The 71,537-nt window shown below is 46.6% G+C and overlaps 1 protein-coding gene across 3 annotated transcripts; it reads right to left on the bottom strand.

The window, feature by feature from the left end:
- Positions 1-13,779: 13,779 nt before the first annotated feature.
- On the bottom strand, positions 13,780-52,610 carry Hrh2 (histamine receptor H2). Of its 3 annotated transcripts, XR_259722.2 has the most exons (4): positions 52,459-52,610; positions 29,959-31,487; positions 22,733-22,871; positions 14,294-14,380 (listed from the first exon to the last, which is right to left on the bottom strand). XR_259722.2 is itself a non-coding variant. In XM_005376363.2 (3 exons), exons 2-3 carry the CDS (start codon positions 31,032-31,034, stop codon positions 14,197-14,199), a joined length of 1,260 nt encoding a protein of 419 aa, XP_005376420.1. In that variant the 5' UTR covers positions 31,035-31,487; positions 52,459-52,607; the 3' UTR covers positions 13,780-14,196. The 3 variants fall into 3 exon arrangements, 2 of the variants coding, with proteins under 2 accessions (XP_005376420.1, XP_013364920.1); XM_005376363.2 differs by lacking the exon at positions 22,733-22,871 and having other exon boundaries at positions 13,780-14,380; positions 52,459-52,607; XM_013509466.1 differs by lacking the exons at positions 22,733-22,871; positions 52,459-52,610 and adding an exon at positions 46,699-46,719 and having other exon boundaries at positions 13,780-14,380.
- Between the last annotated feature and the right edge of the window lie 18,927 nt (positions 52,611-71,537).

Below are 71,537 nucleotides of genomic sequence, written 5' to 3'. Positions count from 1 at the left end.
CTTAATCCCAGAATCACACACCCCAGATCCCGCCAGCTCTCAAAGTCTCCAGAGGGCATGAGGCTTTGGAAGACAAGCTGTAACATCCTCTAGGCACCTGACCCTGCAAAAGGTAGCTCAAGGGTCAGGACAGAATCTGCCAAAAATGGGGTCCTTTTTCCTGGTTCTGAGGGTGGTCTGGAAGACCTCCTTGCTCCGAACATTTCAGACAGGAATGAGGTACCCCCCAGAGATGGCCCAGAACAGAAGCAAGACAGGAGAGAGGCTCCTGTGTCCCCTCCCCCTACAGTGTTTACTGAGGCCCCTCTGCGCATGTACTTGCTAGGTTCTAACAACTGGGGATCTGAAGAATGCAGCTCCTGCTTCCCCAGTCAGTCAGGAAAGCATATATTAGAGAAAAGCCAGTCCTTTTACTCAAGCCAATTAACTCCATTAGAATTCACTGGACACTTACTATAGGGCAGGACCAGGGTACTAAATAGGGAGACTTCATTTTGCACAGGAATTATTAGAAAGTTCACAGCTTGGTGGCAGAACCAGCCTGAGCGGGAGCTAAACTGTCCTTGGAAGCCTGGGCTTGGCCACTTCCTGAGCTCATTGCTTTCTGCACGGAGGAGCTTATTTCTAAATCCACATACCTAGTTCCTTGGATTGGGAGATTCTCATTCACATGCCTGCGGCCCAGGGGCAAAGGAGGCTGTCAGTGCAGCTCTCTGCAGCCTGCTTCAGGCAGGAGGGATTCACAATAGAGGAAAGGATTAAAACGTAAGAGGATACACACCTGGTTGACAGCTAGCTGCCGTGGCAGTAAATACACAGAACAATAAGGTTACCAGGAATAAATCAAGCAGTTTTAACAAAGCAATGTGCAAAAATGAAACAGCTTTCTTCTAATAATGTGTTGCTATTATTTTCTGAGAGCACTGGTTTGTAGGAAAAAGGGTGGGCCTGATCATAATAAATTATTTCCAATCCATTTCATTTTTTTGGGGTGGTCACATTCTATTTAAATTTGGGACCATTTCTACAACCTCCAGAATAATCACCATGAAGTTTGCGTTCTCCAGCTCCGCCCTGACTTCCCTTCCCCATAGTAACTGGCTTGTCACCTTTCCCTTTAGCTTTTTCCCTCAGCAATGCAGAACACATATACACAAGACGCAAAATCCAAGGCAATCCATGTTTATATTTAAACATGTCCTACAGGCAGTAATATTATGCCAGCTGGTAAAGTATAATTGAATTCAATACTAAAAGTCACTTCAGGTGGGATCTGGAAAGATTTTCCAAATTATTGTGTCTGTATAGCAAGGACCTTCATCAAATATGAAACCACAGGATACATTTTCTGAACTACTCTATTTGGTAACATGTGAAGTAGTTATTTACTTTTAGAGCAAATGTTTGCTTTAATCCTTGCTTGATCCTTGTACTAATGGTCACTCCCATGTTACAGATGAGGAAATGGAAATACACACGAGAAAGTAACAGGTCCTCATGTTCCTGCTAGAAGGTGGATTGGAGTCAGAATTAGATTGGCCTCACATCTCAGGGTGTTGAGACGCAGGGAGGAGTTTTAGTCCTCAGCAAAGGCTCTGAGACCCAAAGTTTGCGCATCTGCTCTCTTCCTGTCTTTGATTAAAGGGGAATTTGGCTTTGTAAACAATGATACACTGGGCCTGACCACAGTTTCTGAATTTCTGAGCACTGAGGACAGGAATCTTAATTCCCACCCCGTGGCCCTAAGAGTGCTTCTGGTGTAATTAGGAGTTTCTTGTCCTTAAAGCAAGGTAATGCTACTTTATGTTGTATTTGTTTTCCATGCCTGATCCAGTTTGCTAGATTTAGATGACCAAAATCAAAATTAATATCTTTAAGATATAAGTTTTGACCTTGTAGATGTGGACATATGAAAGCCTTTGCTCCTGAGGGTGACCGGTAATACCAACTGTTGAAGAGATTGCTCAGATGACAAAACCAGAATCAATGAGACCTAGGCTTTAACCCCTCAGGGTTTCCTAGTGCCAGATCTTCACAGCCTCCGGCAAAGTTTCAATGAAACCAAACTGGGTAGATGGAAGTTGTCACCAAAGCAGTGAAATTTGCTGAACTGTGTAGAAAGGCAGATGTGTCTCTTGTTGCCCAGAGGTGCAACTATCTTCAACACTACAGTTATCTTCAAGACTTCAAGAGGTACAAACTAACTTCAAGACTCTCTGTAAGGACCTGAGGCACACGGGAGGGACCACAGGCAGATAGTATAGTATTCTGGTGACACAGTGATTGTGGACAGCCTACACTGTGCCCACTTTAGCCCACCAGATCCTAGGAAACCTGGGTGGGTGTGGCAGGTGAGTCAGGATTTCTATAAGCTAGAACTGATTTCACCTCAGAAACAGGGCAGGTCAGAACTACTCCCGCCAAAACCCAAGAATGCTCCCAGTTACACAACCACTTTCCCCATTCCATAAAAATGATTCTCAAAACCTGTCTTCCATTCTTATCTTGAGAGAGTCTCAATGTCAGAAGTGATGACTGGTCCGAGGATCTGACTCTGGAGGAGTCCTTGCTTAAGGTCCTCGGTTCCATCCATAGCACTGCAAAAAACAAAGAAACAAAGAAAAAAATCATATAAACCAAAATCCAAAAAGGGTTATGATCATAGATTATTCTACTTGAAAAACATTTTTATGCAATTACAAACTGAGCCAAACAATTGGCAAGTTCTACTTTATGGATGTCTAAAATATAATATTTTATAGAATTAACTAATTCATTAATTTTTGGTACTAGGGATTGAAACCAGGGCTTTATTCATGCTAGGCAAGTGCTCTACCTAGCCACACCTCCAGCCCTATATTTTGTAGATTTTTTAAAGAAGAATTAAAAAATATTTTAAATTCACAGTTTTCTGTTCAAACTCTGAAGGGTGTGATTTTTTTTTTAAGGACCCAAACATCTTTGCAGGCTGCTGAAAACTTGGTTAGAGTCCAGTGGGTAAAGCGGCTGTGCCAGCAGGGGGCACCCCTGTCTACTGGCTGTGCTTGGAACGCAGGGTTCTGCACAAATACAGTGCTCTAGAGATGAAACTCGTGACTCATGTAAACGTTTGGCAATATGTGACAGCTTAGTTTTACATGTTCAGAAGGAGACAAACAGGATGGTAAGGCTAGTTCAAAGAACTATCTGAGAGACATTTAGATGATCATTGGAAAAATACTTTGGAAGAAGTTTGCTACTTTAGACAAACTTGTCAGTGTCATACAGGACAATTCAGGATAACCTTCAGTGTTATCTTCCTACTGGGCAGAAGTCATTTGCATCTCTATAGGGCCCAAAGGAAAACACTTGCAACTTATTAATCAGCTACAAGTTAACATGTAACTTCGCAGAATTTGGGAGCTAATCAACAGTAAACAGTAAGTCAAAGGGACAGTCCCCTAGAGAAGCAGATAATTCTGGGTGGGCCTGTTAGCTATGACCCCATACGGCGCTTAGAGGACATGTCACCCTAGCCTTATTCTCAAGTTCTGGATAAATCTTAACAATGGGAAGAGGGAGAAAAGGGCTTTCATAAGACTTTTTTTTTTTTTTTTTTTTGCTGAGGCTAGTGCTGACCCTAAATACATGAGTGCTCCAAGCAGACAAGCAGGTTAGGACCCCTCACATCTGTGTCTTTCAAACTCCATATAACACTAATTAGCAGGATGGGAGAACTTAGTGACTGGGCAACTTAGTGACTTAGCAAGACCATCTCAAAGCAAAAAAAAAATTTAAATGGCTGAGGATACATCCAAAGGCCCTGGATTCAATCCCTGGTGCCACAAAAGACAAAAAACAAAAACACCAAAAACCAAATAACAACAACAAATAAAAAAAACTGTACAGTTGATCCTTTGTATCTGCAGATTCCCCACATGTGGATTCAACACACTGGGTCAAAAATATTTTCAAAACATATTTTTAAAAAATGTGCCTGTACTGAACATGTAGAAATTTTTCTTATCATTAGTCCCTAAAAAATATAGTATGGCAACTACTTATGTAGTATTTACATCGTTAGGTATTACAAACAATCTAAAGATGGCTTAAAGCAGGCAAATGATCTGTGTAGGTCCCATGCAAATGATACACCCTTTTATAACAGGGACAAGTACATCTGCAGATTTTGCATTGGTAGGCGGTGATGGTGTTTCTGGGACTGTTCCCCCAGCAGACCAAGGGATGACTCTACAGAAAACAATCACTTACTCCCTCACTCTCATACTCACAGTGCAGTCAGCATTCTAAAACCATGGGAAAATTATTTCCCACTTCTTGCTGATCATTATTCATTCCTTAAGGTTTCTCCTGGAGAGTGTTGAAATCAAATAATTGGAAAGTGTACAAAAGAGGTTTCATTTTAGGTAGTACCTTATCTTTATTGGTGAGCAGCATGCCAGCCTGAATTACTGTGTTTCTGCCTTTCACCAGACAAGGCAGAAAGGATTCCAGTCTTGCTTCAGAGTACTAAGTGTGAGTAGGCAAATGCCCAGATCACGCAGATAGAGACAGAAAGTAGATTAGTTCTAATAGTGCTTATCAGGGTCTAGGGAGTTACTGCTATATATATATATATGGCATTTTGGGGGGAGATGACAAAAATACTCTAGAATTAGTGATGACAGTTGCATAACTTTGTGAATATAGTAAATACATCAAATTGTACAGTCTCAAAGGGTTAACTATGTAAATTACAGAACAGTGAATAAACACTCTATAGAAGGGTCAGCACAATGAGAGATTTTTTGAAAAAACAATTCCATAAGTGGGCACTATCTACTTTGTTGCAAGTGTGAGGATCCATGCACAGTTTTCCAGCTGTGAGAGAAAAAGTGATTTTAGAAACACGAGTTGACATATTTATGGCTTATTTCCATGATGTTTCAGGCTTTCATACCACGCCTGGCTGATTTAAACTATAGCTCAGGTGGGCTTGGCCTGTCTTTAGTGACATACTTCAGTGGACATATTTTAGTGGCATATTTCCAGCTTACAGAACTCAGATGGTTCTTTTTCAATTATCATATGTAATAGTTTAACTGATTTCCAATCATCTGAAACACCTGCTTGCATCCATTCAGACTTTAGCACTTCATACTGCAAGAGATCCAAATCTTCACACTGGAAATTTCTGTCGTATTGCTTCTGGCCTTGTGAAGGAGACATTTTCTGAAGGATATAACCATGAGGAAAATTCACTTCAGATTGTCATAGTTGATATTATTCCCTGAGCACTTGCCATGCATCAGACAGATGTTTGTATTTTTCTTCATCACTTGATCCTTAGAACAGTCTACAAGGTAGATTTTATAAACCTTGTATAACCAAAATGACACCAGTGGCCTCATGATCCCTTCAGATTTGGATAAGGTTGGTTTGATCCCACCCATTCTTCAGGGCTTTTTACCCTGTGTGACTGGCCACATTGAGTTTTAGAAAGTCCACAGCCTTCCCAGAGATTTTGGCAACTTCCCTAAAGACTCTGATCCTCAGGCTCCCATACTTTTCTGTATCTCTGGGCACCTGCTTTTCCACTCCCTTCCCAGATTCCCCTCAAAAGCAACAGATACAAAACATATACGATAGCAACAGACTCTCCTGGGGATCATTTTGTGGGAGGAGAGGTGTTCACACCAGTGAATAGAACCATAAAATGAACAGTTAAAGTGTCATATGGGAAATATGTGTAGTTAACTTCACCCTCTCATCTTAGTGGTTTTTATCTCTTTCTTCTTTTCTCATCCCTCCTCCTCACCACCTGCCATTGCAGACTGTACCTCAGGAGCTTCAGATTCTTCTCCCGCCACTATGTAGATAAATACATTTTCTGATTCTTCCAGGTACTCCCCAGAACAAAAGGGATCCAGTTAGTGATAAAGGGAATTTCTTTTGAAAAGGCAATGTGGGTTACAAATAGCATTGTTAGAGTTCAGAAAATAATACCTAAAAATATGGTGCTTTGGTGTGCTGAGGATAAGACCTCAGAAACAGACATGAAAGGTGTCTCTGACCTTCTCTGGCCATGTGGCTTTTGCCCTTAAGCACAGAAAGGGACTTTCTCTGAAGCTCCATTATCTCCCTAATGATAGATCTTCCAAAAAGGAACTCAACGGTTGTGTTTCCTATCTCTGAGAATCTCATCAATCAGAGAAGATTAACTCTCAGGGGAGGAGGCATCACATCACAACAGACATCATAATAGTCTGGATCTATTTTTCTGATGGGCTTCTCTAGACAACTCCAGACAACCTTTATTCACCATACAATTCCTTCCTTCACCTTCCCATAATTGCAGCCACCTCCCACCTGGAAGCCCTGAGCTCCATTCATAGAGCTTAGGATGCTATATAATTTCAATCTTCTAACCCTTTCTGCAGCCTTTTATTTTGTGTGGGACTCCTGTGTACATTTTTGTTATTAATTTGTCTGGTGCTGGTTTATTTTATAGACTCAATGATTAAACCATAGAGAAATTTTCAGTCCCCTGCAGTGTAAAGGAAGACACCTCCAGTATCACAATTTCATGGGTAAGAAAACAGGACTCCAAGAGGTCTATATTGATTACCTAGATTGTCCTGTCTAGTTCAGCCAGTAGATTTGATTGGACACTGGTTTCTTGGAGAAGAGCACAGAACAGGCTCAGAATGAACTCTTTTCCTACACCTTTGTGAGACACTGAGTGCCCAGAACTGGCCCAACTTGGGACCCTCCTCCCGGACTGCACTCCAAGGGTGGCAAGGAATTCCCCCAGGTCTGGGGAAAGGATAGCCTGCAGGGTCTTGGCATTGGAAGGTCCAGAACTGTTGAAGCAAGCATGAACCATTCAGTGTAGGAGTCCATATCTTGTGGTTAGAATCAGTGACTACACGGTAGCAAGGAGAGATTACGTGGGCTCCCTGAGGCAGGGCTGTGATCGCCCAGCCATGGAGCCTGTTCCAGGTCCATGGATAAAGGCAGTCACAGAAATGTTTAAGCTAAAGACCACTTAAAATGACCTGCACTTTGGCAGTAATAATCCATAACACTCAAGCATGCTCCCAGTTGAATACTTCCAACAGCCTGTGAGATGCTGTGCTTATCTCTCTTTTATACACAAGGACCTAGAGTGCATGAGGTGGCTATCATACTGCAGGAGGAGAGAATGGGGTCAGGTAAGCTGGTTAGGAGGCCGAGAAAGCCCTGATGGTGAGGTTTGACCCAGGTATTGGTCATGGAAATTGGAAGAGAAGGCACATCAAAGACCTTTCCTGAGGTCCAAGAGCGTTTTCAGCTTTCTCTTGAACTCTGTAGAGAAACCCTGTGCACAGCAGAAGTAATTTATATTTTCTATGTGGCTTTTCTCCACTGTAGTTTCCTCACCACTCCGACTTGGGCAAAAGGGTTGAGGGAAGCAAGGAAAGCTGGCAATGCAGGGGTCATGGAGGGGCGGGGTATCCTCAGCAGAGTGAGACGCTTTCTGCGTGGGAGACCACACACTTGATCCTGACTTCCTCTTCCTAGGGGCTCCTCCAGGGTAACAGGGCAGTTCTATATCTCAGGCCAAGGACTGGCAGCCATCTGGTCAGCTGTGGCTTGTGAAAAACTTGGTTTTATTTGTACAGTGGTTTATTCTTTTAATTATCAACTTTTCAAAGAGAAGTCTGGCTTTGTCTGTCTGTTTGTCCACCTATCTGTCTGTCATTCATCTATCTATCTTCTCTGACTTTCTGTCTTTCCATCCATGTGTTCTTTCTCTTTTTCCTTCCTTCCTTCGTTCCTTCCTTCTTTCCTTCTACCCATTCACAATTCACTGTGACATTCATACAGCATTTATTATCCACCTGGATCTATTCTGAGAGCTTTATGAATATTAACTTATCTGGTATTACTAACAAAAATCTAGATTTATGTCTTTTAAAAAACAGAACCAACTGTTTTTAATTGGGATGGCAGGAGCATAGACAACAACAGGGACATTTGTCAGGAACTCCTGGTATGCCCTCTTTTGGTTATCTTTTGCCAGTAGGCTTTGGTGGCCCCTGCAGGTGAATGAGTCTGGAACTGGGGTGGGGTATGCTCCAGTTCCTTGGAATGTATTTGAGGTGTTTCTGTGAAGGAAGGGTGTGCATGAGCAGGAAGTAGTGAACTATTCTGGGAATGGGGACAGGGATGGTTTTGAAATGGAGGTGATGCCCAAGTTGAGATCTGAAGGATGACTAAAGCAAAAACCATGCAGGAAGGAAATTCTGCAGAAGACATGAGTGAGAGTGCCAGAGAGACTGGCTTTGAGTAGGATGGTGAGTTTGGAACAAAAGGGCAAGGATGTGAAATGATCCTGGGTAGTTAGGCAAAGCCAGACCACTTGTATGTGGGAGCGTCCCTGAATGCACCCTGCTCAGGGGCCCACAGTTTAAGGGGGCCGTGGTGATGATGTTGGTCTGTGAGGAGATGCTGAAGGGCCTACGACCAGATAGGGCTGAGCCCAGGCTTGACTCTCAGGGATCTTGTGGGCCAAGGTAGAGAATGAACATGGGGTATGCAGGAAACTAGAGGTAACTAATACTGGGGAACCAGGGAGTTTTGCACAGCACTCTGGGGAGTTTCCAGCCACCCGGGAAACCCGGTTTCTTTCATTCTGAGGGTACCAACTCTGCAGAGCTCTGGAGTCTGGCAGATTTCAGTTCCTATCCATCCCCTGCCTCTGTAGTGGGTTCTCTGACCATTCATCACCCCACTTCGATGCTATGGGAGGGGTAGATTTCTGCCTCAGCATCTGCAGAACGGCCCACATAACTTCAGGTGTAGGACTCGTAAATGTCAGTTGAAAGTAATGGGCAGATTTATTTTGAAGTCGACCAATCTAGATTGCATATTTCCCATTTTCTAAGGAGTCCTGCCAGGCCAATTGAACACACGAGAACTTTGGCAAAGTCCCAGGGTGGAAGGTTGTGATGGAGTGAGGCAAGTGCTCTGGCTAGCATGGTAGCAACACAGGGCATGAGAAACTCTGTGCTCTGTGACCTTGAGAAGGGAGGTTGGGGTCATGGTGCAGACATCTGCAGTGACCTCCAGAATAATGATTTACCAGCCATTAAGGCTGTAGTTGGGGCAGAGGGGAATTCTTATCATTGATCCTTGCAGGCTGTTAGTGACCAGCAAGGATTCCTGAATTCTCACTGGAAAGCTTGAAATTCTGGTGGGATCTTGGAGTTCTAGCAGGAACTTTGTTCTTGGTGATCACTTTTTGCTTGTATGTGATGGAAAGAACCTAAGTGCTCCAAGCACCATTCTCTCTGTATGAGGAGGGGCTAAACTGTCCCGCAGAAGTCAGTCTTAGGACTACACAGAGTTGGGTGACTCAAGTGAACTTTGTAAGGGCTCAGTCATAGTCAGTAGAATTGGGTTCCTCATTTTACCCAGCTCAGCCGAGAGGGGTTTTGCACAGGTCCTTTCATCTGGGCTACTGCGCAAGTCCCTAGTATCCATATTGCATCTAAAGTGGGTTTAAATGTGGCCTGGCCCTGTGTGCTCCAGAAGCACGTCCCTAGAGCTTCCCCGGGACTGTGGTCTACATCTTCCCCCACTTGCACACTGTACCTTCCTCCTGGCCTTGGCAATCACCCATTCATTTCCATGCCCCATTCTTTACCCGGTCCCCTTGTAACGTTCAGATACAAACCCATCTCTTGGAGGGTACACCGCACTTGGCTCCTTTGGGTTCCCAGTCCTGTAATTACAGGTCTGCAATGAATAGATCATAAAGTATCACTATTGACCCTCACCTGCTGTGGGGTTCTCAATATTCTCTCTACTGCTCTCTGATTCCCTCAATCTATTTTCCTAAATGGAGTCTGAATACGCTATTCATAGTGCAGACCTAATCATTTTTAACCCCTTATTGCTTAACAGCTTTCACAGCTTCCCATTACTTGTAGCGTGAAGCATACTTTCGAATGCAGGGGCCGAGGCCCCTTCTGCCCACCAGGAGGCCTGCTGTGGCCCCACACTTCCTGCAGTAGGGTATCAGTCTCTAAGGTCCCCTTCCACCTGCTCACCTCCAGTCCTTTGCCTATTTACCAATGAGGGCATTTGTTTCTCTTCCATTTCGTACTGGAGCAGTCTGAACCTGCCAGAAAAAAAGATTTTAGAAATTGTATTTCCTGGGCTACAGCCCTGAATGTTTTCCCTACTTAGTCCCCTCCAAACCATCACATCCATGGATATATCAGAGGTCAGCAGTTCAGGTAAGAACAGCTTAACACGACCCTTGACTTAATTTGCTACCTTTGCCTTTCCCCGGTCTCCTTTCACATAGCTTTGTCTTTGTTCCCTGACATATATTAGAAGCTATTTTAAGCCGAGCAGTTCCTGTCGGCTTTGACTTATTCAACATCTTCCTCTGCTTCCTGTGAAAATTCATCAAGGTGTATCTTAATTATCTCTTCTGCAGTGTCCAAAATTCAGAATTCTACGCCCTCCAGGACCCTGCCTTTCATCTCTGCTGTGTTGATGCTGTGGTTATCCAGGGTGTCCTTCACTCTGACAAGCTCTTTTCTTTCCTTCTCAAAAACCTTTGATTGCTATCTCTGGGATTCATTCCTTGTACAAAATCCATGATTGCACCCCACCTACCTTGTCTCTATTGTGGGCTTCCTTAATTGGCAAGATTTTTTCATTTTAAAGATGTTCTTTTCTCCTGTACAGCAAAAGTTATCTCTGCATCTGACCATTTTGGAAACATTCTACACCACAAACACCCAGTACCTACTACGTGCCTGGCTCACCAGGTGAGTCAGAAACTGTGTGACCTTGAGCAAATCACTTCTATTTTCAAGGCTTAAGTTTCCTAAGCTGTAAATGAAGACTTTAGGTGGTGTACTAGGTTAATGAATGTTTTTTCAGAAATCCATGTCCACTCAGCATATGACCTTATAGTACCCTTCTTATCCATGATTTTTCCTTTCTGTGGCTTCTTATGTGGTCTTTCAAGAAGAAATGCAGTTTCCGAAAAGCTTACTTAAATTTTAAGGCAGTTTACAATTTGGCTTTTACCCCAGAATCTTATCATAACTCTTTTTCTAAATCAAGACACCATGTGATGAAGTTCATATTTCCTTAGCAGGAAGTTAAAAAACTACAACCACAAGGCAGCATCTGTCTTGAAAGCTTTATTGGGACACAATGGTAACACAGGACGTTGATTCAGGGTCCCACCACAGATGTTCCTCCTCCAGGCAGCACGTACTCAATTTCTGCAGCCAGCAGAGGCTCTCAGAGGCCTCCAGAAGGGAGGGCGTAGGCCAGACACAGACTTGCAGGAGTCCTCTACAGTGCTAAGTGGCCCATGAGCACCTTAGGTTGGAGCCCTGACCAGCAAAGTCTGTGATCAGACACTGGAGGTCTTATGCTTCCAACTACTTGGCCATCACTTAGATTTTCTTTTTTCGGTTTTTCTCCGGTACCAGGAACCGAACTCACGACCTTGCGCTTGCCAGGCAGGCGCTTTGCCGCTGAGCTAAATCCCCAGCCCTTGGCCATCACTTAGAGACCTACCTGACTCAGACTTCTGCAAAAACTTCCAGAGAGGCAGTTTTTGGGTTTCCAGAAGGAATTCAGCTTAGAAATTAAATATCTCTGGGGATTATGAAGGCAGATAATGCCTTCAGGTTTATTGGCAGGTAAGTTGGTTAAGTGTTGGCGTTGACCAGACTCTGCATGCTTTATGTTCTTTGTTCAAAAGCTGAACAGATATTCATTAAGCTCCTACTGTCACCAATAATCTTCAGGGGCTAAACAGACAACAATCAACAGAAAGAACTTATGAGTCGGGGAGGCAGATGATGTTTTCAAGAAATCACGGAAGTGACAATGGCATTACTACCATGCCAACAGTTTCCAAGGAAAGTTCTGAGGATGTGTGGTAGGGGCCTGCTTTAGTATTTAGGAACAAGGAAGACTTTCTCACGGAAATGACGTTTTAGCTGAGATCTCATGGAGTCAACTGGCCCAAGTAAGAAGGGCATTTCAAGTCATGGGAATAGCACTGTGAGTAACTGGGATGCTGGAAAGAGCAGAGTGAGATAAATAAATAACAAAGCAGGTAGGGATGAAGTGAAGAGAAGGGAGGGTGGAGAATGCTACAGGAGGAGGCTGGAAGGACACCAGCAGGCCAACCATGCAGGGCCAGGGCGCATGTTAGAGATGGTTTTATCCTGTGTGTGCACTTTGCAGGGCCTGCTGTGGCTGTTGGGTGGAGGAGGGGAATGGAGGAAATGGAGTGGGGAACACGGAGAAGGGATGTAGGAAACTGTTCCAGTCACCCTGTGGAAATCATGGCAGTGGGACAGAGAGCTCACAGGGCAGACGGGGAGACTCTATTGGGTGGTGGATGCGTGTAGAGGTTAGGACTCGGGAGGGCTGACTATGGGAAGCAAGGCAAGGGATGTGTCAAAGGTGACTCTTAACTTTTTGAAGCACACAATGGGCTTTTACCTGAGAAGGGGAAGATCAGGAGAGGAACAGGTGTAGGGAGAAGGTCAAGAGCGTAGTTACGGACACACTAAAGGTGAGACATCTTTGAAACGTCCAGGTGGAGTTGTTGTGTAGGCAGTGAAGGGTCCACAGATTCTCTTGGGAGCCTGTCCTGCAGCTGTAAATCTGTAAGTAATCACCCCATGCCTCAGAGCCGAGTCATGGGTATAGACAAGGCCACAGAGGGAGAGAAATTGAAGCGAGGAGACAAAGCTCAGGACAGCATGGGGAAGGGCTACGTGTAACGGCTGGGTAGAGGATGATGAGTTACAAAGAGGCTTGACAAGTCATGGGTAGACAAGGCGGGAGAAAACCAGGATGGGATCTTGGAAGCCAAGAGAAGTGTGGGTGTCAGGTAGGAGTGGGGTCACTGAGAAGGTGCCACTAAGAAGTCCTGGGGGCAGAGAAGTCCACCGACACCCTCATATTTCTTGAGCTCTCATCACCCTCATCTCCTTGGGTCTCTTCAATAATCCCAGCAATAGGAAAGTGTGTTTGCTCCTCAAACAGAGGAGGAGAGAGCTGTTCAGAGGGGTCAGGTGATGTGTCTGAGGTCACGTGGCCAGTAGAGGGAACTTCTGGGTCAATTCCCCCATTCACAGCCTCTGCAGTTCCTCGCCTGCACCTGTCCTCCCTGATGCCAGACAGTCGTGCTGTCTCCAGTGAGTCCACTGCACACAGATTTTTGTTGATAACAAGCACCTGAGGTCTTGTGAGTCTTTAGTGTGACAGGATCCCCAGACTGGAGGGTCTGAGCCTGCTAGCAGGAGGGTAGGCTGAGTCAAAGAAACATCTTGGCCTCTCTTCGGAAAGACAGTGTATTGTAGTGTCAAGAGTATGGATGTGATGTCTGGCTTTTGCCTCATTCTCCCATCCATCCATCCATCCATCCATCCATCCATCCATCCACCCATCCATCCATCCATCCATCCACCCATCCATCCATCCATCCACCCATCCATCCATCCATCCACCCATCCATTCATCCATCCACCCTCTCACTCACCTATTCACTCAGCAGGTAGTTTCCTAGTACCTCCTCTGTGCCAGGTACACTTTCTAAGTGAGTGGCTCAAGCAGGCCCAGTGCTTCTCTGAGCCTCAGTTTCCACTTCTGTAAAGGGGGAATGGTGGCTCTAACCCTAACCACTCATATAAGAATTGTGTGAGCTCATTCAAGTGAAATACCTGACACATAGCAGTGTTTGTGAATGCAATTTCCTTCCTTTCCCTACCCCTTTCCTTTCCATTTCTTTCCTTTCTTCTTTCCTTTCCTTTCCTTCATCCTGCAGACCCCACAAGGGAGTAAAAGCTCAGTGCTTTAGAGCAGCACCCTCTGCCCTGCTCTGAGGACATGCATGTTTCTACATGTATGCATCATACACACATCCTGTTAAGTCCCACTGTCTCTGCACATGACTTGTAGGGCCAGCACCAACGTGAGCTTTGAAGCCCTGGAATTCAGCCCAGCGGAGTCCTGAGCCCCTGTCTGGAAATGCTGAGCACAGAACAGGCTGTTTGCCCTGGGCTGGAGGATCACGGCACCCCAGGGTTCTTCCTCAGTGGCTGTGAGTGCTGAGTCCTTAGGAGCTCCACTGTGAAATTTGGGTGACCAGGACCAATATCTTCATGGCCTTGGGCAGCTCTAGACAGCCCCAGAGGGCATTGCTTCTTGGTCTGGTGTGGTTTGAGTCTTCTCAGACAGTGGCTCCTCAGCCTGCTCCTCCAAGGGACCTCCCAGGTGTCTCTGGAGGAACTGAAGCCCCCACAGGTTCTTGCAGCAACTCAGGATGTTGCTGGAGCACGTGGTGCAGGACAGAGACAGCTTCCTGCGGAGACATAAGCACAGGTCAGGCCTGAGGTGGCCACGGGGGCCAGAGATTAGCCTCTCTACTTTGCTTCCCAGGTCCCTGGGAATGGTGGGGTAGGAAGGACTGCGGACCTGCTCTGGCCACCCGGATCAGTCCATGTGCACAAGGCACCTCTTCCCACCACCCACAAGGAGGAATATGCAGGAGATTCACATTCAAGTCCAACTCTCCAACATGCTGTGTGCCTTTGGGAGGTGACTTAGCATCTGTGAACCACAAATAGAGGTGAATACCACATTTCCAAATCTTGGAAGAATTCAGTGTTATGAAATGTGTATATGTATAGATAAAAGCTGGCTCATAGTAAGAACTCAGTTAATGTTGGCTAATTCCAAATCTTTTTCTTTTTTGATGCTGGAAATCAAACCCAGGGCCTCACCTATGTTAGGCCAGGGATCTATACCCGATCCTCTACTTCCAAGTCTTAGTGAAATGATTCCTGAGCATCTACAGCATGCCTTGCTCAGGCTGGGGAAGGACAGGGAGGGTGACACCAGTTATTCTGCCTTGCCTTTGAGTCAGTTGTGAACACACAGTGACGGCCTGGGGGAACCAAGGTCCCTGTTTCTCCTTTTGCACAGACAGGAGGGAACACTGGGCTTCTCTGAGATTCTGTCAGACGGCAGTGATGGACTTGGAAGCCTGATTCTGTAGGGCTTTGGAGCAAGGACGCAGCCAGCCCCCATGGTGCTTCAGTGTGTGGGCGCATCCCAGCCCGGCCACTGCTGCAGGCTCTGTGCAGACCCAGCTCTCCTGGGGTTTAGCTGTCCCGCCCTAGGCAAAGTGCCCCACCTTCACTTGGACCTCACGGTCACAATCTGGCCCTTCAGAGGCTCCGAGTAGCCTTTTCTGTGTTAGCAGTGTACATATTTGCCTAAGCAGGCAGGTATCTGCCCTTGGATTAACATTCCAGATGGAGCCGGTGGCTTTGAGAGTTATTCTAGTGGAAATTAGTAAAATTATCCAAGAAAAGCTATCTCAAGGCTGGGAAATAACTACCTTCTTTCTCCTGGACAGCTTCAGGGCCATTTACTACTGTTTCAGAAATATTGCATGTTCACAGTCAAATGCAGACCATAGAGATTAATAAAAGACAATAAACATCTCAAAAATTCCTCTAATGGGACATATTTTTTGTTACATGTCAGTCAATCACTGCATTTTTAAAAATATATTAATCATGCAGAGAGATGCTATAAAACACATGGACATACTTTAAAGACTTGTAGAACTCTTACTTTTGTCTCCCGAGTCCCTGGGATTACAAGCACAAGGCACCAATACACAACTCTAATTTTTGCTCTTTTCTTTATTAACAATTTGTTTCCTGCCATTATTTTCTGCTGTTGTCTCCACTGTTTTCTTCCTTTATCTCTCTTTCAGCTTATTTTGTTGTTCTATTTAATTTTCTGAACTGGATGGTTAGATCATTAAATTTCAAATTTATTTTAAATACATAGCAGTTAAGGCTATGTATTCCTTCTCTAACTAGAGCTTTGGAGGTGCACTCTTAATTTTTGCTGTGCAGTATTTTCATTGTTAACTTGAAAATATTTTCTAATGTGCATAATTATTTTTCATTTATTCATGATCTACTAAGAAATGTGCTTGCAAATGTATATGTGAAGATTTTGTTGTTGTTTCTTAATTTTGTTGTGGCCAGAGTATTATTCTCTATTCTCAGGTAATTTTTTGAAATATGTTGATACGTGCTTCTTATTCCAGTACATAGTCAACTTTTTCAATTTTCTACTATATTTGAAAGGAATAAGTATTCTTTAGTTGTTGGAAGTAGTGTTTTGTTTTCATTAAATTAAAATTTTTATTTTTATTTTCAAAATATTATATTTCCCTATTGATTTTTATATATTTGATCTTCAAATATTGATTGCAGTACATTACACATTTTATACTATAATTATTTTTTAATTTCTGCTTGTAGTTCTGTCAACTTTACATATTTTTAAAGCTAAGTTATTTGGTACATGCAAGTTTATTTTATTTATTTATTTATTTACGTTTTTGAGACAGGGTCTCGCTATGCAGTTTAGGCTGGCTTTGAGCTCATTTTGTAGCCCAGTCTGGTCTTCAAAGTACAACAATCCTCCTGCCTCAGCCTTCTGAGTGCTGGGATTACAGATGTGCCCCACAATGCCCAGCTATACAAGTTTAGAATTATTATTTGATCCTTTATTAAAATATGATGGCCAATTTTATCTAAAGTAATATTTTTTGCTTAAGGTTCACTTTGATATTAATATAGCTATCTAGATTTCTTTTGGTTAGTATTTGTATATAGTACCTACTATATGCTTTTCATTCTTTTCACTTTGAACACTTCGGTTTCCTTATATTTTGTCTGTCTCTTACAAAAGCATTTGTTTTGGTTTTAACAAATGAATCTGACCACCTTCATATACTGACTGGCTGCATGGGACAGTGAATACTCCAAGGTAAGTTTCCTTCCCCCTCTGCTGTAGTTTGGATATTGAATGTTCTCCAAAGGCCCAGTGATAGAGCCCATGGCACTACTGGGAAGTGGTGGAACCTTTAGGAGACAGGCTTTATGGGAGGATATTAAGTCATGGGGGTGTATCCTTCAAGGGGATATTGGGACCTATGCTGTACCATGTACTCATTCAACCCAGGATTTACTGTGCTGCCACAGAACCAAGAGCAGTAGAGTCAACAAACCATGGACTAACACCTCTGAAACCATAAGCCAAAATAAACCTTTTTCCTTTTAAGTTGATTATCTCAGGTATTTTCCTATAACAATGGAAAGCTGACTAAAACACCTTCTGTCAAGGAGCATTCCCCCACCACTGGAAGGCTGTGGGGAGTGGGTCTGAACAATTGCTTATGAGAATGTTTTGTAAATATGAAGTTGTAGGTCAAACATGCGGTTCAGTACCAATGTTGAGCACATACTGTGCTTGGTCTGGGGCTCTCCCAGCATCCCTATATGGTGGGCATACCTCCTACATCTTGCAGATGGCCGCCATGGGGGCAATGATCTGGCCAGGGCACACTGCTGGTGAGTAGAGAAAAGGGCTCAACCACTATGTGCTAGATCCAAGCCCTTACACTGATCCACGAGCACAACCACAGAAAAGCTACCATCACTGACTCTTCCTGCATGCCAGGCCTGGCCATAGCAATATATATAATCAACTTCGTTAATCCTCACACTGACCCCCTGGGGTAGGTACTATCATCGTCTTCATTTCATAGAGAAGGAAACGAAGGCCAAAGAATGAGGAAACTTGCCCAAGGCTACGCAGCCCAGAAGCCAGCACTGGGTATGTTGTGGCACGCAGGGCATGGTGCTTGAAGGAGAAGTGAAGGCGTGGGGAGCCCCACTTCCTGATCAGCCCCTCCTCTGTCTCCATGGCACCCATTTCCTCCTGCTAAGTGCCAAATCCTGAATCACAAAGTGATGAGCTTGCTCATGGATCAGCCGCTTAACATCCTCAATCTCATTTGACTTTTACAGTGTCCCTGTGATATTTTCTCTAACATGTGAGGATTCGAGGCCCAAAGTTCTTCAGTCCCTTTCCCAAAGGCTTACTGTAAATAAAGAGTACAGTTCTCAGAGAGCACAGGTCAGCTCAGCTGCAAAGCTGGAGGTTCCCTGCCCAAACTCCCCTTACAATGCAGGAAGCAGAGCTCAGAGGGCCACACTCAGATCTCCCTAGCCCTAACCTTGCGTTCACCCTGCTCTATTGCTCAGGCTTTCCAATAACCACTGCTCGAGACTTGTCTGCTTCACCAGTCCTCTCTGAAACTGCCTTTTACATTGAAGGACATCTCCTAGCTCCTGCCCATTCATGCCAGTGGATGCTTCTGGAAAAAAAACCCCAAGGTACCCCAGGCAGTTCCTCCAGTCCATGTCCATCACCCAGGCACCCCATTCCTGGGAGACAGGCAAAATGTCACACCCGCTCCATACATGGGGAAACTGAGGCATGGAGAGGCTTTCCATTTCCCCACAGTCACCTAGCAGTGAGCAGCAGTGCTACAGCCCACTCTGAGCTTGTTGGGCGCTGTACCCTGACTCAGCTCCTGCAACCATGGACTGGTCTCTTTGTTTTGAGGCCCTCGTGGCCCCCCGCCTCTGAAGGCTTAGGGCTTGGAGGAGGGACAGCATTTTCTCCCTCAAATGCCCCTGCTTCAGCTCCTTCAAAGACTCCCAACCCTCTGCTCATGTTTAAATGGCAGTGTCCTCTTCTCTTTGTGGTCTGTAACCTCTGAGCTAGTCAGCCACACTCATGACAGTTCCAGGACACTTCCACTGATGTGGCTTCAAGGAAGTGATACCTTCAGCTTTTGCTGGCAGCAGGGAGGCCCCTACAGCCTGTCCTGCAAACAGACAAAGTAGAACAAAGGGCCTAAAATATCCCTTCCTTTTGGCTAGCAATTCTGTTTCCAGAAATTCAGTTTCTAGGAAAAAAATCTGAAAGAAACCCAAATGTTCTCTGCATCAAGATATCCACTACAGAGTTCCTTACAATACCAAAACAAATGCAGAAACAATTGTCAGGTACAATAGGGAGACATTTCAGCCAATTCCAGGGCCCCTCATGCACCCCGCTTCCGTGATAGCTGGTGGTTACTGGGGGGTCTCAGGTGGCAGACACGCTCCTCAGGCTTGTCTATTTAACCTCTCCTTTCGTCCTTACAACAAATTTCTGGAGTGGGTACTAGTATCTTCCCATCTTACAGGTGAAGAAACTGAGGCATGGGAAGGTTAAGTGATGTACCCAACGTCAGCAGCTACCAGGTTATCAGCTCCCGGTGGTGGTTCACTCCTTGCCCTGACCAAGAAGCAAGTGAACGTGCCAGGCTGGTGTGTAGGGCAGTGCGAGGTGCTTCTCAGGTGGGGTGGCACAGGTCGCTCCTTTGAGATGATGAGGAGATGCCTGACCCCTGCCCTTGTTTGTCTGCCTCACTACCGCCCCCTCCACTGTGAAGCAGCCACCACAGGCACGGCAGAGAGGTGTCTAAAGCCCACATCTCCACAGCCCCAGGCAGACAGCGGCAAGAGTCAAAGTGCACCGGCATCACGGGCCTGCGAGCTCAGTTTCCTTGCACCCGGGCAGGAGCAGGCACGGAGGGGAAGACAGCAGGGGCTGAGAGGTGGAGGCTGGAGTGGATCTGGCCTCCATCTGCCCATCTCCCTTGGGATCAAAAGCCGATTGAAAGTGGGTCTCTGGAGGATGATTTTGGGGTGCTAAGAGCACAGAGGCTTGAACCCCACTTTCTGCCTGGAAGCACAAAACAAAGCTGCCTGGAAGGGTGTGGGTGTGCTGGAGAACAGAAATAGCAGCAAAGGGGCCCCAGGCTGCCCTGTACCCTCGTTCTTCTGCTCCCACAAGGGGTCCAGTGAGTCCCTGCACATAGCTGGGGCTGCCTGCTAGGGCTTTTGGGGTAAGGATGGGGGTTAGGAGTCTGAAGCATAGGCCAACTGGTTCCAAGTGCAGGGCAAACCCAGGCCCATGACTCCTGGGCCCAGCAGTGTCTCGACAGAGAAGCCCACAGGACAGGTTTGGGGTGGCCCAAACAGCCCAGGAACTTACCCTGGAGAGAAGGCAGAAGTGAGGAGTGGAGAGAGTCCTACATAGACTGCTTTCATGTCAGAGTCCCTGGGTTTACAGCTAGAGGTGACTGAGCTCCTCTGACCCAGGAAATTCAAGCTTGTCTTCCGTCTGGGAAATGGTGGTCTATGAGCTCCCTGAGTAGTGTGAAAGGAAGTCTCTGTCACCTGTCCCCATGTGCACGCTCTAAGCAACTTCCTGGGGCACAGGCGCTGACCCAACAGGCCCTTTCCCCGTGCTGAGGAGGAGGCGCTGACATGACCAGCCCTGCTGTTCAGATGAGGACACACTGTCAGAGAGAGGGAGTAGCTGGCCCCCAGCCAGCAGCTAACCACCCGGGGAGCTCAGTTTCCGAGAGCTCTCAGCAGATCAGCACTGGGAGCTTCCCATTTCTTGGGAGCTGGGCAAAGGATGAGGTAGTGGATGAATCAGCAGAGAGTCAGCAGCCACAAACATAGCCTGCACCCTGCCTAGGAAGCCACACTCCCCGGAAGGGATGGGAGGGCGGTGCACAGACTGCGTGCATCCTTTCGTCACCACAGCTGCAAGGCCACATGTGTACCTGGACAATGACAGAAAACCTTCAGGTGTTGTTGGAGGTGGCAACAAGCATGAGGTCTTGCTGTGTGTTTCGGAAATATGTTCTTTTTCTGCAATAATTGAGTTTTCTGTCACTCTGTTTCCCAATTCCATGTGAGAAGAGGACTGTTACCAATCCTGAATATCAGTGCCTGGGTGATGACAGCACATGGTAGTCCTAGAAAGAAGGACTGTGGACCTGTGATGCCCAGGCTGTGGGGTTCTCCCAGCACTGCTCAGCTTTCTGCATGGATTAGTGGACAAACTGATGTATGGGAACACTCTGGCAGTGGGGAATCCCCTCTTCCACTTTAGCTACAGGAAGAGGGAGTGGTCCTTCCATCCCAGGAGAACCTCAGGAGCTATACAGACCCGTAAGGCCTAGTGGTTCTCAGACACACTTCATCCCAGCCCCTTGACACTGCCAAAAATAACCGCTGTGTTCAACAACAGCTGTTTGCTTAGGGGCAGAGACCGCAGTCAGAATTTTTAGCTCTGTTTTAGTGATGAGGAAGTTGGAACTCAGAGAGAGATGTGATCTTCTCAAGGTCACACAGCCTCCAGGGAAGGCTGTCTGGCCCCAAAGTTAGAGATCTCTCTGAAGATCTTCCCTCTGTCCAGTCTGCACTATGGCCTGGCCCCCTGATGCCAGCACCTGCAACTGAAATAGTGACAAGGGCGCATTTTACTGGATTTACTTCCATACTCTGAGAGACTCAGTATGAAAAAACCCATTCTTCACTGCCCTTGCCAGAAGACTCTTGACACAGCACAGTTAGGGTGTGGGCATAATTTCTCTCCCTTGTTAAGCATTTATATATAGTTAGTGTTGGAACGGTCCCTTGAGACCAATCTGAGTTCTCCGTTTTCAGATGAGAGACACGAGACTCAGGATCAGGACGTGATCTGAGTAGTTCAGTAGCACAGCTGAGACACGTCCACAAAGCCTGCCTCAAACTTTTCAGCTGCTCCTTTGCAAAGAGGCCACGGAGGAAAAAAAATAACAAAAGCTGCCACTTAGTAAGCATTGACTCTGTGCCAGGCACTTTGCATAAATCGGTGCTAAATCTCATCATAATCTTCCCAGGAAGCCATTGTTATCCCCCATTTTGCAGATAAGCAAGCTGAGGTTCAGAGAGAGGAAGGCACCGACCCAACATCACAGAGTGAGGTGCTGGACTTGCAATCCATTTCTGTTCTCTACACCAGGACTGGCAAATGATAGTCCATGGACCAAATCTAGCCCACCACCTGTTTTTCTTGAACAAGTTGAAAAAAAATAGTAAAATAACATTTCACGACTCATGAATATGGAACTCAAATTTTAGTGTCCATAAATAAAGTTTTATCAGAATACAGCCACCCCCATATAGTTAGGTCTTGTTGATGGTGGCAGAGTTGAGCACAGCCATGCGCCATTTAGCCCAAGGGACACATTCTGGGAAAATGCATCATCAGGCAGTGTTGCTGTTGTGTAACCACAACAGACAGCACTGACACAAACCCAGCTGGTGCCATCTACCGCACACCAAGACTCAGGGGACGGCCCATAGCTCCTAGGCTACAACCCCGTACAGTACAGCACTGCACTGAACACCACAGCAACTGTAACACAGTGGCATTTGTGCATCCAAACATAGAAAAGGCACAGTAAGAATACTAGACCATGAGAATTTTTGAGCTCCATTATAATCTTATGGGGCCAGTATCATAACGTGGTCAGTAGTTGTCCAAGACACCATTACCTGATGCACGGCTATTGTTGCACTGGCTGTTTTCCACACAAAGGAATCAGCTAAAGGGGGCCAGGAAGGGCTGAGATCCGGCCTTCCTGTACACTGCACAGCCATGTGCTCTGGGGCTAGGTCCCCTGGTGGAAGGGCCCTTTCCTCACTTGTTTCCTTGGATGTGCATCTTTGTTTTAAGGGTACAAAATAACTGGTGGCTTGGAAGCTATGTTTTCCCTTCCCTCCCATCCCAGCCCAGGAAGCTTGGGCTGTCGACTCTCAGGAGCTAGTAGGTGTAAGCGGAGAAGAGCGTTCTGGGAGCGAGAGGGATGTCACAGCTCCAAGCTAGGGCCTCCAGCTGGCCTCAAAGGCACCAACCCCAGACCTGTAAATGAGAAGTTCTCTACCTTTCCAGTGACTCCAGGAGGCGCCACGATTTAGTCTGCTTGACTGTGAGGCTGTGAAGGGTTTCCCACCTCCTCTCTTTCTGCTCTCCTTTCCCTGACTTCCTCTGGGGGCAGGAGGGGGTCTCACTCCCCAAACTCTCTGAAGAGAAAAAAGATGAATGGGTTAAGTTCTGGCCAAAGCTTCTGCTCTGCTTGGTAGCTTTGCAGAAGTCGGGGTTTTGGACCATATGGGTGGTCAAGGTACAGCCTCATTGGGTGTAGTTCTCCACCCAAGGCCCACAGGTGTCAAAAGCTGCCACAAAGCCCAAAGCCTTGATGAAGGGACACGGAGCTACGGGTGGGAAGAATGGGAGGGAAGCAAACACAAAAGGAATGGAAAAAATGAACTGAAAGAAGAACAAACAAAATATAGAACCTTGAAAAAATGCTAATTGAAAAAAGCCAGGCACAAAAGACCATGCATGATATGAAATGTCCAGATGGGACCAGCCAAGTTAACCGGAGCACCAAGTAGATTAGCAGTTACCTCTGCATGGGGTGGCGGATGTAGAAATGGGGGGCAGGAGCTGGGAGAGGCCAGCTAAAGGGGCAGGGGTTCTTTTTTAGAGTGAGGAAAAGTTCCAAAATTCATTGTAATGATGACTATACAACTCTATAAATATACTAGGAACCACTTCCCTGTGTACTTTAAATGGGTGAATTGTATAGTATGTGAACTGGTAAAAGGAAGGAGAGTGGGATGGAGGAAGGGAGAAGGACAGAGAGAGAGAGAGAGAGAGAGAGAGAGAGAGAGAGAGAGAGAGAGAGAGAGAGAGAGAGAGAGAACAAAAGAAAAGGGAAGCAGAGATGAGAAGAGAGAAAGACAGAGAGAGAGAGAGAATGAAAGAAAAGGGAAGCAGAGATAGCTGGTAGAGAACAGAAATTCACATTTGTTAAAGTTCCTGCCACATACCAGGAATTATGCTAAGTGCCTTCACTCTACTTTTATTCTTACAACTCTGCAAAGTAAGTAAGATAACCATCACTGTTTTGTAGCTGACTATGGAGTGACTTGCCTAATGTCATGCAGTAATGAGTGGAGAGACCATGGCTCATATCATACTGGGTCTACCTAACCTTCAACACTCTGGGAGAATACCCTAGCAGCCTTGAGGTGCAAGGCATGACAGCTAGATACAAAGGCCAGGTCTGAAAATCTACCACACACAAGGTAGCCCCAGACCTCAGACGCAGGGGACCAGCCATGTCTCTGAGTTTTAGGGTGGGGACTATTCTGGGTATATCTGAAAAACCACTTCTAAAAGCTGCTCAGGAACACAGAAATCACTGTGCAAAAAAAATTAGACTGGTTTGGAAAGCAAGATGAAATAGTTAAACATGTTTGTGGCCTTAAAGGAAACTTCCTTTCTGAGCAAGAGCTGTTCTGGGGAAGTACGTGTATCAGACATGTGGTTCTGTCATATCTCGGATGTTGCAGGCACATTTTCCGAGACGACTTTGAGCAGAAGGTGAATCAACCCTCCCCATCCCCCATCCCTCAACCATTGGCCAAACCACAACATACCACGGTGACCCAGTGGACACAGTCCAGATTGGGGCAGCCGTGAATGCTAGTCACACTGAAAAGCTCCCATGTTCCACATGTGACTTTGCTATTTTAGATCCCTTCTGTGACGGAGCAGGGGGAGTGGCTGGACAATTCCCACTAACAGCTCCATGACTCAGAGCTGGCCCCGGCTGCTGCTGTGCAGCCCGCCTGTGATGCCAGCTTCTGTAGGAAGCCAGCGTAACATCCAATAAAAGAGAACTGGTTGTCTCTGAGCTCTTCCTAGGCTCCTGGAACTTCTCTCTTTGAGGTTTCGTTTTTTATTTCTGCAGTGGGGGTGGCATTTTTCACTTCTCAGGATTCTCAGGGACCTAGAACATTCAAGCATTCACTCACTCATCCATTCATTCAACAACATCCCTGGACCTGCTGTGAGCCATTCTCAATACTAGGTGTCAGGGACCTAGTAAGAAGCAGCACAGACATGAGGCTGCCATCCAGGAGCTTATGGTTTAGGGAGAGCGGATATTAAGTTAATAGAACGAATGCATCAAGAGGAGAGATCACATGGGGTGGGACAAAGTGTGGGCATAAAGGGAATCGGGCAGCGTGGGAGCCTGGTAGTGCAGAGCCTCAGAGTCTGGGGTAAGGACTTCTTATTTTATTCCAGAAACGACAGATGGGTGGGGCATTGCCCAGTTTACTTTTGGAAAAGTCTTCTCTGGACACAGAGGGGCAGAGAGCAGATGTGAGGGGTTAGGCAGGGGCTGGTTGGAGGCTGCCTCCTTGGCATGGGGGGGGTAGGAAGGAAGAGGGGAGAGGTGCTGTGCCCAGTCAGGGTCCAACCCTCCAGATGTCTGGGCAGGCAAGCCCTTACAGGCAACCAAGGGGCTCTGCAGGAATGAGGAAGAGCCACACCTTCTGGGGAGGGGCTGCTGATAGGCTAGATGCTTATGAATCATATCTCCCTGCCTTGGGAGATTGTGGGGAGAAAAGAGTGGGTGGGAACAGATCTACAGGACACTGAGCAGGGGTTGGGCCTTCCCTTAGCTTGCTTTGCACTGCAACCGGGTCATTTGCCTCCCTGTGCCTTGGTTTCCCATTCTGGTCTCTATGGGACTAGCACTGAGGTGTTGATCAGAAGCAGGATCTAGTTCAAGTCTAGGCAGCATTTCATTGTGGAAAGGGCCCGGGCTTTGAAGTCGGATGGCTCTACCATAAGTGAGACCGTGGAGGCTGATGCCAGCTACTGTGTATCTGGGAGGCAGCTGCTGGTCTGGGGACCATACTCAGAGCACTTGCTCTGTGCAAGGAGAGCCTCTGGCTGCTTGCTCACTGCTGCCCCAGACAGTGCTGGTGGCTAGCAAATCCTTGGGAATCTTTTTTTTTTTTCCCCAGTACTAGGACTTTTGCACTGTGTTATACCTCTAGCACTATTTTTTATTTTGAGACAGGGTCTTCCTGAGTTGCTCAAGTTGGGCTTCAACTTGCTGTTCTCCTTCAGCCTTCCAGAGTGCTGGGATTACAGGGATGTAATATCATGTCTAGCTTGGTGAATGCTTTTGACTGAACAAACACGGGGTGCATTATTTTGGCTGGGGTGGAGGGTGGTAGAGGTAGGCGTGAGCCTGGGGATGCTGGCAGGATATGGAAGAGGAAGAGGGTCAGGGGCTGAACTGTGAAGGTCCTTCAGTGCCAGGTAGCACGTTGGGACATGTGGAAAGCTGAATAATGGACCTCACACAGAGCCACATCCTCATTACCTGAGAATATCACCTTATGTGGCAAAAGGGACTTTGTAGATATAACTCAGTTAAAGAATTAGAGATGAGAAGCTCATCTTGGATTATCCAAACACAGTAAGCCCTCAATGTAATCATAAGTGTCCATGGAAGGGGGAGGGAGAGGACCCCTGAGCTGTGGAGGAGAGTTGATGACAGCCAGGAGGTTGGAGCAATGAGCACAAGAAAGGGGCCATGAGCCAAGGAGTGCAGGTGGCATCCACAAGTTGCAAAGGGTGAGGAAAGGGATGCTCCTTGGAAGCCCCCAGAAGGCACCAGCTATCCCAACACCCAGCCTTCAGATTTCTGTCTTCTTAAACTGCAATAGATGAAAAATGTATTCTTTATAGCCTACAACTAATGGTCACTTGTTACAGCAGCCACAAGAAATGTACCAAGGGCTACACCGTATCCAGGAGTGCCAGGTTGCAGTGGAAGTTACTGAGCAGGGACTATGAGGGAGATTTTTGCTTCTGATAGCTCGCTGTGAATGATGGGACAGAGTAGGTGGGCCACAGAATCAGAGCTGAGGAGTGAGAGGCATACAGGGACAGGGGCAAGAAGGTGAGCAAAGGTGAGGCAATACAGGTAAGGAAGAAGCAGACAGAGAGCCTCACACTGGAGAGCAGGCTGCTGTCTGGCCACAGGGAAGGGAGGACTGGCCAGCTCAGCCACTGTCTCCTGGAGCCTCCCTCACTGATTATGTCCTTCACTCCAGCCAGTGCAGGCCGGAGCGGCTTCCTCCAGAATTCTTAGCCCAGGCACACACTCCAATTTTGGCAGTGAGAAGGCTCTGGGTCAGTGCTGGTTTTTGTCCCGAGGCAGAGCACAAGAAGGATATGCTATCAGTCGTCAGGGAAGCCAGGAGCCAGCCTTATCGAGGAACATGCCAGGCTCTGATTGCTCTGGCAGCTTCAGTGGGAAAAGCCCCCTGGCTCTGCTTGGCCTCCTGCCACTCCTGTGCCCTCAACCTTGGCACAAAGCCCTCTAGCTGGCTCCGCCATCCTCCACTAAGCCCTTCTGCCCACTGTGCCCAGGGGCTGGGAGACAGACCTCAGCTGGGGTCTCTGGGAACACGGGATCTGACCCTGGGTTTGCAGCTGTGTGTGACTCAGGTGGGTACCACCTCTTAGCTGGCTGGCCATGGGGACCAGAAGAGAAAGTCAGTGCTTGTCCTCAGCAGCACACCCAGCACCAAGAAGACACCGCATTACTGGAGCTGCTATTCCTGGCAGAGGTTCCTAGATTGTACTACTTGGGGTGCTTGCTTCCCTTCTGAGCCCCATCTATGGAGATTAAACAGACCCCTAGTTCACAGGGTTTGCTGAGAATGAAACGAAGACCCCAGTCTCAAGGCTTCAGCCCCATCCTGGATGAGCAGGGCTTTTCTGTTTGCATTCAGAGTTGCAGCACAGAGAGCTGAATAAAGTGTAAAATAAATGGGCCAGGGATGTGCACTGTCCTGCAGTGCTGGGAATGCTGAATTTCAGTCCCGACACATGTTGCTCTGTAACTGAGCCATGAGCAATTACAAGTGGCATACAGCAGTGTGGTGGGGTCAGGGGTTTCTTACCTCTCTGTGCACCCTTAGCATGGGGTGCAGAGAGTAGGGGCGGGATGGCCCCACAGAATGATTACCACGTGCAAACAATGTCAGATATGTCAAGTGGTAAATCGTGGGTACTTAGTGAATGCTCACTATTCTTGTTAAATGCTTACTGAATGAATATATAACCTTAAGGATTAGGTTAGAAGGCAGCTTATTAAGCCAGGAGTCAAATAAGAATGAGCAGTACAAAGTGATACACATGATTAAACCGAATAGTGTCAACTACTTTCTGTCTAGCTCTTAACCATGTGGTTTTTGTTCTTTTTTTCTTATACACTGTGAATTAAATTAGTTTTGTAGCTGAGGCTGCCTTCTAAACGCAGGATCGTGGAAAGACAAGGTCAAATGGGCCTTCACCAGGACAGGCTGTGGAAGCCTCCAGATGGGCATGTTGGACACACCTTTGTGCTGGTGTGGAGGGTGACTCTGGGAGGGTGGATCTCGATGCTAAGAGCCCAGGAGGTCAGGGAGCTGGCCTGGGGAATAGTTCAGGAGCTGGGGTGCTCAGCCTTGCTCTAGCAGGAGAGTGGCGGAAGGTGGAGGGCTGGGCCCCAGTCAATGGAGGGATGCTCCACAGCTGTGGGGAGAGGATGACAGCGGCATGGACCAGAGGGATATGAGGCCCCGGGCTCTTGTGAGGGAGTTTTGGCCCCACAGCTGTCCACCAGAACAGAGAGCCCCAGGGTGTGTGTCTGTGGCATCCACTTGAGCATGTGTTGGTGTGATGCTCAGTGACTGAGAGTAGACTCAGATCCTACTGAGGGACTGCAGTGTCTGTTCACATCCCTTAGCTTATGTGACCTTCAGGCAACTGTGATGAATGGAGCAGCCGCATGAGGGCAGATCCAACACTCTACAGGGTGAGGAAACTGAGGTCTAGAGGAACAATGAATTGTTCAAGTCATAGAATGTGTGAGGGCAGAATGTTTTCCATAAAGAACACAGCTTTGCAACTGACCTTTCATAATTTCTCATCAGAATCAATATGCAGAATGTTGTTTCTATATCCCTGGCACTCAGCATAATTCATGACATGTAGTAGGAATCCGACAAGTATCTGCAAGTGAGTGAATGGATGAACAAAGGGACAGATGGAAGGATGGATGGATGGATGAGTTCCACAGACTAGTTTTCTGAGATGCAAAAACTTGGTCCAAGGAAAGACAAAGGAAAGCAACATTTATTGAGCAACTCCTATGTACCAGGCATTCTAGAAACATTATCTCACTTGCTTCTCTCAGCTAAAGCTCAGAGAGGAGCTGTCTCTCCACACAGTGAGCTTTCAGTGTCACTCAGGTCTACCTGGCATTGACTTTGTCACCAGGGAATTTACCTAAATCGCAGACTGGTTCTGTTTATCTTTTCAGCCTGGACTAGTTCTGGAGGTGGAATGCTGAAGTTTCCTCCCTCTTGTATCTTCTGTGCTCTGTACATCCCATAGTTTGCAAACTTTTAATTTTTTTTTTTAAATAGCCTACGAGATTTTGCTTTCTTCTCTTTTCTCTTCTCATGAACCAGGACCGCACTGTCCTTGCTGATATCCCTGTCAGCAGGCTCACTCTGCTCTTCTACAGCAGGGCTGCTTTTCCATAGCACAGATGTGGGGTGTAGCTCAGCGGTACGGTCCTTGCCTAGCATGCACGAGGAGGTTCAGGCACCCACAGCACAGATTTGCCTAGGTTATCTCCACCTTGGCTCTCACCCTCCCGTCTTTTCCAATTATCTCTGGTATAGTGTCTATACTCTTGCCTGGCTTTCAAAGTCCACCTTCCTGTCCTCTTTCCCCACTGACCTGAGTGTTCCCACCATAAGAGCTGATGCACAGTAGGTGCTCAATAAATGGAGCTAGGTTTCTCATTTATCCTCACAGTGGGCCCATCAGGAGGTAGCATCAGTGCTTGGCTATTTGAGTGTTATTCTGGAGGGCTTAGTTGAACACTCACGACTCCTAGGTGGCAAAGTCGGCCTCACACTTAGATCTTTTGATTGAAAGGACAACATAGCTATAAAGAAGGGCCCCTGAGTTCTGGAGTCAGGGGTCCTCTATCCAAGTCCTAGCTGAGTGGTTCTTGACAAGTTTTCTGAGACCTTTATGGTGATCCTTTAAAACTGGAGGTAGAATGTTCCAAATAGGGAGCCATTGGAGGATTAAATGAGACCATGTTCACAAAGTAGCCACAGAGCATTCTCAGCACGTAAACCAAGACCACCTACATGCAGCGACCTTAACTGCTGTGCACAAGATGCCTCCCCTGTCCCCAGCTGCTGGACAAATGGTTAGTGCTGTTACCTGTTTGCGGCTCCCTGTGGAGCCGTGACTTCCATCCCACTCCACACCTGGAGATTCAGGGGTTTCTCCTCCTGCCATCGGGGTTCTTGGCTTTGGCTCCTGATTAGCTGAGCATTGTTCAGTCTCAGAGAAGTCTCATGGGAGTTGTGGCTGGCAAGCCTGCAGCAGAAGAGACGATGGTATGCGGTGCGGAAGTCTCTGTTGAGGGCAGCATACAGGATGGGGTTCAAGGCTGAGTTGGCATAGCCCAGCCACAGAACAATGGCTTCAAACACCTCATTGACAGCGTTGTCCCCTTTCAGCCCACGGTAAACAAAAACAGTGAAGTAAGGGAACCAGCAGATGATGAAGGCCCCCATTACGGCAGCCAGTGTCACCGTGGCTTTGTGCTCCCTGATGGTGGCTGCTTTCCAGGAGCTGATGTGATTGATTCTCTTGGCCTGCTCCCGAGCGATCTTGAAGATACGGAAGTACGTGATGCACATTATCACCAGAGGTAGGTAGAAGGTGACTAGCCCGTCCACCAACCCATACACTTCGTTGACCTGGACTTTGCACTTGAGGTTGGTGTCATTGTCCTTGCTGGTCTCATTCCTGCTATTCCAACCCAAGTGAATAGACAGGAAGGACAAGGTGATGGAAATGACCCAGATGAAGACTAGAGAGATGGCAACCCGGAGCGGGGTGATGAGCACAGGGTACCGCAGTGGATCAGTGACGGCGCAGTAGCGGTCGAGGCTGATCATGAAGAGATTGAGGATGGAGGCCGTGCAGAGCATCACATCCAGGCTGGTGTAGATATTGCAGAAGACCTTACTGAAGCTCCACGTGCAGGACAGCTGGTAGATGGCAGAGAAGGGCAGCACCAGGAGGCCCAAGAGCAGGTCTGTGACTGCCAAGGACACAATGAAGCAGTTGGTCAGACTGCGGAGCCGGCGGCTCAAGCCAACAGCCAGACAGACAACCACATTGCCGGCGACCGTGATGAGGATGAGGATTATGAGGATCACACTGATGGTGATCTTGTATACAGTAGAGTCCAGGCAAAAGGAAGGGGCTGTGCCATTGAGCTCCATCCTGGGACCCTTCAGCTCCTGCCCTGGCCCTTGGCCGCTTCTCTTCTGCTCTATCCACTGGGCTCCAGGCTCCAAAAGAAAGTGTCTAAGTTTGTGGAGGCTTCAGTGACTTATCCAATGCTGTTTTTCTAGAGATAAATCAAGCAGTCCCCTGGAAGGTGTGATGCAGGAGTAAGACCGAAGAGATAAAGGCGTGACCTTGAGACCTCATTGGTGGCTCAAATGCCAGTCCTCAGAGGGTCCCCTGAGGAGCCAGCTTCCTCCTGGGCCTGGGGTAGATCTTCACTCTCTAGGTTTTGCATAGAGACTGAGGCCCTGGGGCATGTGCTTGGAGGTGACTTTGTGTTTATGTGGGAGGGTTCATGCATAGACGCAGCCTTATCCTCCATTGTTGGCTACTGTTCTCATCTACACGATAAGGTCTTCTGCTCTGGGGTCCCTGGAAATCAGGAGCTGAGAATACAAAGGTGAGTGTTCAGAACTTCAAAACTAGACTGACAGCATGGCTTGACTCAATGTGAGTCCTTTAAGACTTCCCCCTCCTGACAAAGTGGTATGGGCCATTTTGGGGACCTCTCCTCAGGAGAGATGGAGGCAATCAGGATACACACAGGGAAAGGGAAGGGACACAGGTTCAAGGGGGTGGAACATGGTGTCCTGTGGGAAATAGCTGGAAGGGCTAGAACATTATACTGTCAAAAGGAGAGACCTAGACACAGACACTAAGCTCCACAAGAAGAGGAGCTGAATCCTTGCTCCCTGCTGGTTCCCAGCGCCTGACCCCACAGGTAGGCATTAAATATCTGATAAAGGACAAAATAAGTGTGCCAACAAAATGCAACTTATTTGCTCTTATAAAGTGCTGAAAACAGTATTTGGAACTGTTGTTTTTACAAGAGGCCAACAAACTTTTCCAGAAGAAGAAGGCTCAGAGAGCAGATGTTTCCTGCTTGTTGTGTGGAGCCTCTGCAGCAGGGGCTCAGCGGTGCCGCTGCAGTGAGAATGTCAGGCCACACACAGACACACGAGCAGGGCTGTGTTCCAGTAACCAGGGACCCAGAAATGTGGGTTTCATGTCATTTTCATGAAAATCTTCTTTTCATTTTTTCCAACAGTTCACACATGTGAAAACCACCCTTAACTCATGGGCTGTGTAGCCAGACAGAGGGCTAGATTTAGTTTGAGGTTTGTCACTTCTTGTCTCCATCTTTCATCAGTCCCATCCTAGCTCAAAACTCATCTCTAAATCTTACTTTTTTGTGATACTGGTGACTTAACCCAGGGCCTTTTCACTGAGTTATATTCCCTATCTATCTATCTATCTATCTATCTATCTATCTATCTATCTAACTATCCACAGATGGGGTCTTCCTAAGTCACCAAGTTGCTCAAGTTGGGCTCAAATTTGTGACCCTCCTGCCTCAGCCTCCTGAAATTCTGGGATTACAGTTGTATATCATCACACTCTACTTCTCCTCCATTCGTTATTTAGCAGCACATATGGTTCCAATACAGGTATGCTGCACAGAACACACTGGGTCTTCCTAAGGGTCTATGGGAAGCCTGGTCATGGTCAGTCTATCATTCATTTTCCTCCCTTTCTTCACCCTCCCTCTGCCCCTCCCTTCTTGCTCCCTATTTCTTTCTCTCCTTCCTAAAAATACCACGCCAGTAAAATCCCAGCACACAAAAGGCCTCGTGGTTAAATCAGAGCCCCTGGTCACCAGAAAATCACCAAGATTCCCTTCCGGTGGTGATATTCTGTATTTCCAACGGGTAAGAAACAAGCTAAGGACTTGCTTGATTCTTGGGCACTTTCACACCAGCTCCTTCTTATTTTTCAGAGAGCAGTCAGCAGGCAATCTCCCGAGGTCTGAGAGCATGCAAAATCGGGTCGACAGCAGAAGCAAGCTAATCTCCACGGGACATAAATTAAACCTCTCCCAGCCTCTTGCCTGGAGCAGTTTTGCAGCCTGAATATGAGAAGCCTCATTTAATCATAACGACCGTGTTGAAGCCGGGATCAGGGCTCCCCATCACCTTCTGCTGTTCCAGCTGGCTCAGTCATAGGCTTTGCAAGCTGGGCCTCTGGGTTCTATTTTTAGAAGATCTTTTCATTACATAAATAGCCCAAACAGCATGGGTCTCACTGCCACACTTAATTAACTTTGGAGAGGGCAGCAAAAAGATACGGTGTCTTTTTTGTTTTTGTTTTGGAGAATCTCTATTTCTGAGTAAATTTTTTTTCTTCCCTTCCTTCTTTTCCTTCCTTCACCTTGTCGTTCAGTCTTTCCCTCCTGCCTTATTTTCCTAAACATTTTATAACGAGCATTTCCAAGCACTCATGCAAAGCCGAGAAAACAACACAATATGCATGACATCTTGTCTGCCTGTTGACAGATTCCACCATGGTCTACTCTCCTTTCTGTATTCGCTGTCTCTCTTCTGCACATGTGTCTGTGAAAAAGATATAACTCATGCAGCCGCTTCCCTTCCCTGCTTTACAGGTGGCCCACAGCTGTGTATTTCACCACTTCCTCTTACACGGTCTCATCTTTGTCTGAATAACCCTGGAGAAGGCACTTTCTGAAGAATTTACTCCTGCAGAGCAATGCCTCTCCTCCACTTCCTGCTAGGGAGGCTTCACCTGTGGGCGTTGCCAGCAGCTGCAACCTGAGCAGAAGGCTGGTCAGTCTATTGTGCACTTCTCTTCTCAGGGGCCTTGGAGAGCATCCCCAGGAGCAATCACAGCTCAGGCCTCTGTGCAGCTTGGAGACATGAGCCGTGCCCTGCGAATTGGAGGTCTGACCTTTAACCCCGTGAAACATGCTCTGAGAAGTGAATGGAGCTCCAGGCTGACAGCAAGCCTTTGACACTAGACAGATCTAGATTCTGATTCCAGCATGGTCACGTAGAGAGCTTTGTGACCTTGTGTGACAAAGGTGTCATGGGGATGACAGTAGCTCCTACTCACTTGTGGATATGAAAGTAAATAAAGGAGCAAATCTCTCAGTGCCTGGCGTGTGGTAGGTTCTCAGCAAATGCTATTATTGCTCAAAGACACAAAGCCAGGGACGGGCATTCACCCATGCTGCATGTATTTACTACAGTCTTGTGGGTTCGTACACTGTGCTTGGGTCTTGGGACACGGCAGGCACAGCGTGAGGCATCTGTTGCAGGGATGGGCACTGTGTCGGCTGGGGGTGGGACCTCAAGTAAGCTACTGTGCAGTTGCTTATTTAATTGAAGCTGTGCTGGGAGTTACAGGAAGGAAGTAGAGAGAGAGAGACAGCATGAAATGGGGGATCCGAGCTGCTCTAGCGGACACTGAGGGCTTCCTGCAGAGGCAGTGACCTTTGGCTTGTGATCTGACCAGATGGGAATGAGGGAGTAACTGAGTGAAAGCAAGAGACAAGCAGGTTGCGGATAGAGAGGACAGCCAGCCTAGCAGAAGCTCGGGAGAGGGAGATGGTGGGCTCTGACCCAGAAGAGGGTGATGTCACTGGGTTCCTGGAAGGCAGTTCCTCATTCTCATCAGCTTGGCCAGGAACCCAGTGCTAAGGGCATCAGAAAGTGACCCTAGAATCAGCCCATAAGAAACAGACCAGTGGGGACCCAAAGCAGGTAGTCAGAGTATTCACTCTTGTACTGTTCATTCTTTAAGGAGAGAAAGCAGAACTTTCCAAAGCCCAGAGTGTCTGCCCCACATGGGGTACCGACCAAGGTGACTTACACCAGACAGTCACAACCGAGAGGACCTCTGGCCTTTTCAGGGAGCCCTTTCTTCCCACTTACAGCTGCCAGGATGGCTTTAGTCAAGAAATGCTGATAACCATTATGTACTCAGAGCGTGGGGCTTCTCAACTGCACGCAGAAGCCTGCGCAAGTTCCGGGGTGGGGGCTGGGTTGCGGCCCCCCGGCAGCTTAGATACAGCCTTGGAACAGGTAATAAGAGGCAAGAGTGGGAGCCTCAAGAGAATATGGGGATTTGGAGGAGTAAGGTTTAGCCCCGAGGCTGTTCAGGTGTGCTTGCGTGTACACACGTGCACTTGAAGGAGGCAGCACTTTCTTGGATCTGGAAAACCCCGCTAACATTAAAAACACTCAGACCACTGACTCAGCGGCTGCACTTCTAGAGAGTTTGTCCTGGGATTCCCCGCAGCATTGCTTGTGTTAGCAGAGGTTGGAAAGAGCATAAAAATGCATACGACAGAGTGTGAGGAAGCCACTGAAAAGCTCGACTTAGACCGTCTGGGCCTCAGCCGGGGTGGCCTCCAAGTGTCCCCAGTGTGATAGTCGCATGGGAGAATGAACGCATGTGTGCTTCCTATGCACCTGTACATGTTTTATTTTGTTTTCTTTTTCTTTTCTCAGTACCGGGAATCGAACTCAGGACCTTGTGCTTGCCAGGCAGGCACTTGTGCCACTGAGCTATATCCCCGGCCCTGCACCTGTAAGTGTTAACGGGGTGGAGGACCGGCTCTGGAGGGGCACTGTGAAAAGGGGAACAATGGCTGCCTCTAGGTAGGGAATGGACGGCCGGGACGTGGGTGAGAGGAAGGTATCTTTCCCACCATATTCCCTTTAGGACTTTTTCAATCCTGTGCAAGTGTCATCTTCTCAAAACTTAGTAGCCATGTAATGCACCTGGTGGAAGGGTAACGGAAAGAACCTGTAAAAGAATGGAACTGGGTGACAAGGCCATGCTTAAGAGGAGGAAAGAGCCATGTAGTTGGAACGGCTCCACGTTATCGCTAGCACTTGCTCTGCTCACCCCCCATTTTTTTTTTTTTTAAGTACTAAGGATTGAACACAGGATCCTTGCACTGAGCTTGGAGACAGGGTCTTGCTAAGTTGCCCAGGTTGGACTCGAATTTGCAATCCTTCTGACTCAGCCTCCCAAAATGCTGGGATTACAAGTGTGTACTACCATGCCAGACCCCAGGAACTTTTTAAATAGGAAGTCCTTTACCTCCAACCTCATACCCTCAGGAGCCATTCCTCTTCCCTCAGTAACTGCATGGGTTTTACAGTCAGATTGTCCTGGTCTCTGGTTATGCCCTGTCTCCAAAGCCTCCTCTGTTGTTAGGATAAAAATGACAGTGTCTACCATGCCTTGTGTGATCTGGCTTCTGTTAGCCTCGCCAGCTGACTGTCAGCAGAAAAATTTAGCTGAGGATGGAATGCTTAAAAGTTTAGACTTAATTATGAAAGCAGTAGGGAGCCATTGAAGTTTTGGGGAAAAGGCCCAAGGTCATCCTAGGAAACAGTGACAGATACAAGGACTCAGATCTCTTGATCCATCTCAGCTAATAATCAGTAGGATATCACTAGCATGTATAGGAAGGCTTACTTCATGTTAGGTCCGGGGGTCTAATACCAACATTAAGAAGGAAGAAATTCTTATTTTCCCCACTTTACAAATATAAATGTAAAAGCCAAAGCTCAGAAAAGTTCAAACTCTTGCCCCAAGACTCAAAACTAGGGAGAGAAAAAGTCAGGATTTGAACCTGGGCCTGTCTGCTTCCAGAATTCTGTTTTCAACCACTACATATTTAGTTTTCCATGTAGATAAAGGGCTGAGGGCTTTAAAAAGAAATGGCATGACTGCCTGTGCCTTTGCAGTACAAGACACTTCCTCCCACACAATCACAGCCAAGGGTGCCTTTCATCTCTGTGGTTGCAGATTTCTGACTCCTTCCTCTTAGATAGTGGGCAGAATATTTGGTCAAAGCCCTGGCGGCAAGAAAAGCCTCTGGCCCAGACTGTTCATTAGTGAGAAAGGCATCAGCTCCCGCAGGCTTGTCCTACCTTTCATTTCTTATGGGCCTCCAAGGGCCCGAATCAGGCTCGTTGGTACTTCCAACCTCAAGCACGTCTTGCTCTGGGCTTTGCAGGCCTTTGGTGGGATCCCTCAGCACAGGCTGAAATGGAGCAAGTCTGAATGTCATCTGCAATTGGGGCAGGTTCTTTAGCTGCTGTCCCTAACTGCAGCCCAGGTGGGAAGAGCCTTGCTGCCTATCGGGGGTGGATCCTCCTGCCCAGATTTGGGTGATGGTTACTCTATAATGTGGTCACTCTATAGTGATGGACATGATGAAAGAGGTCCACTCCAATTTGCCAGGCACCTACCATATGCCAGAGTAAACAGTGGCTGTGGGGCAGAGATGATTACTATTCCATTTGACAGATGGTGAAACTGAGGTTCAGTGAGGGTAAGTCACTTGTCTAAGGCTACAGAGCTGGTGAAGACGCAGGAAGGATTTTGAACAAGGCTTGGTTCAGAGTCTATGAGCAGCCAGCCATACTCTCTAGCCCACCTACCCCAAGGACATGAGTCTAGACTCTAGTCCAGTTCACTCACTGATTACCTGTGTGATTGGCTCTCCCAGCCTCCCCAGTACTGGATGTGGGAACCTGAAGCTTTATCTAGTGACAAAGTCCCTTTGCTTTATTTTGTTTTTATGGTATTGGGGGCTGAACCTAGGGTCTCATATATGCTAGTTAATTGCTCTACTGCTGAGCTACATCTCCTCCAGTCACATTATAATATAATATAATAAATATAATATAGTTAATACAATACAAGTTCTTGCTAAGTTGCCCAACCTGGCATAGAACTTGCAGTCTTCCTGCCTCAGCCTCCCAAGTAGCTGAGATTACAGGTGTGCACCACTATGCCTGGTTAGTCCCTTAGATTTTGTTTATTTGAGGAAACATTTCTCTACTTTTCTTATTGAGATGAAATTTACGTTACGTAAAATGAATCATTTTAAAGAGTACAGCAAAGCAGCTTTCAGCACCTTCACTGTGGTACAAATCACCACCTCTACTTGGTTCTAAAACACTTTCATCACCCTCAAAGAAGAGACCACTTTTCCATGAAGCCATCCCCTTTCCCCAGCAAACACAGACCTGGTTCCTGTCTCTAGAGACTTGGCTCTTCTGAAAATTGGGGGCACAAAGGCCTGTAAATCACTAAGTGTGTGTGTGGGAGGCTGGGTGAGGATCCACGATTCTCTTTTCTACCCTGACCCACTCCAGCCTCTAAATGCCTGTTGCTCAGGTTGAATATTTAGCCATCATCCTGGATTCCTGTCTGTTCTTCATCTCTAAAATCCAGCCCATGGATCAGCTCTGTGGATTCTGCCTCTGAAATCAGTCAATCAATCAATCAATCAATCCCTATGCATGTATCTGTCTATCTATCTATCTATCTATCTATCTACCTATCTATCTATCATCTGTCTCCCTGGCAATCTAATGCCCTATTTACTGGGCACTTTGAAATGACAAGCAATGCTCTAAGTATTGTGTACATAAGCCCATTTAATCTCCACAGCAACTCTATAACTGTTATTCACTGCTATTTTACAGATGAAGAAACTTAAGTTTATGCTGTTTTGTGAGTTGGCTGAAGTCCATCAGCGGTGGGTTGGTAGATGTGGCATGGTCTGGGGAGAGAGCTTGTAGTACAGAGATAGGTGGGCAACCTCTGCCTTTGCTCTCTGGGGAGGTGAGGTTCTGGATTACAGTGTTTGCAGAGAAGCCCAATCTCTGTCACTCAGGGGCAAAGCTACTCTGGGGGTGGGAGCTGGGGAAGGAAGGGCATTGAGCTGGGAATCTGGATTCTGAGTTTGAGTCACTGGTGTGACTCTGACTTGCTAGGTGATCTCCAACCAATTTCACAGCCTCGGTTTCTTCAGTAGAAAAGGGAGGAGATGATGGGCTGAGAATATCTTGAAAGTTTCTAGCAACAACTATACCTGTGTGCATGGAAGGAGATGAGGGAAGGAATCACAGCCCACCCCACGGTCAAAGAGGAGAGCTCTGAGTAGAAATGACACACGTGGTCTCCTGGTGTTCAGAAACCTCTTCTGCAGCGTCCTGGAGAACCATCACCTTGGCTCTCCTTGCATACCTCCATAGATGGGGAGCTTACTTTTACAAGGGAATTGCCAATCAGTTACAGTCATTTAAAGGCATGTATAGGACCCTATGCACTCTTTTGGAAGCCATACTTCCCTCACTTCAAAATAAATGCACTTCAATTTACACACATCCCATAGAAAGTGTAATTTGCATGAGACTATTTTATGTAACAAGCTGCCATTGAAAAGCTGGCATAGTGATATGTTGCAAATGTTCAATTAGACACACATTACTTGCACTTTGGTGGTTTTCTATTTGTATTTTGGATCTGACTCTGTGTGAGTGTGTGCATCCGTGTGTGTGTGTGTCTGTAGGTGTGCACGCATGCACGTACATATGAGTTTGTAGGGCTCTGAAGAGCTCTGAGGCCTGCAGAGCAAGTTCAAGCCCCCTTTTCCAGGCAGCTCTACAAAACTCCAAGTCCTCTAGGTCTTCGTATCTGTAAGGCAAACAGCCCTGATGTCTGCCAGGAAGACTCATCACCATTGTCAGGCAGTCATCACAGTCCTAATCATCACCGCCAACACTTCCCCCGCTGCCATAGGCCACAGAGCTGGGCACCAGAGCTACCCGCACCGACACTGACTTTTCTTCTTCCCCCTCTCTCCCCCAACCTCATTCCTTGAAAGTTCTGCCCTTCTAGCCAGACCCAGCTTGCTTTGCAAGGAATGTCCTGCAGCTCTTGGGTCACCTTAAAGCTATCAACAGCAAACAGCTAACACTCGCCAGGAATACTTACACCCACTCCTTATCTTATGTAAGCCTCCCTGCCCTCCCCCACTCTCCCGGCCCCTCCATGTGTCCATCACCTTAATTCAAGAGTAAGGAAACTCTGGGAAGCAATCAGGTTGGTCTGTGGTTTGCTTCACTTTGCAAATGTGGCATAGGGAAGCAGAGTAGCCCTGCAGAAGGCACACAGCTGGCTAAAGAGCCCAGCTTCTTAATTTCCAATCTCTGAACTCTTAACTGGCCCCACTGCCCCTGGATCTTCCAGGCCTCACCGTTCCTACCCTACCTCCATGATCTTTACCAAATTCGTATTATACGAATTTTGTTCTATTTTGTTTTTGCTAAATACTTTTTCCTTGGAGTGGTTGCATTTATTGCAAAGGAATTGTTTGATCATTACAGCAATGACCAGATTCACTGCCCCTCAACTAGGTCACCCTAAAATAAATGCAGTCAAAGCACAACCAGTGTCTTTCAAGTCTCCGTAGTGGCCCACTCCTGTCTCGGCCCACCCCACCTTCATCAGACAGGGAGACAGGGAGACTGGCCTGACTCCCAGCGGTGCTAAGGATGAGTCGGCACTGTCTGCTACACTCTCTTTGCCATGAAGATGGAGCTGAAGAAGAAGGTAAAAAGAGTCTTGTCATTGTGTATTGATGCCTGTGTGACTAACCACCCCAATCCAGCTTGGGACCCATATGCTTGCCTGCTTCATGCTGGAGGGTGTGCTTTGCTCACTCCAGGGAGCCCCCTTAAGCCATGGAGAGAAGCCAGTCCAGCCAGGGTTTATATGCTGGTTTAGCAGCTGCTTCTCTCTGTTGCTGAACAAGATGCTGAATGTCCGGGAGGTTGTTTGTCCATCTGTAAATGGGCATAATCCCATGGCATGCAGTGCTGAGAAGAGGAAATGTGAAAGTCAACTGGGAGGTGTCAGGAGCATTTCTGCGGTCAATAAGTGGCACTGCTCCTTGTGGGCACTCAGCAGCCTCCACTTAAAAATGCTCATTTGAGGTTCACCCTTCCTGTGAGCCAGGCTGTCAGATGGGGAGAGTTAAACCCGGATGTCCTCCAGTAACAGCTGGAACGCTAGGGTGCAGCCAAGATGAGTCCTGGACATCTGCAAGGCGAGGGGCATTGGGCTGGGTCAGAAGGCGGAGAGTGGCTGTGCTTGTCAAAGGATGGTGATGTAGGGAGACTGGGGAGGAAGAAGAGATGGTGTTAGTGGGCCGCTGTGGCACTCAGGTTCACCTTTCTGTGGCAGTGGCTGCAGAGATGGTGGAGGTGACGATGAGGAAGTGGGTAATGGCTGAGTGCAAGGTGGCAGGGAATTTAAATATCTGGAGCCTGATTGTGGAGACAGAGTGCTACCAGGCTGTCTGAGTGGAATGGACTGAGGGGATCATGAAGAATAGGAAGTCCTAGGGTTTCAAGCAGAGTAAACCTTTGCAAGACTCCCTTAACCTCCCTCTGCTTTGTGTGAAAGCTGGGGTACTGCCTAGAGGTCAGGCTCCTGGCAACTTTTCTAGAAAGAACCCTAGATTTCTCTGTCCCTTCTCAGAGGGCCAGACTAGCCCTTTAGTTTCCATAAGCACCAGCCCAACACTATCCAGCCCTTTCAGCAGAGGTCAGGACCTGCTTGTGCATTCCGGTTCTCCTGTGCTTGGCACTTGTGATATCTGTCAGTGTGTGGCACTTACAATACTTGTCATGGATGCCATTCTTTGCTTTTTTGTGGGTAGCTCCCAGGCCCCCGCAGGCCTGTGTGCATTTCCCCACTCTCATATACACATGAGGCCCAGAAGCACTGTAACATGCCCAAGTCCAGGCAGGTCTACTAAACAAGTAGTGGGCCAGGCCAGATAGCTATTCACTACTAAAGGGAGTTTTGCCATCCTGATGTGGCAAGTCTTCAGCCAGTCGTAGGAACAGGGACTGAGCTGCAATCTGAATTTTGCAGACTCTCAAAAGTACCTGGGAACTCAAGGGTCTTGGAGATGTTGCTCCAAGCAGGGAGCTGCATTTGCAGCCTAACTACGGGAGTGTTCTCAGGTACAGTGATGGTCCGAGAGGAAAATGTGTGTGTAGGGCGAGGGGCGCGAGATGGGAGATAGGTTGTAGGATCTCTGAGTCATCTACTAATAGGACTGAGAACAGAAAAGAATGCAGTTGTCACTGAGTATGTAGCAATCCCTGTCCTGGTCGTTCCAATGGATGACCAGGCTGCCTGTCCTTGATTATCTCCAACATGGGGAGGTCATTCCCTTCTAGCAACTTGCGTCTCCCCTAGCTTTCAAAATTTTGGATGCTGTGACGAAACCAGCAGCCACAAGCTGAATTCAGCCTACTCAAGAGTGTTGTCTGTCTTAAACAATGCTAACGAACTTTTACAAAGGAAACAGTATGTAATAATCAGGAGATTTTGCTGAAAAATCTAGGTGTTTAGTTAGAGGTGGTCCCTAATAATCATGGTTCAACTTAGGGTTTTCAACTTTACTGTGGTGAAATATCTATATCCATACAACTATTCTGTTTCCCTACTAGAGGGTATTTGGTAAAACATCTCAGATATCTGACACTTTATTACAAGATATGTTTTGTATTAGATGACTTTGCCCAGCTGTAGGCTAATGTAAGTGTTCTGAGCATGTGTAGGGCAGGCTAGGCTATGCTATGATATGTGGTAGGTTAGCTGAAGTAAATGCATTTTTGACTGACAGTATTTAACTTCTGATGGGTTTAGTGGGACAGAACACGATTGCAAAGGGAGGTGCATCTACAGTCATGAAAAAAAGCCCTGGCTCACATTCAAGCCTGCTACTTTTGGGTTAGGATTTGGGGTTAGGAGACTCTCTACCCAAGAACAGATCTACAAGGCAGCAGCAACACCATGCAGTGATGATACCTGCCTGGTCTCCATGACATCAGAGTTTGTCACCTTGAGGGAATAGCTCCTGAGTTAGCAAAATCCAGGTTGCTTAGAAAATCCCCATCAAACTGCAGAAGTGTCTGGTCTTTAAGATTCTGCTCAGGCCATGACTAGAAAAGACAGTTCTCTTTACAGAACCTTAATGCTTTCTGAAAGTCTTAACGGGTCATTTCAGGGCACATCATGTTTAAATGGGACGCCTGACCTGGTTTGCACCCTGATTTGAACGCAGCTATGGTACAAAGGCATCTGAGACAATCAGGGAAACTTGAAGGTGGATTGTTTTAATTAGATTAAAGAACTAGATTTCCTTCTGTAATTCTGTTAGCTGTAGAAATGGAAAAGTGGTCAGGTACTCATAAGTTAGAAATAGACATTGACATCCTTATTAGTAAAGTGCTCAATTATCATGTCTCTATTTTTTTTTTCTTTCTGTGTTGTGGCTCTAACCCAGAGCCTTGCACATGCTAGGCAAGCACTCTACTGTGGAGCTACACCTCCAGTTCCTAATATCATGAACTAAGTTTAAAATACTCAAGGAAACAAATAAAATACACATGGCGGGTGGAAGATAATGGGCAAAAGGTAAAACAACATTTGGCTTGAGGAAAGGGAAGGTCAGGGTCCCTTATACTCTTTCTCTACTGCTGTGTGCCCTTGGGGTATACAGGACAGAGCAGGGCCTGCCCTGGAAAAGTGGCACCAGTCACTCAGCATGAGCAGTCCTCACTTTGCCCCATGATTCACCATGGAGTGAACGCTGCCCTTCCTCTTGACTCTGCTCTGGAGAAATCCCTGTCTCCTGCTTCTCCCACTGCCCTTTGCGGATTTGCACAACTTTGCCCATGACCTTTCTACTCCTCCCTAAACAGATCTGAATGCATTTCACCTTCACTCGGCTTCTGCAGGCACATGATTTGAACCTTGTCTGCCCGTGGAATAGCACTCTGCCTCCAGCCCCTCCCCCACCCTCATCTAGCCTCCCGGTCCTGGGTGAACAAAGCATCCTTCCTAGCAGGTGCAGAGGGTTCTACTCCTTGCTCCACTACTTACCAATTGGGGAAATTTGGCGGTAAGTTACTTTGCTTGTAGCCCAAATTTTGTTTCCTACCAAAATGGGATAACAACCCCAACCTCATGAGAGGCTTCCAAGAGGTTATGAGCCAGGATCTTCCAGAACTAGCTTCAAGGGTCACGTCCTGGTCTCCTCCTGCTCCCTGAGATGAGCGGTGGTTCAGGGTCTCTCTGCCTCACACCCCCCAACTGGAGCAATAGAAGCCACAATAGTCCCCACGTGGTGTTACCTGACTCCTGCAGGAGCAAACAGGCCATTGTGCGTGTCAGGCTCTGCTGGGTTCACACTTGGTGATGCACCAGTGTCTGACATAATGCTTGGTCCCAGGGTGGCCCCTCGCTTCCTCCAGATTCCCACTATGCATGTCATGCTCTGCCACTTCTCCTTCTAGGCCCTCATCCACATCCCTCTCTCAGCAGTGCTCTCAGCAGCTTCCCTATCCTCACTCCTGGGCTACCTGGTTTCTGCTCTAGAGGACCAACGTTCTCTGTTTCTGGCTTTCCTTTCTGCAGGACCTCACTCAACCCAACTCTAAGTATGGAAAGCCCTGCAGTATCACCTCTCTTCTCACCAATACTTGAGGGCTGCAAATAACCTTTCTGTGTTCCTAAGTAGAGAAATGGCTGAGTAAATTATTTCCTAATAAAAATACTATGGCTGTTACTATCACAGTTTGGAAACTACACAACAATGAAAAATCTTACACTCAGTTAAAAAATTGCAAACTTCAAATTACATAGAGAGAATGATTGTAACTGTCAACTCCTACCTTATTGACATACAGGGAGAAAACAACAACTAAAATTTATGCCTGGAAAGACTGTATGCTACTAATGGTTTTCTCTGCATGCTAGTTCCACTTATTATTGTCTCCTTTACACATTTCTTTAGTCCAATTTGTCTACACTGTGAGTTAGTTCTATAGTGACTAAAAAACATGTAAGGTATAGAATAGTGTATATACTATACATCCTTGAAGGGCAAAAATAATACATATATAATATAAATATAATAAGAATATAAATAAAGCATAGTAATCTCTTTATTTGTAGTGTGTCCCCTGTGGCTAACCACAGTTTTAAAATACGAAATAGAAATTCCAGAAATTAACCAATTCTTAAGCCATTGTGAGTGGCATGATGAAATCTCATCTGTCCTGCCCAGGATGTAAAACATCTATTTGTCCATTGTATCCACACTGTATACACTACCCACCCATTAGTTACTCAATAGGCATTTTAGTTATCAGATCAGTTATCAGATCAGTTGTCTTGGTATCATAGAGCTTGTGTTTAAGTGACCCTTATTTTATTTGATAATGACCTCAAAGTACAAAAGTAGTCATGCCGGTAATTTTATTATATTGTATATTGTTATAATAGTTCTATTTTATCACTAATTGTTAATTTCTTATTGTGCCTAGTTGGTGAATTAAAATTTTTCATAGATATATATGAATAGGAAAAGTACATTATATATAAGGTTCTATTCTATTGCTGGTTTCAGGCATCCCCTGGGGGTTTTGGTATGTCTCTCTTGTAGGTAAGGGAGAATGACTATTTTTGCTTGTAAATAAAAACTGGAAGGATACCCCACAACAAACTAATAAAAGTGACATCCGCCTTGTGGGAGAGTGAGGACTGGGCAGATGGGATGGTGGAGAGGAAGGCGTTTTTCTGTGTGCCTTTGCATGCTGTACTTCTGAACTCCATGAAGGTCTTACTTATTTAAAAAAGCAAAATGCAAAAACACAACCATCTAGCACAAACTTAGAAGAAGGCAGCATTTTCATAAATGAGCTCTGGCTGTTCAAGGTGCAACTTCATAAAAGGAACTGAGCAGGGTTCAGGAGTGAACCCTATCAACTGGCATCTGCACTGCGGACAGACTGGACCTGCCATTGTGCACTGTGACTGGAAGCAGTGTGGATGGCAGGGCTTCCACAGAGCCAAGTGAGCGCCCCCTCACAGTTCTCCTTCCTTCCGTAGGCCCCACTGAGAAAAGTGCTCCTGGGAACACAGCGTGGGGGCTTCAAGGCGAGGACTCACTCTGACCCAGGTCCAGGTACCAGGGTGGAAAAAGAGGTGCTGGAGTCTGGAACCCCAGCACCAGGGAGCCTGAGCAGGCAGGTATGATGAGGCAGGCTGTGTGTGGGTGAAATGCCACATCCAGAGTGGTGGCCATGGCTCTGGTAGCACCACAGCCACTAAATTGCCACATTTTTCAAGAGGAAGTGGGAATCTGAATGTGAAGTGAAACTGGCTTTAAAATAAAATGTCCTAACTTTTCTACGAACTAGTTAAACATCTTACAGGCTCTGCAAAAGTCCTCTGCCGGCTGCCTGTTGGACCTCTGGTCTCAGTGCGTTCCTGTGGAGCTAGGTGGGCTCCCAGCACTGACTTCCCCCATTCCTGACCGCTCTCCCTCATTTCATAATCACACTGAGAATTTTGTTTCAGCTTGGGATCAAACTCAATGGCCAGTTTCTCAGAGGAAATCCACTTCCTACTGCTTGAAAATCAGGCTAACACACACCCACCTGTGGCCCTGAAGCGCTGCCTCACTCTGCGGGTGGGCTTTCTCCTGGGTGCCGAGCGCTCTGCATGTGGAAGTGAGATAGTTGCCACACCGCTGAGCACCTGCTCTGGGCACTAACTGGTCCCTGGTTCCAAGGGTTGCTGCCTCTTTCACTCTCTCTGCCCTTCCCCTCGCATCCTCTGCCCTCCAAGTACCCTGCGTCTCACTTTCTTCCTTTAACTCTCCATATTCGCAACCCTCTGTTTCTTTTCATATCCAGATTCCTGGGTCTGGGCCCTGACCTCTCCTCTCCTGTGTTCTCTCATTACCTCTAACCCTTGTTGCCAGCCACCTGGAAAATGCTGCGCTCGGGTGCCGCTCCCACAGAACCCGTTCCTCCCCCAGGGACATCAGGAACCCCAGAAAGCCCATGTGTTATTCCCGTCACTCAGTACTTAGATCCCATCCTTCCCTTTAACCCACACCTCCTTATGGTGACCGAATGTCCCAAGCAGCTCTTGAATTGGTTGCCTTCTTTATGACTGCGATGTTCTGGCCCTCATCCCTGCTGAAGGTGATCCACAAATTCCTGGCCTCCAGCAATCTGTTCTTCCTCCGCCTCCTCTGTGCTGTCCAGGGAAAGGCCTTTTTAGAAAATGCAAAACCTGAGCACTTCTATCCAGGGCTTAAAATTGCTTTTGTTGTCCCCATAGCCTACAGGACAAAGTCCAAACAGTGACTTGGCAGTGAGGACTTTTCCTGACCTTTGACTTTCCTTAATTCCTCTCATTGTCCAGAGGCCTAACTGTTCTGAATTCCCCATGCACACCTGGAGACTTGCACCATGTCTCTTTCTCCGCCTGCTCTACCCAAACACTCTCTGTCTACCTGTGGCACCTCCACACCCACTCTGCATATCTTTGGATGGTGATGCTCCTGGACAGTGGGTATCATCTGTGAGGTCTGCATGTGACTAAAAGGCTGTACTGCCTCACGTAGCAAGTCCTGTTGGTTACGTGTCTGCCTTCCCCACTGTTCCGAAATCATCAGTGTCAAATTCATCCATCTCTGTCTTCAGCATACTGCTGAGGACTAGGCACAAGGCAGACCCTGGCAAGTGTTTGTTGAATGACTGGAAGAAGGAAAAAATACTTTTGATGTTCAGAGAGGGTTTGGAGGTTACAAGATTATTCTACTAGGACAAGTGGGCAGTTCTGGAGCTCAAAATGACCTAGGTATGCAGTCCTTAAACTGGAGCTCTGCTGCAGCCCCAGCCTCCAGGGGACCGTTCCCATGGGGCTGGGGACATTGTTGCTCCCATTCATGGCCAGCTTAGCCCTGACCACTCTTCTCTCACTGTGGCAGCCCCAGACCCACGACCTCTTGGTTGTCACATAGCATCGAGCAAGAGGAGAGCTGGAAAGGCCCTTTGAGATAAGCCAGCCATGACCCCTGTGATTTTCTGAGGGAATGGCTGAAGCCCAGAGAGAGGAAGTGGTTTGCCTAGGTTGTTACAATGACAGAACGCTGTAGTCAGGCCCGGGGCCCAGGTCTTCAAGATCTTATCAGGGAGGAAGAAGTGATCATAGGAAATTCTGAGATGTGTTAGAGAGGGGCTGAGGGGCAGATCCTGAGGTGGGGAGGCCGGAGCAGGCTGCTCTGAGGGTGGCCCTGGGACAGCTATGCACAGGCTAGCAGGGCACAGGAAGTAGCAAGTGCAAAGGACTGGAGAGGGGATCAGGAGAGACGCAGCCAAGGCCAAGGCAGTGCCCGGTGGGGCGGGGCCTTGTAGATGTCTGTGGAGATTGCTTCAGTGTACACAAGGGAACAACAGCGAGGATGACTCCGACCTGAGGAGGCCAATCTCTAAAGAAGGCACCAAACAGCAAGCACACCGAATGATTCCAAATTCATTAGCCAGCAGGAAAATGCAAATCCCAACCACAACGCTACCACTTCAACCCACCAGAAGGGCCGTGATCCAAAAGACAACGCAGAGAAACTGGTAGGGCTGGTGCAACGGCTCTGGAACACAGTCTGGCAATTTCTCCACAAAGTTTACACACAGCACTACCATATGACCTCACAGTTCTCTTCCTAGGTACAGACCCAACAGAACTGAACATAGGTATCCAGACCTGTACACAGATGTCCATAGCAACATTATACATAATAGCAGAAAATAAAAGGAAACAACTTAAATGCTCATCAACTCATGAATGGCTAAATGAAATGTGGTACTGAATTCCTCATGCAATGGAATATTATTTAGCCATAAAAAAGCCCGCTGTATTGAGACACGATACAGCACAGATGGATCTTGAAAACTTTATACTAAGTGTAAGAAGACAATCACAAAGACCACATAATGCATGATTCCATTTGTATGAGATGTCTAAAGTAGGAAAACAGAAGAGACACAAAGTAGATTAATGAGTGGGAAGAGGTGGGGACTGGATGGGAGTGATTGCTAATGTATACAGATTTATTTCTGGGGTGACAAAAATGTCCTCAAATTATATAGTACTGATGGCTTCACGACTCTGAAAAGATCCTAAAAACCAATGACCTGTATAGTTTAAATTGGTAAATTTTATGTTATTTTTTAAAAGATCACCCTGGTTGTTGGTGGGGACAGAGCAGAAGGGGGAGGCCAGGTGGCCAGCAGAGCAGGTGCAGGGTCAAAGCCCCCGGAGTGCACGAGGCCATGTGCTGGTGCCCTTCTCCGCTAACCCAGAGTTTCTGAACTGCAGCACCGATGACATGTTGGACAGGACCGTTCTCTGCTGTTGTAGGGAGGGGCTGCGGAGTGGACTATGGCATGTGTCGCGGCATCCCCGGCCTCTTCCTGTGTGAGCTTCCAGCACACTGGGGCCCCGCACATCCAGCACAGAGCCTAACATTTCAAGGTCACCATGCACTGCACAGCGCAGAGGCGCACGGCTTTGCACCGGGCCTCAGCACCGGCTAACTGAACCTGCTCACCCTCCCTGACTCTGGCTAGGAGCACAGGAGCTGGATTTAGATAGAGTTTGAATCCTGTGTGACTTCAGGCAAGTGCCTGAATGTATCTGACCCTTGGTCTCCTTTCTGAAAAAGAGGACACAGATAATACCTATCTCACAGGGTAATCATGAGCGCACAGGAGTACAACAAATGTCAGCTATTGTTGGTTTTGCTAATTAAGCATCCCTTCTTTTTGCTAAAGGGCCTGCTAGGCCTAAACACAGAGGTAGCCTTATCACGGACAAGCCTGCCTGTGCTGCTCTCTGGGTGCTGGAGAGGAAGAGGGTGAGTGGTTCTATTGTCCCCATCTTTGGGGAGTCCTGCAGGAGGAGCACATCTGTAAGCTCTGGGTTTCCAGAAGAGCTGGTTTCAATGGAATCTTGGAAGATGAGTAAGAAGCAGACTGACAAGCTAAAGAGGGCGTTGCAGCCAAGGGAATCTGCAAGTGCTAAGCCTGAGAGGAGAGAAAGACCATGTTAATTCAGCCAGCTGGGTCCAGGCATTTGTAGATGGAGCAGTGGGCAGTTGGTAGGGTGAGGCAACTGGAGGCGAGGCGGGGCGGAGACTAGACATGATGAGCCACGCATGTCCAAGTCCCATCTAAAAACTTTGAACTTGACTCATGTGGGAAAGGGGAGTCTCTGAATAGTTTTGAAAGGGGAAAAACATTCTCAGATCTGCATTATCAAACTGACAGTGAGATAAAGGATGAATCAGAATCAGAGGGGACAAGACAGAAGACAAGAACATGGTGAACAATTCAATCTGGTAAACACTACTTTTGCCAAGAGAGAGTTCAGTCTCCTTGATGGACCTGGAGGCCCTTGCAGACTGGGTGCCGTGCACAGAGCCGTACACACAATGCCCGCCTCCCTTCTGTCAGCAAGGCCTCAGCACTAGGAGCTCAGCAAGTCTATGCTTGCTGCCTATTAGACCACAGGCACATTCCATCACATCTGCAAAGCCCAGGGAACACGTCTCCCATAATCCTAACATCTACGGGCAAATGTTCTTAACCTTCTTTAGTCTATTTCTGTCCTGTCTTTTTTCCTAAACTCTTCCCACAAATTTGGGACAGTGCCATGTATATGCAAATGCATGGGCATGCTCACTTTCTGAAAAAGCCGCCCCCTTTCCACAGCCACATGGCTGTCCTTATTGTTGGACATTTAGACGCTGCCTGTTGATGAATATCATGGCAATTGAGAGCACCCTTGTTTACATCCCTGTCATTTCATATTGATGTTCTCTTCTTTTAAAACATTTTTGGCAAAGGAACCTCTCTGACCTGCTGAGAAGCCCTCTTCCCCACCATTAGGGATTTCTTTCCCAAGGCTGAGCTAAATCCTTGAGAATGGACCTTAATCCTGTTTTTCCTTCTTGGTGTACTGGTGGAGAAGGACCACAGCTGGTCTTGTTTCCCCATAGATATATTGGGTGGGAGGGTCAGTTCAATTAGTCATCCGCCTAGGACAGGGAGGGAAAAGTTCCTGCCAGTGAACCCAAGAGAAGCAATCAAAGCTGGGGCTAACAGGCAGATGAACTGGGACCAGATGATGAAGCTGGCCTACTGGGCTGGGACAAGTCAGCCCGCTCTCAGTCTCCTATGTGGTAGTGAGTGGTAACCGTCCTCCTTGCAGACCCCTTGAGAAGTTGCTTGTCAATGGTACCCACATCCCACTGCCAACCTTTGGGTTCACTTTCTCCAGTTATGATGTAATGGCTCTTCCTATTACACACAGAACAGAAACCAACACCGTTCAGGCCACATGGCAGGTGCCACGCACTGGTCTACGCATTCTCCACAGACATATTTTGGGGTCAGTAAGGCACCACCAGAAGCACTCCCAATCAGGCAGGCCTTGGTCTAATCCCACAGCAGGCATTTCGTACTATGTGGAAGTCACTTTGGCAAGCCTTGGTTTCCTCCTCTGTAAACTGGGGATTGACAGCACTAGCTCCTCAGGCTGCTGTGATGACTGTAGCCTCCACTGTATGCATAATCCATCTAGTATCAGGCCTGCACAGAGCATCTGCTTGAGAAAGGTTATTCTTTCATTATTTCCAATTCTCCTTACATCCCAAGAAAGGCGGTATCAACAAATGAAATCTATTCAATTACTTTTTATAACCTCTAGAGACAGGGAACTCATTAGTAGGCAGGAATTAATAACTTCCTCTTATAAATAAGAAAACTGAGGTTTGACAGAAACTGTCATCTGGGAGATATCACGTCTTAAAAGAAGCACCAGGCTGAGGGTGTACATCCAGGGTGGGCAGCGGGATACTAGTTCCCTAGACTCTGCTTCATGCTTACTGCCCCCCAGTCTTCCCATTGTCCATTTCTGGCAAGGGGACTGAGGGGACCCGACCTGTACAAATGAGTTCCAGGGAAACAACCATGGGTCAGCCTTGAGCCACCTAAGTTAGGGGTATGACTCCTGCCACTGGGGGACACCAAAGCTCACAAGCACCTTCCTGCCCCACCCCCTTATCCTACCTACCTCAAAGGGATCATTAACGTGGGCTTTTTCACCTAAAAATCAGGCTCATAGGTTCAAGGTCACAGTGCTACCCCAAACAACCATGGTGGGATGCAGAGCTGAGGCCACTAGCCCCACTCATCCTGCAGGAGTATCCCTGCCTGTCCTGGTCCCCCAGGAGTCGCGAGCAGCCCAGTGAGCTCGGTTCTCGCCCCGTGCATAGGGCAGCAGCTCTAGAAAGCAAAGGCCAGTCCTCCTAAAAGCCTGGAAGTCCTCTCCCCACCAGCCCCAGGCCTTCTAGGGGCATTCATTCCCTAAGCTCACAGTCTCTTGGTGCTTCGCTGACACATCTCCTTAGGACATGCTGCCACACAGACCGGGGGACAAAGCAGGGACTGTTTCAGCGCTGGTGGACTTTCCACACCTACCTTACGCTGGCACAGGGAACCTAAAGGCGGACCCCACATCCCTTGCACCGGCGCGGGCTCACGCTGCTTTCCTTGGTCGCAACGCCCCCTTGGGGCGGGTGAGATCCCCGAGGGTGGCAAAGAAGGAAACTGAGGCTCGCAGGTGAGGCGCTCGCCCAAGGTCAGGCGCCAGGAGCAAGCAGGGGGCCCCAGCTGCAACTAGGGATGGGGCCATGACGGCCAAAGGATCCAGGAGCAGGAGCCCAAGCAGCGCTCACCCCGTCTCCCTGCCAGCCCACCCACGACCCCACCCCAGCCGAGGCCCTGCGGGAGGCTGCGGCCACGTTACCTGGTGCTGCTGCTGCTGCCGCTGCTGCGCTCCGGCAGTGGCCGGCGCCCGCGCCTGCTGCGCCCGGGGCAGGGATGGAGCCAGCGGCGCGCACAGCCCGCGCCTAGCACCCACTTCCTCATCTCCGCCCCCACTCGCTGCTCCTCCTAGCTCGCCACCGCTCCTTCCCTCTCCAGCGCTCTCTCTCCCTCCCTCCCTCCCTCCCTCTCCTCCCTCCGTTGTGTCCCTCCCTCCCTCCTCTCTCTCCCTCTCCCACGCGCGCACCCACACTCTCCCCACTCTCCCTGTCCTCCGTTCTGTCCCACAAGCTCCTTTGCTTTTTCTGACACTTTCTCCCTCAGACTCAGTGTCCACCCTCGACATCGGCTAAGTGGAGGGGACCCCAGCTATGACCCAGGCTGGCCCCTGGCCTGCCCTGCGGGTCGAGGCAGGAGACCCGTCATAGGTGGCAGCGCTCACCTTGAAAGCCCAGGACTCAGCTGCTGGACTATTTTAAAGGAGAGGACCTGGATAATTCTGAGCTCTGAAATGTGGAAACGCAGAAGGCCTGAGGATAAAGGGCACACAGAAATCAATTCATCTAGCAGTTATTAATTAAAGAAAAAAGTCAGCAAAACTTAAAAAAAAATCCTGGCGTGGATTTGTTCCAGTTGAAGAAGGAGGAAGGGATGGGGGCGGAGCCTGGCAACTGGCAGAGAAAGAAAGGGGGCCTTGAGGAAAGGAACTTTTGGATAGGGAAAATAACACCCACCTTCCAGATGAGAAAGTAGAGGCTCAGGTGGGAATCTCATCTCCTAAATGTCAAGATGTCTGGGCCACTGTGCCGACTGCTCAGATCTCAGTGTGTGCACGGGTGGGCAGAGCGCTGTGCCAACTGGGGCACCTTGCCAGCTGGTGAAGGGGAGGCAAATGTTCAGAGAGGTGGCTCCTGGATGCTTGGGGAATGTGTTATATGGAGGGGATTTCTGCAAAAGCTTGGAGAAGAGCTAAAAAGCTTTTACAGGAAGCTTCGGCGAGACATAAATTTGAAACATATGCTACTACTGATTAATACGCCCTAAACCACTGTCTGTAGCGTCTGGTGCTAGGCCTGCAGTTCTGCCTCTGCGCTCGCAGCTTCCAGTGAGGCTATTGTTGCACCAAGTGTGGCCAAGTCACCATCACCTTGGAGTGAAAACAGGAACCTTCAAGCTGGTCTCCTAGATGTCTCTCTTGTCCACTTGTGATTTACAAAATAGCCCAGATGCTCTCTAAAAGGCATAAATCAGATCATGCCTCTCTATTCTCTTGCTTCCTTCTAACCTCTTGGGATTTCTCATAGGTAGAATAAGATGTAAGCTCTTTTTCACTGCTGAGAGGTCCTCATGATTTGCAAGATCCATTTCTTCTACCTCATCTTTCACCAGTCTCTGCCTACCTCTGTGAGCCTCAATCACAGTGATTTCCTCCTTGTTCCTGTTCTGTACCACAGGCCGTTTGCACCAACTGGCCCCTCTACCACGGATGCTCTTCCTTCTTGCTATTGCTGCCTGGACATTAGGATCCAGGCCAAAGGATCCAGGAGCAGGAGCCCAAGCAGCGCTCAACCCGTCTCCCTGCCAGCCCACCCACGACCCCACCCTGAGCTGAGGCCCTGCGGGAGGCTGCGGCCACGTTACCTGGTGCTGGTGCTGCTGCTCTGCTCTCCGCAGACAGACCATCTCTACCAATCTTATCTAAAGCAGTCACCTTTGGCCACAGTATTTTTCATAGCCCTTTTGATTGCGATGAACGCATTTGTTGTTGTCTAAGGTTATTTTGTTTATCATTTGTTTGTATGCTTCTTTCCATTTTACCTCACTAGAATACAACTTTTGAAGGAGCAGGGACCTTGTCTACAAGATGTGATAAAAATAAAGGGTGAATGTTTAAATTTTTTTACCATAGAAGACACATTGACATTAATCTTCCTGTTAATACACCCCTCACTTTGAGCACACTTATCCCATCCTTCTTGCCACTTTCTGAAAAAATTGTTCTGTGAGTGTCTTTATGAGGTGTGATCAAAAATATAGTGAATTCTCCTGCGACGTGCCATCCGACAGAAAGACTGCCTCCTAAAAACAGTGCAGTGTGTCCTCATCACTTTATTGACCAGATCTGGCACTGTAGAACTTCTGTGTCTTCCCCAACATCAGAAGACCAGGAAAGGAAAGTGATTTTAATAGATTCAGGATACTAAGGCAGCCAAGACAGTGCAACTAAAGATACTCATGAAAGAGGATTTCGGGAACTGCATCAGAAAGTGGCAAGAATGATGCGATAAATGTGTTCAAAGTGAAAGGTGATTATTTCGAAGGGGGATACATGGCAAAGTGCTTTTCAATGTAATAAACTTTAAAAAAACTATACATTCACAGTAGTTTTCAATCTCACTGTGTAGATGGTTCCCCATGTCTTTCCAGAGCCTAAAACAGTACCTGGCACTTGGGAGATGCTCCATAAACATTACTTGAATGAGTAAATGAATACATGCTGTAATTAAGAGGTTTAGAAAATGAAAAAGTCGGTTGTCCCAAGGGAAAAAGAGAATTATCTTCAGAAAGGAGATTGTAATTGGATTCCCAAATCGGCAGTTTCTGCACCTGAGGATTCAGTCACATGCTGATTGAAAATAGGAGAATGTATGTCTTGGACACTTACAGACATTTTTCCTTGTGAAGCCCCAAATCCCCAGCCAGCCCCTACTGAACAAAAACAATATAGTACAATAACTATTTATATCCCATTCACATAGTATTAGCTGTTATAGTGATATAGAGAAGACTGAAACTACATAGGAGGATTGCATAGATTACATGCAAATACTATGCCATTTGTTAGCAGGGCTTTGAGCAGCCTGGGGCATTGGTGTGGGGCGAATCCCCCACAGGTACTGCGGGAGAGCTGTAGGCAAATCATCACAGGGAAGAGCATTTCACCATGTGGGGAAGAGAGAAAGGGCTCCGCAGGCAAGTGGAAACGACACAGAGACAGGCAGCAAGGTCTGGAGGCACTCAGGAAGCACTCAGGAAGTGCTTGCTATCCATTTAGCAGGGCTCCAGGCCGAGGGGCTAAGAGAGAAGGTGCAGAGGGACAAGGCTGTAGGGGTGGCAGGAACCATATTGTGGGAGGTGTTGAGGACATAGGTGGGAGTTTGGGCTTGGAGCTGTGACCAATGGGCTACTGCAAGACCCTAGGCAGGGGTGGCTGAAAAGCCTGGGATGCGTGTCACATAGAAGAGAAGGAAGAGAGAACCGATGAGAGACAGCAGCCCTTGGATTTGGGGTAGAAGTAGAATAAGTTTAATTAAAAACATCATTTTTAAAAGGGGCTGAAGAGGAAGACAGACTCTATGATAGGCGGGATCACTATCTATGTAAATTTAAGGGCCCTCTTGTTAGAGGTTGCTAAATCTATATGTTCGGCTATGGATGCTTTGGTGGAAATGATTGGTATCCCTTCCCAGCACAGGTTTTGAGGCTGTATTCCTTTCCCGTCTGCCACAGGACTGGTGCCATTCAGGCAATGCTGCAGGAAAGAGAGCTTGTTCCATCATCAGAGTCTCAGAGTTAAGCCCCAAATTCCCCGCCAGTCCCCAGTGGACATGCGAGGGAGAATTTTACCGCTGAATGTCGTGGTCCCTTGATGTACCTTAGCGAGTTGTAGGTTCAGTCAGGCTGCTTCCAGCACTTACCGGCTGTCATGGATTTTCTGAGATGGCTGTGGCAATTCAGCATTGGGCTGGCCCCCTCCCATCAAGAGATATAGTCTATATCCCACCTCTTGAATCTGGGTCAGGCTTGGTGGCTTGCTTTGACAAGCAGAATCCAGCAGAAGTGATGCTATGTGACCTCTAGTCACAGAGGCCTTGCAGCTTGAGTTTTTCCCATCTTGGAACTAAGACTACCATGCTGTGAAGACGTCTGGGGTGAAAGACCACTTGGTGCCTCTGGGATGAAACACCACTGGACCAGAGATGCTTGACTGTCCTAGCCCTTGCAGCAGCTCTGCCAACTAGATGCTCATGAGTGAGCTCAGAGAAGACCAGCGCAAGAACTACCACCCAGTCCACAGAACTGAGAAGAATGCACCCTTGCTGTTTTAAGCCAGGGCAGTCTGAGGTGGTTTGTTATGCAGCAATGAAAAACTAGACGAGCAGATTTGGAGACTCCATTTTCTTGATTATGGAATGAGCATAGTAGAATATCGGCTGCAAAAAGTTTGGATGACACACAGCTTTTAAAAAGAAGATATTAAATTTATTCATTCACTCAACAAGTGTGCACTGGCCACTTATTGTGTGTGTATCAGGCACTGGGTCTACTCTGGGATACAGTAATAAACAAGATAGGCAGGTAATGCTCTGCTAGAGGGAGATGAAACAAACTAGATAGGGTTAATTAAAGATAATTGCTGTGGAGAATTGAAATGATGCAATGCAATTGACTGGATGTGGTACTTGGTTTAAGATAGTTGGAGAAGGATTTTCTGCGTGTGTGACACTGGAGCTAAGCCAGGCACATGAAGCCAATCAGGGGCAGCTTCCTGGAAGGAACAGTAAGGGCAAATGCCTTGAGGGAGGATCAAGCTTTGTCCTGACTGGGAACCTGGAGAGAAGGTGAGCATAGCTGAGACTACGAAGGGCAGAGACAACAGTAGAAGATGGCGTTGATGCAGAGACCCGTGTTGTTGGAAATGGTAAGGTGAATGGATTTTGTCCTGAATGCATCAGAGCCCTGGAGGGGAATAGGGTAATGGTATCCTTCATGCACTGTAAAGGGAGTTATTGCTGGAAGCAACTCGTGATTGGCCACTCAGCTGGTCACGATGGCATTTGCAACTTTTTCCAGCTCTAAAAATGTCCAGTTTTGTACTAGATCCAAAACCTTTTGATGAAGCTACAAAGCACTTCCATCATCATTGCTAGTTATAACCAGAATTGGGGCTTCTACTTGCAAAGGGGCTTTGGCATGCAACAACAAAATTTCCTTCTCCCTCTGAGTGTGCACCAAGAAGCTTCTCACAAGGGAAGGTGGAAGAACGTTTGTATTCTGAGGAAGCCCAATCCACGGTTTGACTATAATAGGAAAAAATTTTAAAAGTGAAACAAAATTGCTTTCTTTGGAATGAGTAATGTCTGCTGAATCTGATGGCTTGAAACTGGAAAAAAAAAACCCAAGACCAACAATTAAAACTATGGCTGACCCACTATAGTGATAACATTTAATGAAGTAGCCTGTGGAAAATTCCAATGAAAACCCACTCTGTGTTTTTTTTTCTCATTAGTTATTTCAATCTTTACTTCTGTGAAGGCTCCGTCGTGGCTCTGGGTTGTGGCAGGACTCTGGAGGCTGTGGTTAGGATGTGTGGGTGTAGGATTTCCTGGCTGTCATGTGCTACAAGTCTTGAGAAAGATGCTGGGGGGTTCTGAGGGCTGGGGATGCCCGACGATACAGCTGGTTCAAGACTCTCTGATGCTACGGCAGGGAACCTAGACTTGGCTATTTCCCCCGCATTTCTGCAATTCTGCAAGGCCCCAATTCTAGTTAACAAGAAGGGATGGCATCATTTGTTGCATATTTACCATCTTCTGCATACTGTGCTGGGTTCTCTCATACCCTAGCTCAAATAATTCTCACCACATCCCTACACAGTAGATACTGTTATTTCCTCTAGAGAAGGATGTTGATGCTCAGAGCAATTTCTCCAAGTTCCTAGCTATAGTGAGGGGACTTAACCAAATGTCTGCTTTTAGGTGTTCTACTACCTTGGTTCACATTATTAACAAAGGAGACTGTTCTTGGGGACTGAAAGTAGGGAATATTTCAACCTGGAGTGTAGAGGACTCTGGGGAGTGACTTTTATAGCAGGTCTATAAACATAGAGAGGATTTGCATGGTGAGGGATATTCCAGGCAGAGACAAAGCATAGAGAGTGGTACAGTTTGAAGCCTGTCTTCCAAGAGTTCGTGTGTTGGAGGTGTGATCCCCAATTTGGCAACAGGAAAGGTAGTAGAAACTTTAAAACATGAGGCTATCGGAGGTCTTTAGGTCAATTTGGGGTGTAGTTTTGCAAGGGATTGTAGGACCTCAGTCTGATTCTGGCCTCCTGTTTTGTAATGTGATGTCTTTCTCTAGCATATACTTTTGCTGTTTACTCTGAAGTACCCACGAGGGCTGAGCTGATGCTTGGTTATGCCCTTGGACCTACAGAAGTGTGAGCCAAATGAACCTCCAATTGGCTACATGTAATGCTTGTCACTTAATTCAAACCACAGGAAAGAACAATCGAGGAAAATGATGTATAAAGCACCCAGGAGAAAAAGAAAGAAGGGATGTGGGACTTGAATGCTTTGCAAAGTCTCAGTTGACCTCATTGTGTGGGCCACAGTGCCTAGATAGTTGATCAAACATTATTCTGGATGTTTCCGTAGTGTTCTTGGATGGGAATTTGCAATAAAATCAGTGGATTGTGAGCAAAGCAGATTGCCTTCCATATCATGGGTGGACCTATCCAATCAGTTGAAACCTGAAGAGAATAAAAAGACGGACCTTCCCTGTGCAAGAAGCAATTCTGCCGGCAGAATTTGGATTTGAATTGCATCATTAGCTCTTATTTGGGTTCTCTGCCTACTGCTCTGCCTTGCTGTGAAGATTTTGGACATGCATCCTCCTTAGTTACATAAGCCAGTTCTTTAAAATAAACATCCATCTCTGTCTCTGTGTCTCTCTCTACACACATGCATACACAGAACCATGCACACAAGCGCATATGCATATGCGAATACACATATATTCTACTGGCTCTGTTTCTCTGGAGAACCCAAACTAATACACCAAGTAGGAGATATGAGCCATCTCCTCAATCAAAGATGAGAGAGAACAGTTATGACAGGGGGAGGACATGGTGATGGACACGTAAGAGTCTCATGTAAAACAATAATAGTCCAGAATAAAGGGAAACCAGGTCCAGGAGTTACCCTGGTTTGGGCCCCTGAAAGACTGACCAGGTCTGAGTCCAGCCAAGGCAAAAATTTTGGAGGTGAGCTTCAGGAGATGAGCCCAGGACCCAGGCAAAGAAGACTTGGGCAGATTGTCCCTGGTCCAGGTAGGCACAAAGAACAGTCATATTCACTGCAATGATTTCCAACCCCTTTTGCTTCTCCCTTTACTCACCTTAATGGCTAAAAACTCAGCTACTAACTTCCCTAAGTTCTACAGTTACTAGTGATTGTTATGTGACCAGTTTAACCAATGAGACGACAGGGTTAGAAAATTCCCTCTCAAAATAGCAAAAACAGATGTGAGGGTACCACCTTTCCTGCTACCCTGAAGGAAGTCCCATAACTTCCTTCCATTGATCATGCTCTTCCCAAGTTAGCACTTGGCTTCATCAAAACCAGCAAGGTAGAGAATCTGTTAGCAAGATGAAAGTTATAACTGTTTGTAGCCTCATCATCGAAGTCATATCCATTTAATATGAAAGAGTTCTATTGGCTAGAAACAAATTGCTGATTCTGTCCACAAAGGAATGAAATTTCACAAAGACCTGGAGACCAGGAGTCAAGGATCATGGGGATTACTGTCTGCTTAGTTTTCAGCTACTAATGAACACTTAGGTGGCTTATACTTTTCTCACCATTATAATCAATGTCATTATCATCATTGAACTTCTATCTGTAAAATAGTTCAATATTTTCTTAGGAAAATTCTTCAAGGAGAAATTTCCCATTCTAATGCCAGTGGGTACATGAAATATAAGTGCACTTGCGAAAGTTGACCAAATATTTGGGCTCATTAGCCCTGTATGAATGGGTACTGTTTCCCACTCCACCTGAACAACCTGTTCAATGGATGAAAACTGGTATCTCTGTGTTTTAATTTGTAATTGTTTCTAAGTAGAAGTATTTTTAAAAATATCATAAGGGTGTAAGTTACCTTTCCATTGTTGGGACAAAATACTTAACACACATGCTTAAAGGAGAATCACAGTTTCAGAGGATCCAGTCCATGGGATGCTGACTCCAAGGCAAGAACAGCATGGCAGCCATGAAGTAGAGAGAACAAGAGAGGCATGAAAAGGAAGGGTTTGTGGACAGCATTTATATACCCTTCAAACTGTCCCCTCCTCAGCTTCTCTGTGATCCACTTCTAACAACTAGGCTCTATATCCTAATTGTCCATTTAGCTATAAACCCACCAAATGGATTGATCCATTCACAGGGTTAGTACCCTGGGGGTCCAATCACCTTCCAAAGCCCCATCTCTGAAAACAAGAGACTTTTAGGAGACATTTCAGATCTAAACCACAGCAATCAGCTATTTGTGTTGGTCAGGGCTTTCTAGCTACAGAGCACAAAAAAACATTTGGACTAGCTTAATTTTTTTTTTTTTTTTTTAGAAAGACTGTGTTTTGTAAGAACACAGCATGACTCTATAAACAAATCAGTGTTTTGCCTTATGGGATGAGGAACAGCATCCATCCAGCTTCTGGAGCCACTCCCTTCATTACTTACTCTCTAGGGACCTTATCTCTGTTTCTCTCTGCCCATCTGCTCTACTTTCTTCTCCTCCCTTACTAATCAGCTTGTCTACTTGCTCAGTGCTGTCAGTGTCTCATAGCTTTCTTTCACTGTCCAATATTGTCTTAGTTACTTTTCTCTCCTTGCTGAGACAAAATACTCAATACCCAAAGTTAAGGAAGGAAAGGTTTATTTAGCTCAGTTTGTAGAGATTTCAGTCCACAATTGGCTGGCTCCCAGGCAGGGTGGATTGCAGACAGGCATGGCAGAGGAGAAACAGTTCATGGCATGTAGAAGGTAGCAAAAGCAACAAGGGATGGCCACAGCTCTTTCTATCTCTTATATCTTACCCATGCTACTTAGGGTGAGTCACACTCACACCCTTAATCTTAGCACCCTTGATCCTAGCATTGCACTGCGAATCTATCCCAGCATAACACACTCTAGATCCACCCATCTCTGAAAAAATCCCCACCTATAACTACATGAGGCTTTGCGGGGGATATCTACACACAAACCATGACAAATATAGAACACATACATTATAAAAATATTGACACATATAAAGTAAAATGTGATAGTGTAATCTCCACCCCAATCCATTTTCTCAGAGACACTGGCAACAACTCAGTGTGTTTTCACCTAGTTTTTGTTGCTTTGTCCTGTGGATGATGATGACGGTGGTGGTGGTGGTGGTAATGTTGTTATAATGTGGTGATAATGACCATGGTGGTGGCTGCCAGTTATTGAGTATTTAGTATTATTCTAAGACTGTTGTGTGTTTTGATATTTCTCAAAATAACCAATTAAAGAAGATACAATTATTTCCTATTTTATAGGTGAGAAAACTGGGGCATTAAAAGCTTAGGTAACTTTCTCAAAGCTACTCAGCTACTAATGTAAAATCTGGGAGTTAAACTAAGCAATTTGATTTTCAAACACACAGATACATATACTACAAATACAAATGTTTTAAATGTAGTTAAAAAAATAAAACACTAATATCATATTTTTTATTTTCTGCATCTTTCTCTATGTAAAGATTTATCTCATTGTTTTTAATCATGGAATGACATCCTGTTATATGGATGGACTATAATTATTTTTAGCTGGTTCCCTGTTGATAGGCATTTTAATTGTTCCCAATTTGTCTTTTCACAGCATTGTTCATGAGCATGTCTGACTTGATGGAGGTGACTCTAACTTTGTCCTAAAATGAACTTTCTGCTGGACTCCTCTCTCACCAGCAAATATGCACACTTACCTACCCCTTAACCCCAGGCTAGAGCAATGGCAAATCCTGCAGAAGGGTAGCTTGTTGGGCTAAAAATTTGTCCAAAACTCTCCAGATGTCTTAGTTAGTTTTCTCATTGCTAAGACAAAATACACAACACTCAAAGTTAAAGGAGGAAAGGTTTATTTATCTCACAGTTGGTAGAAGTTTCAGTCCATAATTGGTTGGTTCCAAGGCAAGGTGGCACACAGCAGAGGGGCAACAGTTCACGGCAGTAAAAGAGACAAACCTCTTTCTTTCCCTAACACTGTATCCAGTCTACCAGGATTAGTGAGATGCCAAACCAGTCCAATCAGTGGACTGATGCAGCAATCACCCACCCTTAGTTCCAGCATTGTACTATGAAGCAATCACACACTCTAGATTCAGCCACTTCCAAAAAATCCCTTATGATCGCATGATGCTTTAGGGGGACATTTAGACCAAACCATACACCTGGGGGTTCTCTTGTCCTTGCCTGCTCTTGTCCTTTGCCATTTTGCTATTAGCATGTCCTTCTTTTCCTTATTGATTCACAAAAGAATATCAATATTTGTCTCTCATATATTTGGCAAATTGTATTATCTCATTTTGCCATGTCAGGGTGCTTAGATTTATTGGTCTTTTTCTTTATTATTACTATCCCTTTATGGTATGCTGAGAAAGGCCTTTCTGATCCAAATTTTAAAACCTTTTCCCGCTTTTATTGCACTATTTTTATGGTTTTAGTCTTATACTGAAATATCAAATTCAGCTTAAATTTGTTTTTACAATCAAATTAAATAGCTCTCAAATAATGATCCAAACACAATTGCTTGAGTATGCTACCCTTTTGTAATGACTCCAGGGTTTCAGTGTCCTACCATATCACTGTCCAGGGGTCACTAGCTGTGACAATTGAGTTACACAGACCTGGGCTCAGGGCACAGCGATGCCACTTCCTGGCTCTGTGACTTGGAGCAGGCTACCTAATTTCTCTGGGCTTATTTTTACCTCATCTATAAAGGTAGGTAAGTTATGGGATTTTTCAACAGTGGGGCTGTTGTGAAATGAAATGATGTAGCATATGCAATTTATTCAGTAAGTAGCCTCACAGTTACTGTCTCCTCGTGTCACTCTCCCCCTTTTTGAGAACTTATACTTGGCTTACACTTTTTTTCACTGTTTTTTTGCCCCAGAACCACACCTCATTCTACTTCCTCATTCTAACGAGCATTTTAGCATCCTCTGGACTAAAAGTTTCTTTAGGACAAGAATTGTATCTCTGTCTTTATTGTCTGTTATAATAGGAGCTCAGTAAAAATCCATGGAGAGAATGAATGAGAAATGTGAGCTTCTTTGTTTTATTTCTTGGACATGTTTTGGCATCTCTTGAGCACATTGTTCTCTCAAATTAATTTTACTCTATCAAGATCTTCTCCCACCTACTAAATGGGCCTTTTATTGGCATTATAGCATATTAATGATGTAACTGGAGGAGAATTGGCCTTATAACCCCAAGAACACAATCTATACATCATTTAGCCATGGGCTTTCATAGGCTTTGTAAAACTGAGTTGTTTCCTTGCCATTAGCCTTGCCTGTTTGCTATGTCTTCATTCCTGACTGTTTTTCTGTTCACTTACTCTTTCAAAAAATGTCTGGTTTCTCTTATACTGATGGAGTACTTAGGATATTTGATTGGAGTCTCTCTTGCTGGCAGTAGAGGTTAAGACCATGTGGCTTTGGAGTCCAGCAGATCTGGGTTTGAATCCACCTAATAGGTGTCATCTTGAGAAGTTGCTTTATTGCCTTGAGTCTATGACAGTTTCCTGGTCTGTGACAGAGAAGTGATACCTACTCCATAGCCTTGCTGCAATATTAAGTAAGATACAGATAAAGCTTTTAGAGTGGTGCCTGGTTTGGTGGAAGTATGTAGAAATAAATGCAGGTATAGCTTTTAGAGTGGTGGCTGAAGTAACAGAAGTATCCAAAATATTATCTAATAGGCTTACTTAGTAATAATATTACTGCCATGAATATTTTATAACTCTGAGCAATGTGCTATCATGTTGGCTTTTTATCATTACTATATACAAAAAGCATTTCCAACATCCTAGCCTCCACCCATCCTTTGGTAGCTGGGGGCTGCACTGTTTACTAACGTACACTCTGCGTACGCAGTCTAATGACTTTTCAGATTTCTGAAGGTGATGTTGGTATTGAGGGTAGAGATGCTAGGAGCTCATAAAATTGCTCTCCCTAAGACCAGATGGAGACAAGGGATAGGACACGAAGTTTGGGGAGGGTCCATGGGAGAGAGGTAGGAGAGAAAGAGAGAGAAGAGCAACATGTAAAGGGAGAGTAGAGGGATGTGGCAAATGGGGTGGAATTTTGAGAGAGAAATCATTACCCCTTCGCACTGACTCCACCCCTACTGGCTTTCTTGACCAAGTGAGAAAGTCCTACACCCCCACTCTCCCCAGTTGCTTGTCATTTCTGCAGGGGGCCTTTGATCTTTAAGGCGGAGCAGCTGGACTGAACTCAGAGCAGCTGCTGTCTGCAATGTATCCATCTGTGGAGGCCACAGGTCCCTTACAGACCCTAGATTCCCAGGCCCTGAAGAGCTTACACACCCCAGGAAGTCATGTCCCTCCATACCACTCCTATAGGAGGCTGGAAGCAGGAATGAGGAACTGGTCCCTTGATGTTGGGCCTGACCTGGCCCCAGGGTCCCTTCCCTGGGGGAACTAAGAACTGTGGCAGGGCTGCATTGCTACTTTACTCTCATTGCTGGGACAAAGTACCCAGTGCCCAAAGTGGAAGGAGGAAAGGTTTATGTAGCTCACAGTTTGTAGAGGTTTCAGTCCATAACTGGCTAGTTCTATGCTAGGCTGCATTGGCAGAGAATAGTCACGGTGGGCAGAAAGTAGCAAAGTAACAAGTGCATGTGACAGAAGGGACAAGACTCTGTCTCTTACATTGTATGCAGGCTACCCACCCTAGGGGAGTGTAGCACCCATACCCTTAATCCCAGCATTGGACCATGAATCAATCACAAACTGTACATCCAGCCACCTCTGAAAATCCCGCCCTTTGTGACTGCATGAGGCTTTGGGGAGACATCTAGTTGCAAACCATAAGAAGAGCATATAAAGACAGAGGCCAGAGCCTGGTCTGCTCCCAGCTGACTTCTCTGGCAGTCTTGGCACCTTTTCCCCAAGGACATTGGGCTTCCTAGTGCTGGAAGAGTTTTGACACCATTCTCTGAAATATCACATCAATGCCCTGGGACACTATGCAGTTCTGAGTGTATTCTCTCATTGTAGGATGCTGAGTGAGCTCCTGACACAGCCCCTACAGGATACAAGGATTGGAAAGTGTCTTGGCAGAAGAGAGGTGACATCCTCCTCTTGGGTGACTTAAAGAGTACAGGACAGGGGCTTTTCTCAAAGGGGATGGAAGCTGAGGAGAAGCCATGTTAGTGCAGTGACCTTAACTGTGGCTGGGGGTCCTTACTGAGGACTAAGAGGGGAAGGAAGGGAGTGGGCTTCAGCACCTGGATGCAGATAGGGGTAGGCACATGGAACTGCCACCTTCTTTAGAGCGAGGCAGACAGCCCTAGTGACACCATGATGGAGAAGACAAGATGATAACATAGCCCTCAACTTCCCCCAATCCCCCCTGGCAGCACACCTTGATGGCTGAGCACAACAGGAAGCCGGGGAACAAAGAGCTCTTTGACCCAGCAGTCGTTTGGTCTGGAGAGAGGGTCTGGAGGGACAGATGGGGGTTATCTGCCACAGCATGGAAACCATACTTTGGTGTCCAGGAGAGTAATGTAGATAGCTCCAGCAGCCCTCCCGGCTTTGTTGGAAGCACTTTATTTGTATTAACTTATTCAACCCCCACAGGAACCCTTTGAGACAGGTGTTTTTGTTAGTACCATCCCCATTTTGCTCGTAAGGGCACCGAGGCCCAGGTAAATTAGGTATTTGCCCCAGGTTGCCCGTCTACTGACAGGCATTTCCTGGGGTCTGCACCTAGGCTCCCCATCCCCGAGCCTGAGGTTGGAAGCACTGTGCTGCTTTGTCTTTTGCCAGGGAGCTGCCTCTGTGCCTGCCCATGGGATGCAGCCTTCCCATGGAGGTCTATGCTGTGAAATGTGCTAAGGGCCGGGCACATCCAGGTGTTAAGGGAGGGTCCCAAGTGCAATGGGCCACATCGCAGGGGTGAGCCCAGGGAGAAGTTGTCAAGCCAGAGCAGAAGATAAGAGCAGTTAGGTCACCTGATAACCAGAGGTCCTCTGTGTATGGTCAAGCCAGCCTGAGGCCCAGGTATCTCAAAAACTCTTTTTCTACATTCTGATCTGGTTTATGCCTTGTCCATAGAAAAACAAATTCTCCTGGCTGATTTCCCCTAGCCCTAGCTTCAGAGAGCAAGTTCTTCCCATCCAACTTGGCACAAGAAGCGCCTCCACCCAGAGGGTTGGCCAAGTGGACTCCACTGGGGGTCAGTACTTGTTAAGCTGTTGGAAATGTTTTCCTTGAGTTCTGCTTGCTAGTAGTGTGGGGGGTTTCTCTGGCTTTCTAGAATGCCTGATGGTACAGCTGGACTGATGCCTTAATGAGTGTCTTTGAGTGTCTTTGAACAGTTCTCCTTCCAGAGCTACTAGAAAGAATGCCAGCTCAACCCATGTTAGAGGTGCTGATATGAACTTGGAGGAAGTGCTCCATCCTGGGCTGAACATCACTCTTAGCCCAACTGCATTGCCAGCCTCAGGAGTTACTGTTGGTTCTGGTGCTGGGACCACCAGGACTGCGGCCACCCCTCCATGAAGGCTGCTTGCTGACTCCCCAAGGTCCTGACTAGCAGGCAGTCAACCAAGCTTGCATTGCTCACTCCCTTCTTAGACACATTGTCACTTTCTTCTCAAAGTCTGATGTCATTGACCTTTCCAATGGCCAGGAACATGCTCCAGACTGAGATTTCACTCTTCTTCTCTTCAGTTTGTTGATGAGCAGTTTTCTGGGCCCCGTCTGATTTGGCTCTTCATTTACTAAACTCTAAACTTGCTTGTGGCTTTGTGGAGTGGGAATTTCTGCCTTATGATCCAGCGAGTTTGACAGAAAGCAAGCAAATAGTTACAGTAAAGCACATAAATAATTCAAATAAATGCCACAAAGTTAAAACGTTAGCGTGATCACATTCTATGATAAGGGAATATATGACCAGGAATATAGACAAGATGAAAGTAACACAGATATTGTCACACAAACAGTACATTGCTAGGCAATTACTAAAAAGAGCAATGATACCTCTAGTGATTGGCATGGGAAATGCTTGAGATAAGGTCTGTGACCACTGGGAGTGCTTGGGACCAGTGGGAGGTTTACATGATTTGCTGTGGTCGGGGAACATGCACCTCCGAGGATTCACAGGAATGTGACATAATGGAGGTGCCAAAGTAGGGTGGGGAGAATTTTTTAGAGAATTTGGGTTTAACTTGGATAATGCCAAGGTGGGAAAGAGGTATCAGATTCTTGACGGGATACCAGAGAACAAGGGTGATTCTGTAACTGGGTGTTTTAGTGCATTTTCTCTAAAAATAAAAAATAGCAATAGTCATTCACATCAGCCAAAGAAAGGGGTGTTTAGTAATTTACTGGCTTTGTCTTTGCCTTATTTGGGACACAGATGCAGCAGGGCCACAGCGCCGGGGCTTGGTTTATATTCTGTGACCATCGAGCATTGTTGATGCTCAATGAGGAACATAATGGTCTGGTTGGCAGCAGAGCCAGGCTTTGCTTCCTCATTGATAATGGAAAAAAGCCTGCTTTCAAATTTTGGGAAAAGCACACACACACACACACACACACACACACACACACACACAGTATGTATGCAAGTATATGGTGTGTGTATGACAGAAATTAAATAAATGATTTATTAATAGTGCTTTCTTAATGTTGACTAGTCTGTGGTATTTTTAGGATCTAGAAATTTCACACAAAAGTAAGTACATCTCAATTCTCCTGCTAATAATCAGAGATTCATCAGGATTAGGCTTAACCCAATTTCTCTTCTGAAACATAAAAGGGTTTTCTGGAAAGGCAGGCATTAAAACTTTCTAGTCCATGCCTTCTGGTATTTAGAATTATAAAGTCTCATTGGGATACTCCTGATTTAAACTGCTAATAATTTAAAAAAAAAAAAACTGCTAGTAATCTCTAAAAAAGAATCCATCAGTTAGGAAAACCTACTCTGGGTTCATGGGAAAAATTGAGTTCATGTGGCTAAAAGCCCCTCTGGATCCACCCACCCTGGTTTGAGGTTGGTGCATGAGAAAGAAGAGTTGAGTATGGGAATATACCCCCAACAGAGCTGGAATTTAGGAAGACTATCATGGAGCAGAGGCGTAGCATTGGGCAGGAAGGATCTGACTAGCCTTCCTTGCTGTAGCAGCCCATTTTCCACAGGGCTGTGCGAAACTAATGCTCAACACTGCCGCTTTGTGGCAGTTACAAAAGCAGCACTATTGCTGCTTTGTGACACTTTTATATAGAGGATGAAATCCTCCCACTTCTTTCTCCCCATGGTGTTTAGAAGTAGGATTTCACCTACTTAGAAAGACTTCAGGGTCCTTGGACAAAACAAGGAGTGTAGACTTGTTTTTGAGGGTGAACTGGTGTTCATGGAAATAGTAGAACAATAGAAGTGAGATGTTCTAAACTGGCGAAGTAAGTAGCACCAGAATAGTACTAGAAAAGAATGAGTCTGAAGGCTGGGTAACCTCCAGGTATCCCATGGAGATACTAAGCAGATAGCCAAGTCCTCAGACCTTGAACGTTTCTCTCCTACTCCTGTAAATGAAGAGCCATTTAGTTTTTGTGACAAAGATCCAGCTAACTTCTTTCTGGTGAAGTAAGCCCTGGTCTCTTTCCCAAATACATGAGGCCTATATGATTTGGCCCTCACCTGTCTGACTGTATTGTAGCAGCTGGCTTCTTCCTTGTGCTCCAGTCACTCTGGTCTTTTTGCTGCTTCACGCACACACAAAGCGTGCTCACACTTGAGGGCCCTTCTACTGCAGCTTTCATAGCTGAAACACTCTTCCCAGAGCTCCTAATGTGGTTGGATCCTTCCTACCATGTACATCCTCCCTGACATATGATGTAATGAGTACTCCCTTTCCCTTCCAGTAGCTGTCTGTCCCATTATCCTGTTTTGTTGTCTTCATAGCATATCAACTCTCTTCGACATTCTTGTCTGTTCATGTAGTTGCCTGTTACTATTTATGTCTTCATTAGAATCTAAGCTCCATATTTGTCTTATTGATGGCCAAATGCCCAAAGTGTGGAACAGTGCCTAGTACACAGCAGAGACTATTAGTTGAGTAAATAGAAATTCCTCCAACCCTTCCACTGAAGGCCATTTCACAACAGGCAATGACCCCGACCGACTTACAGTGATTGTGGGGAAAGGTGGCCACTGTGTTGTGCCTGATGGGGGAATTTGGAGATAGCTCCATTTTTGTCTTTTTTTTTTTTTTTTTTTTTTTTTAATCTGACTGTTTTGAGCCTCCATTTTCTCTTCTTTGAAAAATAAGCTATGAGGTAACCATAGAGGTTATGGATACAGCCTTATTGGGAGATACACCCTTATTGGGATCCACCCTTATTGGGATCCACCCTTACTGGGAGATAAGTTTTATGTTTGTGAAACAGAGGGAGTGGAGTGAGTGAACCAGCAGGTTTTAGAAGCTCAGGGGAAGAGAAAAACACACAACAGTACATTTCTTTTTAACTTGTGTGGGGACAGAACCAGAAATTCTGCCCTGGCCCCACCTTCTTGGGAGATGGGTGGGTTTTGTGAGAGCAAATACTTCAGGAAGTGGTGGGAAGCAGAGCACTGGAGGTCCCCAAGGAGCAGAGTCAGGAAGGCTCTGGTGCCAAGTGTGCATGAGCTCACAGTGGACGTGGGGACAAGAAGGCTGGCAGCTGACGCAGGAGCAGCCTAAGCTGAAGGCTGAGGCAGCAACCCTGGGAAGCCAGAGATGCTCAGAATACTGAGAGGGCCTCTGCGGGTCCCCCAAGTTGCAAATCTTCCTTTGTTTTAGTCTCAACGTCCAGGGCAGAATCAGCTCCTCCTTCTTTAGTGCTCTTGCTCAGTTTTGCAGACACTGGTGACTGCTATTACCTGGTTGTATTTTCGGTACTCAGTTTTGCCTTCCCACTAGACTCTGACTCTTGGAACAGAGAGTGCTCACTTGTCTATTTCTATCCCCTGGTACAATGAGGTAGGACTCATTAACCAGTGCTCCCCCTGATGCTGGTCCGCAAGTCAGTGATAGCCATGGTCTGGTTGATTGGAACTGTTTATTCATATGGGTCCTTCTTACTGACCCAGACAGCCAGGCAGGAGTCATCTACTTTCATCTTTGTGTCTCCAGCTCTGAGCACAGAGTGAGAGAACTCCATAATAAAATCATAAAAGAAAAACAAAGGTGCCTGGTGGGATTCTCATTTTCCTGTGCATTCTATGGGTGGATACACAGGTATCTCTTTGCCCTTAAAACCTGACTCTATAACCTATTTAAAAGGATAAATGTCTGATACTTCAAAGAATTTATTCCTGTTGGGCATGGTGGCATGTACCTGCAGCTGCAGCTCCTTGTGGGGCTGAGGTAGGAGAATCATTTGAGCTTAGGGATTCAATGCTACCTGGGCAACACAGTGAGACACAGTAGGAGTGATCACAGTGAGGGCAACACAGTGAGACGCAGTAAGAGCATTATTATGTTGAGCTCCCATAATAATGTAGAATGGCTCATCTAATCTTCACAGCTCTCTTGTTTGGATTAGAGAGGGTGATGGAAACTCGAAGAGGTAAAGAACCAGGATTTGAACAAAGGTCCAAAACAGGCCAATGCTAGACACTTGTGCCTATCTTGGTCAATCAAAGGGCAGTTATAAATTTTTACCTCCAGATTTGTAGTGGGATCAAATCCAGCAACAAATCCAGTAGCAGCTGCATGAATGATCTGCTCTGTTCTAATGCTTGAGGGGGAATGCTATTCATACCCTCAGCAGGCGCCAATGCAGATCCAAGATTCTCAAGTGTGTGGTGGCTGGCGTTTGGGTAACTTCCTGGCCATTTGCCCAGTAGGAAACCACAGATTGCCCTGCCAAAAGGCACAGCTTCCAGGAGCCCCTAATCATCAGCTGATGATTGGTACAACTGCCAAGGCCCAGCCCAGCAGGCAACATGTTCCTTGTGACCTTA

The sequence above is a fragment of the Chinchilla lanigera genome, unplaced genomic scaffold (genome assembly GCF_000276665.1).
Source record: "Chinchilla lanigera isolate Chin_1 unplaced genomic scaffold, ChiLan1.0 scaffold00007, whole genome shotgun sequence".
NCBI lineage: Eukaryota > Metazoa > Chordata > Mammalia > Rodentia > Chinchillidae > Chinchilla > Chinchilla lanigera.
Note: the sequence above shows the minus strand (reverse complement) of the source record. Positions and strands in the feature narration are given on the sequence as shown.

Bases quoted from the DNA above. Each gene is read 5' to 3' on its own strand.
- Hrh2 (XM_005376363.2), bottom strand. From the start codon at position 31,034: ATGGAGCTCAATGGCACAGCCCCTTCCTTTTGCCTGGACTCTACTGTA. The intron at 14,381-29,958 runs GTAACAGCACTA...ATGTCTCCGCAG, and splicing joins CCACAGGGAGCCGCAAACAG to GAAGCTGTCTCTGTCCTGCA.